The sequence below is a fragment of the Sprattus sprattus genome, assembly GCF_963457725.1.
Source record: "Sprattus sprattus genome assembly, chromosome: 1".
Lineage (NCBI taxonomy): Eukaryota > Metazoa > Chordata > Actinopteri > Clupeiformes > Clupeidae > Sprattus > Sprattus sprattus.
In genome coordinates, this window is record NC_137920.1 from 40,602,821 (window position 1) to 40,674,079 (window position 71,259).

General features: G+C 43.2%; 5 protein-coding genes and 1 pseudogene across 7 annotated transcripts; 5 read left to right on the forward strand and 1 right to left on the reverse strand.

Moving 5' to 3' along the window:
- Positions 1-275: 275 nt before the first annotated feature.
- Positions 276-11,425, reverse strand: LOC308379571 (nuclear distribution protein nudE homolog 1-like; the record flags this gene model as incomplete). Its single annotated transcript, XM_080856771.1, has 8 exons — positions 276-489; positions 682-836; positions 7,077-7,162; positions 7,363-7,533; positions 7,667-7,803; positions 7,900-8,048; positions 10,449-10,602; positions 11,340-11,425. The coding sequence occupies 8 exons, from the start codon at positions 11,423-11,425 to the stop codon at positions 396-398; spliced, it is 1,032 nt and encodes a 343-aa protein (XP_080712897.1). The 3' UTR covers positions 276-395.
- Positions 11,426-12,841: 1,416 nt separating this feature from the next.
- Positions 12,842-14,074, forward strand: LOC308379515 (carbohydrate sulfotransferase 1-like; the record flags this gene model as incomplete). The annotated part of the gene is made up of 1 exon (XM_080856689.1): positions 12,842-14,074. One exon carries the CDS (start codon positions 12,842-12,844, stop codon positions 14,072-14,074), a length of 1,233 nt encoding a protein of 410 aa, XP_080712815.1.
- Positions 14,075-16,434: 2,360 nt separating this feature from the next.
- Positions 16,435-17,704, forward strand: LOC308377866 (carbohydrate sulfotransferase 1-like; annotated as a pseudogene). Its single transcript has one exon. The product of its transcript is annotated as a carbohydrate sulfotransferase 1-like (transcript).
- A 995-nt stretch (positions 17,705-18,699) lies between these two features.
- Positions 18,700-21,974, forward strand: pglyrp2 (peptidoglycan recognition protein 2; the record flags this gene model as incomplete). Its single annotated transcript, XM_080841048.1, has 5 exons — positions 18,700-18,763; positions 19,058-19,897; positions 21,138-21,348; positions 21,550-21,847; positions 21,942-21,974. 5 exons carry the CDS (start codon positions 18,700-18,702, stop codon positions 21,972-21,974), a joined length of 1,446 nt encoding a protein of 481 aa, XP_080697174.1.
- Positions 21,975-23,250: 1,276 nt separating this feature from the next.
- Positions 23,251-33,988, forward strand: rasal3 (RAS protein activator like 3; the record flags this gene model as incomplete). Its single annotated transcript, XM_080834080.1, has 18 exons — positions 23,251-23,860; positions 26,223-26,347; positions 26,510-26,594; positions 28,130-28,194; positions 28,373-28,449; positions 28,660-28,789; positions 29,105-29,203; positions 29,314-29,967; positions 30,071-30,215; positions 30,300-30,444; positions 30,573-30,809; positions 30,982-31,183; positions 31,353-31,444; positions 31,569-31,839; positions 32,263-32,373; positions 32,629-32,810; positions 33,650-33,734; positions 33,869-33,988. The coding sequence occupies 18 exons, from the start codon at positions 23,251-23,253 to the stop codon at positions 33,986-33,988; spliced, it is 3,435 nt and encodes a 1,144-aa protein (XP_080690206.1).
- A 3,800-nt stretch (positions 33,989-37,788) lies between these two features.
- Positions 37,789-50,672, forward strand: wiza (WIZ zinc finger a). 2 transcript variants are annotated; one of them, XM_080857041.1, is made up of 10 exons: positions 37,789-37,833; positions 39,279-39,363; positions 39,586-40,134; positions 40,406-40,816; positions 41,341-41,829; positions 42,027-42,350; positions 42,637-42,851; positions 45,098-45,296; positions 48,930-49,095; positions 49,448-50,672. In XM_080857041.1, the coding sequence occupies exons 2-10, from the start codon at positions 39,330-39,332 to the stop codon at positions 49,611-49,613; spliced, it is 2,553 nt and encodes an 850-aa protein (XP_080713167.1). In that variant the 5' UTR covers positions 37,789-37,833; positions 39,279-39,329; the 3' UTR covers positions 49,614-50,672. The 2 variants fall into 2 exon arrangements, with proteins under 2 accessions (XP_080713167.1, XP_080713168.1); XM_080857042.1 differs by lacking the exon at positions 37,789-37,833 and having other exon boundaries at positions 39,267-39,363.
- The last annotated feature ends 20,587 nt before the right edge of the window (positions 50,673-71,259 follow it).

Here is a 71,259-nt window from a genome sequence, read left to right on the forward strand (position 1 = left end):
GACACAGGGATATGCATTTCCATGGAGATAACTTTGAAGTAAAAGATACAAAAAGATGCACAGCCGTACATGGAGGGGGGGGGGGGGGGGGGGGGTGTGGATAGAGACAGTCAGTGTTTTCATTTTGGTTCTGGTTCCAGCTTTTGTTTCTAAATCACCGCTCTCGCCTCGGTCCAAAGTACCTGGACATGCGAAAGCAAAGCGCATGAGGGAGCTAGCCTATGCTAGCCTATTACTCTACTCCTTTAAGTGACCAGACACAAAAGAGGGACGAGGACAAGCCATTTCAAATACTTCAACTGAAGCGATGCACGAGGAACGCAGGACACAGACACACACAGAAATCCCCATTGGGATTATGGGTAGGGAATTGAGGTCCATAGTGTGTATAAACTCTACAGCAGCATCTTGACCCCGCCTTGTGGAGACGTCAGAGGAGATGAAGCCGAGTGGGAAGATGCAGGTCCAAATTCCAGCCGTTTCACCAAACTAGAAGAGAGACATATGAACATTCAAGCAATCAATGATCAAACTATTTTAATGAAAGACAATTTGGGAAATAATTGAATAAAATATATAAATGTGAATCTCTACTGTGTACACTTTTTTCCTACATACATATAATGCACGAAAAAAAAACAGAAGTACCCACAGTGCATTATAGCATCATATATATATTACCTTTTCTCAAACGGAGGCATGGTTGGGCCAGTGGAGTGGACGTCAGGGCTGGCTTGGAGGGGGGCTGGAGAGGCAGTCCCAGAAGGAAGGGCTGGCCTGCCAGTTGATGTGTCAAAAACAAAATCTCGACAGGAGGCGAGCTTGGATTCCAGGTTCTGTTAAAGAAGGACCAGAGACACACACTATTAACACAGGCCAAAATGAACATGCAATGCACTATTACTCTTTTTTTTTTAAACTTTTATTTTTATATGGATTTTCCAACAATGATACACAAAAAATATGCAAACAAACCATACAAATCAAGACAAAACACTCACACAAAACACAAGGATAAAAAAAAAACACACAAAGCTTATAGGTCCTTCCATTCAGTCACAATGCAACAATTCTGTCTTATTCAGATGTCATCACTATGAATAGTAGTGGTATCACCCTCATCCCTTCTGTAATAATTCCATTTCTCCCATTTTCCTTCAAACTGATCAACCTGCATTCTCAGGGTATGTGTAAATCTCTCCATGTCGTAGATCTCCTCCACAATACTCAGCCACTGTTCTTTAGTAGGGGGGTCTACTTTATACCAGGCCCTTGTAATTGCCTTCCTGCTAGCCAATAATAATACTTTCACCAGGTATTTATCCCCTCCTTGCACCTCCTCTTGTGGAATGTTCCCCAAGTATAATACCAGACAAGTTTTTGGTATCTCATATCCCAATATCTCCCTCAGTACACTCCACACTCCCTCCCAGTATCCTTCCATCTTTTGACATTTCCAAAACACATGTGTATGGTCTGCCTCCATTTGACCACACAACCTCCAACATGGTTTCTGGTCTGGAGCGTATCTCCCCTTAATCTTTGGTGTTATGAAATACCTCATGATGTTTTTCCATCCAAATTCTCGCCATATCCTAGAGCTGGTGGCTGAGTGTTGGCCCTTGCACACATTATACCAGTCATCTTCTGTTATTTCTATTCCAATTTCTTTTTCCCATTTTTCTTTAATATAAACAGTTGAATTTCCCCCACTGGCCCCTAGAGCTTGGTATAGGGCTGAGATCACTCTACATTTTCTCCCTTCATATGCATTTATCATTATTGTTATAATCATGTTCTGTTCTTTGGGTTCTTTTAACTTTATTTCCTTTAAATAATAATCCCTCACCTGAAAATACCGAAAGAGGTCATTTGCTTCCAAATCAAATTTCTCCCTTATAGCCTGAAAACTCTGCAATTTACCCTTCTCTATTAGTGTGCATATTGCTGTAATACCCCTATTTGTCCATCTCTCAAAGCCCAAATCACTTATTCCTGGTTTGAATCTTTTGTCATGGGTTATCCACCTCAGAGGCCTTATTTCATTCTCTATTCCATACTTTTTCACTACCAGGTGCCAAGTCCACAATGTGAATTTAGTTATCGGGTCTAACAATCTCTCTTCCCTTTTAAACAATTCCCTATCGGTCATTAATATTTGTATGGGGCTAGCCTCAACCTTCATTTCTATATCCTTCCATCTAGCTACATACTCTCTATTACACCAGCATGTTACAGCCCTGAGTTGTGCAGCATAGAAGTAGTCTTGTAGTTTCGGTACAGCCAAGCCCCCTTTGTCCTTGTGGAGCTGCATGGTGCTAAATCTAATTCTTGGCCTCCTACCCCCCCATATGAACCTGGATATCCATCTATCCCACTCCATGAACTGTTTCGGTGGGATCATTACTGGCAGATTTTGGAAGAGGTACAATAGTCTCGGTAATACATTCATCTTAATTATTTCTATCCTTGAGCTAAGATCAAATTGTAGTGTTGACCATCTTTCTATATCCCGTCTGAGTTCTTGATTAATCTGAGTGTAATTGGCAGTATATAACTTCCACGCTCCCTTCGTGATGTTCACTCCCAGATAGATATCTAATTGTTTCTGAATTCCATTTAATTTTATATTTCTTTTTTAACTCCGGTGTAGGGGTGTAGTTTATGGCCAAGATTTGAGTTTTGGTAACATTAAGTTTATATCCTGAGTAATACCCATATTCCTCCAAAAGGTTCATCAGTGCAGGGAAGGATTCACTTGGTCGCTCCAAGTAGGCTACCACATCATCCGCAAATAGCCCTATCTTATGTTCAGTGCCATTCACCTTCACCCCTCTGATATCCTGGTTCTGCCTAATCGCCTGTGCCAATGGCTCTATGAATATTGCAAAGAGAGTTGGAGAGAGACAACACCCCTGTCTAGTAGATCTTCCCAGACCAAAAGAGTCTGTGAGACTACCATTCACCTTGATCCTAGCAGTCGGCTCTTGATATAAAGTTTTAATACATTTGGCAGATTCCTTATTGAGACCAAATCTTTCTAGCACCTTATATAGGTAAATCCAGTTGACACTATCAAATGCTTTCTCCGCGTCTACACTAACTAAAATTGCACTATTCTTTGTTCGCTGAGTCTCTTCTACAATGTGTATCATCCTCCTTATATTGTCCTGCGTCTGTCTTCCTGTAATAAAGCCGGTCTGGTCTTCGTCTATAATGTCAGTCATGAATGTCTCAAATCTTTTGGAAATAATTGATGTATACATCTTGTAGTCCACATTCAGTACTGATATTGGTCTATAACTACTACAGTGCTCTTTATCTTTGCCCTCTTTGGGTATGGTTGAGATAATGGCCTCCTTCCATGAAGGAGGGATTTTCCCTTCCTTAATTGTGTACCTAAATGAGGCCAACAACACCGGGGTCAACTCTTTTTTAAATATACGGTAGAACACTGAAGGAAGCCCGTCACTTCCCGGACTGGTATTGTTCTTCAATCTAGAGATGGCCCTTTCCATCTCCTCCTCTGATGTCTGCCATCAATAATGTATTCTGCTCTTCCCCTATAGATGGTAGATCCAACCTGTCTAGGAAGTTTTCCATATCTTGTTCGTCTGCCGCTGGTGGTTGTGTGTATAAGTTTTGATAATATTCTCTGAATACTCTCTCAATTTCGTCCGGTTCGGTAAGCAAATCATTAGTTTGTGGATCTCTAATTTTGTATATGGTATTCAAGGCTTGTTGTTTTCTTATACGTCTGGCCAATAATCTGCTTGCTTTGGAACCTCCCTCATAATAGGTTTGTTTAACAAATCTAGCTTTCTTTTCCACTTCAGTCAGTAGTATATTATCAATTTTATTCTTTGTTTCTTTCACTTGTCTCAAAGTATCTCTGGATCACTTGTGGCATTATGTTTTCTCTCCAAGTCCTATAAACGTCCAATTTGTGTCTGGTAATTTACTAGTCTGGATTTCTTCAGCAGAGTTGTCTGAGCTATCAAGTTCCCCCTAATGACGGCCTTAAGCGCATCCCAAAGAATGTTTGGATCTACCTCCCCATTATCATTTTCCTCTATATACCTATTTATATCCTTTTTTATTCTTTCTACCAGGTCTTTATCATTCAGAATCCCCACATTCATCCTCCACACTGTAGTTCTCCTTCTCTTGTTTAAATGTATTGTCATGTAGACTGCGTTATGGTCTGATAAATCTGCTACCCCAATCCTACATTCCTCAACCCTATGCATATCTCCTTTTGTCATGAAGAAATAGTCCAACCTTGAATACATTTGGTGTGGGTCTGAGTGGTGTGTGTAGTCTCTCTTCAAGGGATGTAGTTCTCTCCAAACGTCTGCTATTCCCAAGTCAACCAGTTGTATATTCATATATCTATTAAGCCATGTCCTATTCTTCTTTGAGCTAGTTGTATCTAGATGGAAGTTCATCACCATATTGAAGTCCCCTCCACATATTAAGATCCCCTCTTGTTCTTCATTAATGATGTCAAATAATGATTTAAAGAAGGTTTTCTTGCTATCTGGGGGTGCATATACATTGATCAATGTCACTTTGTGTCCCTCTAATTTACCCTTTATCATTATATATATCTTCCCTCCTTGTCACATATTTGTTTTCCAAGTTCAAATTTGGTACAATTTGTTATTAATATGGCTACCCCTCTCCTATTGTTTTGTTTGTGGAAAGTACTATAAAACGTATTGTTGTACCCAAACCTCTTTAGTTTCTCATGTTCCTCTGTAGACAAATGTGTCTCTTGTAGAAACACCACTTGTAATTTTTCCTTTTTGAATTTGGCCATAAACTTTGCCCTTTTAATTGGACTACTAAGCCCATTCACATTCACTGATACCACTTTAACACCTTCATGCTGCATTATACATCAGTTCCCCAGTGCACTTTCATTACCCATAAGCTAAACATGGACACATAAAAAACCTCAGCAACAGCTATTCTAACTAAACAGTAAAGAAAAAAGTGATCTCCCATGGTAGACTGGGGTTCATTATCTCTCCCCATTTCCCCTGTTGGTGGGGAGAGGGGAAATCCTCTCGTACGAGGGCCCCCCTTAGCGAAGAAGAACTCTCCATGCCGAAGTCCTCCGTTAACGCTAAACATGTCCAACATATTCCAACCGTCACTCCCGGCATTAACCTTGCAGTTCTTATAAAGCCAACAAAACGCTAGGCATGCAGGCATAGGGATATATTTTTACCCACTGTCCAAACCGACCCACACAATGGATAATAGAATAAAATAGAAAACTCCCTTCAATAAAATAATTACGCTAGTCTTAAGAAGAAAAGAAAAACTCTGTGCAGGAGTGGGCTGAATCATTGCATGAGTAACTTTCCCCTTCATCCTTCGCCCAAATAAAGTATGTGCCTACAGGCTACTTACGTAACGTTTAGAACCAAAGAGCTTTAGAGAAAGAAAAATAGAAAATAGGGAATGCGAAAGTTCGTGCTTGTTCCATGATAACGACTATGAGGAAAGTTCTCGTCTACTCCTTCCGAGAAAACCGCATCAGCTCCTTCCTTGCTCTCCCAGCGACGTCGGTGTCCTGGGCCCCAACTCTGCGCCATTTATAAGCGGCTTCAAGCTGCTGCTCCAGTGGAGGTTGTTCCTCCTCGACCAGACCTTCCACCTTCATTCCCCTCTCCTCCATCGCCCGTGCAGCTTCTTGTGGACTACCGTAGGTCTGAACGCCTCCTTGCCAGTGGACTCTCAATGATGTTAGAGGTGACTGGAACTTAATCCCTTTTCCCTTCAGAGCTCTCTTCAGACCCGCATAGCCACGGCGCTTCGCAGCCACCTCCGCTGGGTAATCGTGGTCGAACGTCACCATCTTTTCTCCAATATGAATTTTTGTCTGCCAGGCCTTTCTGAGGATGTCATCCTTCATTTGGTATTGGAGAAAGTTGACAATGATAGCTCTGGGATTCTTATTCGAGGCAGGTTTCGGTGCCGACGCTCTGTGAGCACGTTGTATTTGTAGGTCGGCATCTTCCCCGAACTTAAGTTTCTCACGTATCAAGTTATCTATAAACTGGGGTACCGAATCCTTCTCTGTGCCCTCTGGTACTCCCCAAACTCGAATATTATTTCTTCTTGATCTCCCTTCTAAGTCAGTTACTTTTTCCTGTAGCCTCCTTTGCTGCTTGAGCGAAGAGGCGAGAATCCCCTTCAGCTCTGAGTTCCATTCCTCGTTCTCCACAACGCACTCTTGAATGTCTACGATATCTCTGCCCTGCGCTTCAATTCCTCTCTCGAAGGCCTCGAACCTGTTGCTCATCTCCACCTTAAAAGTGGCTAGTTCTTGTCTCAACATACTTCCCCAATTTTGAATACTCTCTCGAATGTCCTTCATTTCTTTGCGGTTTTCCTCGCTATTGGACCCAATCTGCCTAGACACGTTGTCGAAGCCAGCCTTCATGTTAGCTAGCATGTCTTCGTTAGCAGCTTCAGACTTATCATCTCCCTTTCTATCTCCCATTTTCTCTCGCTCTTTTTGCCTCTTTTCCGTTTTATTTTTGGTGGAGTCCCTTGTAGTAGTCATCCCCTCTCTATTTGCGCATTTGAATTTAGGCTTTTCAATGTTTAATACTTCATCTGCCGGGAGCTCCTGATTTCACGTCTATCCACTCATTTGCCAAAACCGGAAGCCCTGCACTATTACTCTTAACACAAACATTATTACATTTTGAAACAGGGAAAGTTTTACAAAATCATGATGCTGTAAAAACACCTGCATCTACAGTGATAATCACTAGAGGCACACTGCTCTAACTCCTTTTATAAAACAAATGGGTTCTAGCGCGTAATTTAGCGGTTTCTGATTGGACGAGAGACGTTCCATGCTATAGGTTATTCTTCAACATACCTACAGTTACGGGACTTTTCACAGCTAAAAATAAATCACTCCGCGATGAAACATTCGCATTGATGATAACCGTTCGGCCTGGCGGCCTCGGTGGCTACGGCCGAACACCACCCGTGGGATTATCCCTTACCTACCCCACTCCCACTCGTGCTATATTACTTAAATGACTCACCCCCACTTTCCTCAGCAGCTCCCCAACGATGTTGAGAGCGGAGATACGAGCGGACGTGGTCAGAGGGGTGCCAGACATGGTTACACCTGAAAAGAGACCAATGTGTGAACTCGTCATAGTCATCAATCAGATAGGTTTAAGTAAAGAGACTTCAACTATCCAACCATTTTCACCAACTATCTCCAAAGATACAATACAGAGAATGAGCTAAATCAGATCACAATCTCTGACGACTACTTTCATCCATTAAGTTCTTCTTAGGAACCCTTTATAGGGCTGGCTTTACCTCTATAACGGGTTCCTCCGGGGGTGCAGAAGGAACCAGTAGGGTTGACTGGGGTGGCTGGGACAGAGGTACAACCAGAAAGTGATGGCATTTCTGGCTTGTCTGTTCCCTTGGAAACTCTTAACGGAGGGTGATCGTGCTTCTGTGTCACAGCCAGCTCTTGTTTTAGATCTGCCAGAGGACAGATGAGATAAGTAAGCATTGTGATGAACCGGATGAACTCCATCAGAATGTGGGTAGGTTTCACTCAAACATGGCCATTGCAGAATGTGCAATCACAACTCAAATAACACATTAGTCTCACCCCTGGCTTCATCTTTTAGCCTCTGAACTGATTCAAGAAGATTCTCCTTTTCATCCAGCTCATTCTCCAGGAAGGCATTCCTCTCAATAACCTGATTCATCCGCAGCTCAAAATCCTCCAAAGACATAATTGTGGCCCTAAAAGAGAGAGGAAAGCAAAGTAGGTCAATAATTAAGACACATGCAACACAGCATAATTGATGGGACTCACTGGTTCATTTCCATCAACTGTACCTTTTAACCCGCTCCAAGTCGTCGTTAGACTGTTCCAGTTCTCTTATGTATTTCTGCAGGTGGTCCTTTACCGCCGTAGTCTCTGCAAGCTCATCTTCTAGCCTCGACATTTGCCGAAAGCCATCCGAGTGTTGTGCCTCAAATTTTTCCTGAACGCAATTACGTGAATGTGAAAGACCTGTTTTATCATCCTACATAAAAGAGTTCGAATTCCACTGAAACAACTATGAGAAACTAGAAAATGCATTTCCTGAAGGAAATACCAGTGCATGAAATGCAAAAGTTAAGAAAGGAAGAAGAAAAGAAAGAAGAGTGAAAGAAGGAAATAAGAAAGGAAAGAAGAGTGGAAGAAGGAAAGAGAAAAGGAAAGAAGAGTGAAGAAAGGAGAGAAGAGTGGAAGAAGGAAAGAAGAAAAGAAAGAAGAGTGAAAAAAGGATAGAAGAGTGGAAGAAGGAAAGAAGAAAAGAAAGAAGAGTGAAATAATGAAAGAAGAGTGAAGGAAGGAAAGAAGAGTGGAAGAAGAAAAGAAAGAAGAAAGGAAAGAAGAGTGAAAGAAGGAAAGAAGAGTGTAAGAAAGGAAAGAAGAGTGAAGAAAGGAGAGAAGAGTGGAAGAAGGAAAGAAGAAAAGAGTGAAGAAAGGAAAGAAAAGTGGAAGAAGGAAAGAAGAAAATAAAGAAGAGTGAAATAATGAAAGAAGAAAGGAAGGAAGAATGGAAGAAGGAAAGAAGAAAGGAAATAAGAGTGAAAGAAGGAAAGAAGAAAGGAAAGAAGAGTGGAAGAAGGAAAGAAGAAAGGAAAGAGTGAAGAAAGGAGAGAAAAGTGGAAGAAGGAAGGAAGAGTGGAAGAAGGAAAAAAGAAAGGCAAGAAGAGTGGAAGAAGGAAAGAAGAGTGAACAAGAGTGGCGCTGGATAAAGAGATAAAGAGAGAGTGAAAATATTGAATAGTGAAGAAGAGAGATTGAGTGTGAGAGAAAGTAGCGTGAGAGGGGAAAGAGAGAAAGATGGAGAGATGGAGAGAAAAAAAATAGAGAATGGAAGGTGTCTTATTGTTCCTAGTTACAGTTAAATTGAGAGGGACAGACAGAAGAGGTTCCTTGGATTTGGCGCAGGTGTCAGTGAAGCACCGGTGCAAGCCAGTTTAAAGACCCTATTATGATGTCATAATGGCCCAATATAAGTCAATGGGAAAAATGTATATTCGTTTTTCTTTAATATCTTAAAAAGTATAAAGTTTAGAAAAGTCAAAAATACATAGCATAAGTGTCCTTTACAAGACCTACGCAACAAAGTTTGAATGAAGTTTCTAAGTTAAGTGGTTCGAGCTGAATCGCAGAAAAAGGTGAGAAGAATAAGAAGAAGAAGAAGAAGAAGAAGCCTAGGAATAACAATACATGGCATTTCATGCACTGTAACTAGAAAATGCATTTCCTGAAGGAAATACCAGTGCATGAAATGCAAAAGTTAGGAAAGGAAGAAGAAAAGAAAGAAGAGTGAAAGAAGGAAATAAGAAAGGAAAGAAGAGTGGAAGAAGGAAAGAAGAGTGAAGAAAGGAGAGAAGAGAGGATGAAGGAAAGAAGAGTGAAAGAAGGAAAGAAGAAAAGAAAGAAGAGTGAAGAAAGGAAAGAAGAGTGGAAGAAGAAAAGAAAGAAGAGTGAAGAAAGGAAAGAAGAAAGGAAAGAAGAGTGGAAGAAGGAAAGAAGAAAGGAAAGAAGAGTGAAGAAAGGAGAGAAGAGAGGATGAAGGAAAGAAGAGTGAAAGAAGGAAAGAAGAAAAGAAAGAAGAGTAAAAGAAGGAAATAGTAGTTGAAGAAGGAAAGAAGAGTGAAAGAAGGAAAGAAGAAAGGAAAGAAAAGTGAAAGAAGGAAAGAAGAGTGGAAGAAGGAAAGAAGAAAGGAAAGAAGAGTGGAAGAAGGAAAGAAGAGTGGAAGAGAAAAAGAGTGAAAATATTGAAAAAAGGAGATAAAAATGGAGTGAAGAAGAGAGATTTAGTGTGAGAGAAAGTAGACTGAGAGGGATAGAGAGAAAGATGGAGAGATGGAGAGAAAAAAAAGTAGAGAATGGAAGGTGTCTTAATATTCCTAGTTACAGTTAAATTGAGATGGACAGAGAAGAGGTTCCTTGGATTTGGCGCAGCTGTCAGTGAAGCACAGGTGCAAGCCAGTTTAAAGACCCTATTATGATGTCATAATGGCCCAATGTAAGTCAATGGGAAAAATTTTAGATTCGTTTTTATTTAATATCTTAAAAAGTATAAAGTTTAGAAAAGTGAAAAATACATAGCATAAGTGTCCTTTACAAGACCTACGCGACAAAGTTTGAATGAAGTTTCTACGTTAAGCGGTTCGGGCTGAATTAATCGCAGAAAAAGGTAACAAGAAGAAGAAGAAGCAGCCTAGGAATAACAATACAAGGCATTTCATGCACTGTAATAAGAAGAAGAAGAAAAAGAAGAAGCCTAGGAATAACAATACAGGGCATTTCATGCACTGTAATAACAATACAGGGCATTTCATGCACTGTAATTAGAGCCTCTGCGACTGAAATGGCCTACCTTGATGTTGTCGAGCTCCGAACTCAGGCGTTCATTGTGGGATTGTAGTTCCCGGTTCCGCGTTTCATATTGTTTCAACTCGGTCTCAAGTTCTGTCTCATAATCTCGACTCATTTGCTGAAATTCCTGTAGCTCGTCGTGCGCTTCTTGAGCACTAATCAGAGAGAGAGAGAGAGAGAGAGCACAATACAACTAGAAAATGCATTTCCTGAAGGAAATACCAGTGCATGAAATGCAAAAGTTAGGAAAGGAAGAAGAAAAGAAAGAAGAGTGAAAGAAGGAAAGAAGAAAGTAAAGAAGAGTGGAAGAAGGAAAGAAGAGTGAAGAAAGTAGACTGAGAGGGATAGAGAGAAAGATGGAGAGATGAGAGAAAAAAAGTAGAGAATGGAAGGTGTCTTAATGTTCCTAGTTACAGTTAAATTGAGAGGGACAGAGAAGAGGTTCCTTTAATTTGGCGCAGGTGTCAGTGAATCAGGGTGCAAGCCAGTTTAAAGACCCTATTATGATGTCATAAAGTCAATGGGAAAATTTAGATTCGTTTTTATTTAATATCTTAAAAAGTATAAAGTTTAGAAAAGTGAAAAATACATAGCATAAGTGTCCTTTACGAGACCTACGCGACAAAGTTTGAATGAAGTTTCTACGTTAAGCGGTTCGGGCTGAATTAATCGCAGAAAAAGGTGAGAAGAAGAAGAAGAAGAAGAAGAAGAAGCCTAGGAATAACAATACAGGGCATTTCATGCACTGTAATTAAAAGGAATGCATTTCGCTTGAGTTCAAATGCTAAAATCATAGACATATACACATGTCTATGGCTAAACTAACCAATACGTAACTAAACATTTCATGACGATAGGGGATCAATTAAGGTATGCAGGTTTCTTTGGATACCTTTGTTGATGTTTAGCAGCCAGCTCTTTCCAATAACGGGTTTCCTCTCCCAAGGATTCCAACGTTGGTGCTGGAGGTTCACCCATGCCTAGTCCTAGGACACCAGATAAATGTAACGTTACAGACAGATCCTTCAAAAGAATGTTGCACGAACAGGTGAATATGTGTTTGGTTGAAAACAAGCTCGGTAGCTAAAACATTATACCTAACATTATTTTAGCCGAGATAGCGTCCAACCGTGGCTAGCTAGTTAGCCCTCCAAAGCTAACTAATACCTAGCAATCTTTCCAGTTTCGTAGTGCATGTTTTGCCATAACGAGCATTTAAGACAGCCAACCAACACCATTTCACAACATCTACATCTGGGAATAGATGGGTGTTCCAGACACATATATCGTGAGGGTACCGTAATAGTAATGTTAGCTTCGAATTTTCTAGCTTACTAGCTAACCCATAAGAGAGCTAAAAACACTTTCAATAAGCATGCATGCTAGCTGATTGGCTAACCCCGTTGACCTAAAAACTATAGTTAGCATGTATTACAATCTTGGCTTTAAATAGTGTGATTGAATAAAGTGCGTACCTTTATATGTACAACAACCGCTACATACAGCTAAGTTTCTATCGAAAAAAAAAAACGGTGGTTATTAACGATGGTAATACCCTTCATTCATTGCAGAAACATCATGCAACTACTCAAATCCAAACGAACAGAGGATTTGTCATTGCCATTGGCTGAAACATCATGATGTAGGCGTTTTCTCCCTATCGAACCAATTGTTAGGCGTTGCTGTTGCACCAATCACAAAGGGGTAAAGTTTGTCCCGACTGAAAACACTTGCAGTCAAACTAGGACTTCAAAAGGCTACTTTAACATTTGTGAAATTCAAAAGTAATGCACAATCTGTGACCAAAGCATTAAATTAGCATTGCTTCTGACGATGCATTTTAGTTTCATTGATTTAAAGATGAATAGTTCTAGTTCTAGTATAGTTATTTAATAGCCTAACTAAAAACAATCCGAATTTGCAAGGGCAAATCAAGTGTAAAGCTGAATCAACTCCTAAAAAGTCAATAGAAAACACTATTCACACATCTGTTCTTTTTCTTTTAATTGTTGGTATTTTTCATATTTTTTATAATGTTCATGATTTTTAAATATACATGCAAAGAGAAGCATTAGGTTGCTGGCCTAAATGTACTTTGGCACAGTAATTCCACTTTGTCATCTTATCTAGAATAAAAAGGGAGGCGGCCAGGCCACCAGTTTTTCTTGTTTCAAATGTCACCTGAGTGTTCGTCACCGCAACGGTAAGAGTCTGCTTTCATACCTCTTTAGGTGCCTCTGACATATGACATATTTGACATATTTCAAAATTCCTGGTGAGGAAAGGAAATGCTTTTTTCAGAGATATACTTTTGCTAGAAATCTCCACTTCTCTGTGAATTCCTGCTCTGAGTACCGACTAAAAAAAAAGAAGGGGTGACACACTCACACTATCATGAAGTGTTCCTGGAGGATTGTTTTTCCGTTGACTTTGGTGTCCGTTGTCATCCAGTATGCTGTGATCAAATCTTTCACATCTCTGAATATATGTTCATATCTGCATCCTCAAAATCACTACCAGCTGCAGCAAATGGACTCTGTCTGTCTGGCATGTAAAGAGAGCTCTTTAAGAAACCCATCATCTTCTAAAAGCCATGTTCTCATCTTGGCTGCCACCCGTTCTGGTTCATCATTTTTGGGGCAACTCTTCAACCATCACCCCGATGTCTTCTACCTGTATGAACCTCTAAACCATATTCAGACTGCGCTGAAGTCAACACATGCCAACCGAAAGGTGATACTCGGAGCCAGTAGAGATCTTCTTAGGGGCTTGTTCAGCTGTGACCTGCACCTCTTGGAGGATTACATCACCCCACAGCCAGAAAATCACATCACAGACCAGCTCTGGCGCAGGGGGGCCAGCAAAGCCCTCTGCACTCCTCCCGTGTGTGACTCCTTCAGTCCTCATAGGGTGACTGTCACTGAGAGGGAGTGCCTCCAGAAGTGTGGCTCCCTGAATCTCACCCTGGGCTCACAGTCCTGTCAGCAGAGAGGGAATGTGGTCATCAAGACAGTGCGAGTGCCAGAGGTCAGTGATGTCAGGGACCTGCTGGAGGACCCTCGACTCAACCTGAAGGTCATCCAGCTGGTCAGGGACCCACGTGGAGTATTGGCCTCCAGAATGATGTCCTTCCCAGAGAACTACCCACTGATGAGACTGTGGAAGATGAAGCATCACAAGCCTGAGGGTCTAAACCTTACACAGGTGAGCGTGTGTGAGGATTTCCTCAGTTCTGTAAGCACAGCCTTGAGACAGCCTGACTGGCTGAGAGGAAGGTACATGCTGGTGAGGTATGAGGATCTAGCAAAAGACCCACATCAAAAGATCCAGGAGATTTTGAAGTTTCTAGGCATGGATTTAGATGGGAGTGTGGTTGACTGGATTGAAGAAAATACTCAAGGAAGAGGCAGCTGGTCCCCAATGGATGTCTTAAGCACAAACCGGAACTCGGCCACAAATTATGAAAGCTGGAGGCTAAAGCTTTCTTTTGACATGGTTCAATACTTGCAAACCTTATGTCAAGTAACTTTGCATGAACTGGGCTACAAATGTGTTAATTCTTCAGAGGAGCTGATGAATTTGTCTATCCCTCTCTCTGAAACTAGGCCTTTTCACATATCTCAGTGATATATCAACAAAAATACTCGTATTCTGTACATATTCAGTTGAATTTGCTACATACTTTATGCCACAGTGATTTTGTAAGATAATTAATGTGCATTAGCTTTAAAAGTGGTCTGTTACATTAGAAATTAAACACGCCAAGATCTTGCTGAATCCAGCTTCCACTGCTCAAGTTTAAATATGAAGCAGAAAATATCTCAGTAAAGTAAATGCTTAGTCAGAGCATTGCTGACTTTGGTAAGTGCACCATTGCACCTTAGAAGAAAACTGGTCTGCCCTCTGCTTATTTAGGTCAACAAATGTGAATGGCTTGTATGTTTGTTATGAAAACGAACACATCATAGAATTGGACTTCGTTTAGTGGGAAAGGCAACAGCTGTGCCAGATAGTACAGCTATTTAACAGTTATATAGAAACGAAGTTGCGCTCATAGCAAGACTTATGTAACGTTTTCCCTCACACCCTCGAAAACAATGACTGTACGTTTTTTGACTGTCTCACACTGTGATTAACATGTTTAAGTGAGCAATAATTGTATTTGTATGAACTGTTTTAAGGTTAATTATTAATAATTTACATTATGTTCTTATATAGCGATATGACCATTATTAATTCATAATTCCGTTAATGGCTAACGTTAGCAATTGTTAGCCAGCTGTGCTGTAATCTGATTCTTGATGAAACATATATAGTAGTAACTTGCTGTGTCTGGTTTACCCTCTAATTCCGTTTTTCTGTATTACAGTTTCACTCATAAATTTTACCTGACAAATCATTAAAGGAGCAAGGCGCTCGCTACCTGGATTGCGTAATTGAATTTGGCTGTCTGTTATGTCAGTGGTTCTCAAATTTTTTCTGTTATTCCCCACTTTGAACAAGGGGCCCTTTTCAAGCCCAACCTGTCCCTCATCGCTACGAAGAAACTGTAGGCCAAGCTTAAAATTGTCAAAATTATTGAAATAACCTCAATTAATAACAAATAGCATCTTTTTAAGGTCAGCAAATGTATACAGCTTGGAATGATTTCATGTTTCATGTTGTAGTGTATTGTTGTTATGGACTTAGGATTATGAAACCTGGGCCTGGACGTGTAACAAAATACACTGCTTCCAACCACAAATAAAAGATACATTAAAGCCACCTCTTATACTAACAAAAACAAAGACTTAAAACAATTGACAGCAAGCAAAGTTAATAACAGCGACTTCACGCAGAGGCTGTGGCTAAGGGGGCCCCTTGGGCTCATGGGCCCGGGAGACCCGTTCGGTAGTCCATCCCTGCACGCACACGCACGCACGTAGGCCTATTGGTTTCTGGTGACGGACTTTTACTTTGACATCACACAAATGCTCGTCTCGTGGGATAGGGGACTGTGACAGTTACTAGTAATATAGTTTCGCACATATAGTAAGTTATGCTTGTCGTCGCACCTTCGAAAACAATGACTACGTTTTTTCGCTCTGTCACACTGTGATAAATATGTTTAAGTGACCTACGTTTAATTTCTATTAACTGTGTTAGTTCGTGGAAAGTGAAAAATGTAACTAGGCCTATTAGTAATTTACCTTACGTTCTAATATGTGACCGTTAGGACACCATTCATTCATAACCCTGTTGGTGGCTAACGTTAGCAGCCAGCTGTGCTGTAATCTGTTGTTGCTCTGATTCTTGGTGTGATGAATCTAATAGTAGGTTGCTGTGTTGAGTTAAGATGCCATCTAAGTATTTTCCGTTTCTTGTTTCACTTATAAGTTTTCACCTGACACCAATAAAAGAGCAAGGCGCTAGCTGCCTGGCTGGTGAAATCAAGTTTGGGCTGACTGTTGGACCACATCAAAACATTGAACGTGTATACGTAGCGGGAACAGTAGCCTACACCGCCCTAACTAAACTTCCATGCTCCAGGAAAGGTTTTTTTTTTTAAATGGTCCCGCTACAATTAATACGCCGACGTCAATCAAAAACATATGGAAAGCGTTGCCACAGATCAGGTGTAAAAGAGAAAAAAAAACCTCCCGTTTCAACGCGCCATTCGCGCCCCACCTAAAACGTCTCTGCGCCCCACACTTGAGAAACGCTGACCTACGTTAACGCACTGGTGGTGTAAAATATGTAGCGGGAACAGAACAATAAGTTTTGGATTGGAATGTTTCAGTACTGATTTTGTTGATATCCTGCTCATGTTACCGTGTTAATTTCTTTACCTCATGAAGAGTATTGGTGTGATGCCTCCTGCATAAGGTGATATAGTAGCCTGCTCGAGTATAAATTCTTTTTTAACTCTACACTTTTGATGCATGTACTTATTATTTCACATTCCATTTTTTGTGCCTTATTTATTAGGGTCAAGGTGGCCAGTCTCCATGCAGTGCTCTTGGAAAGTTGTCATTCTGCTTGCCCTGGCTTCTCTAGTCATCCAGTATGCTGTCCTTAGATCATTCAGCACGATGGCAGATAATATATGTTCCTTTGTACACCCTGCAAAATACTGCCAAGAGCAGAACATCTTGAATCGACATCGACCAGAAGTGCATCCTCATAGTTGTAACGTATCTGGGAAGACCCACATTCTCATCCTAGCTGCCACCCGTTCTGGTTCATCATTTTTGGGGCAACTCTTCAACCATCACCCCGATGTCTTCTACCTGTATGAACCTCTAAACCATATTCAGACTGCGCTGAAGTCAACACATGCCAACCGAAGGGGGATACTCGGAGCCAGTAGAGATCTTCTTAGGGGCTTGTTCAGCTGTGACCTGCACCTCTTGGAGGATTACATCACCCCACAGCCAGAAAATCACATCACAGACCAGCTCTGGCGCAGGGGGGCCAGCAAAGCCCTCTGCACTCCTCCCGTGTGTGACTCCTTCAGTCCTCATAGGGTGACTGTCACTGAGAGGGAGTGCCTCCAGAAGTGTGGCTCCCTGAATCTCACCCTGGGCTCACAGTCCTGTCAGCAGAGAGGGAATGTGGTCATTAAGACAGTGCGAGTGCCAGAGGTCAGTGATGTCAGGGACCTGCTGGAGGACCCTCGACTCAACCTGAAGGTCATCCAGCTGGTCAGGGACCCACGTGGAGTATTGGCCTCCAGAATGATGTCCTTCCCAGAGAACTACCCACTGATGAGACTGTGGAAGATGAAGCATCACAAGCCTGAGGGTCTAAACCTTACACAGGTGAGCGTGTGTGAGGACTTCCTCAGTTCTGTAAGCACAGCCTTGAGACAGCCTGACTGGCTGAGAGGAAGGTACATGCTGGTGAGGTATGAGGATCTAGCAAAAGACCCACATCAAAAGATCCAGGAGATTTTGAAGTTTCTAGGCATGGATTTAGATAAGAGTGTGGTTGACTGGATTGAAGAAAATACACAAGGAAGAGGCAGCTGGTCCCAAATGGATGTTGTGAGAAAAATGGGTTGGTCACCCATGGATGTATATGGTACGAAAAGAGATTCTGCCACAAATTCAGAGCGCTGGAGGTCGAAGTTGTCTTTTGATATGGTTGAATATTTGCAAACCTTGTGTAAAACCATTTTACATCAGCTGGGCTACAAAATAGTAAATTCATCGGAAGAACTGGAGAATGTTTCTCTCAGCCTTGTTGAGGACAGACCATTGGAAACCATTTCAGTGACATGATGTTTCTGATATAATCTTCACTGTGATAAGACTTCAGTTGTCTCTAGTTTTTATTACATTGTTGCCTATGTCAAAGAAGCAAGGAGAAGCAACAAACACACAGTTCTTACTGGAGTTGCAGATGAAATAAATATTTTTAGTGAACAATTTTTATTGTTTTATCACAAACAGTGTTTTTCACACTTGGTAACACATTTGATATAGAAGGGAAATACACGTCAGAAACAGCATACACTTTATAAAGGCTTAAAAATCAAACCGTAGTGACTATTAGAGGTTGAAGATACTGGGGAAAGATACTTTTTTAATTAAATGGTTTGTTGTTTCCTGTCCATACATGCATTTAGTGACTCCACCAATAACAGTAAGCGTGAACCACACTCAGTAAACAGACCAAGAGATGTTTCATCTCTCTCAAACAAACTGTCACTGATTGATGTACTCTGTCCCTCACAACTCACAACAACACAACTCCCCATAGTGGTCAATATACACAAGGTCTGAAAAGATTAAGCATGTGATTCCAGAAAATATTCTCACAGAAAGCACATGAGCCAATAAACTCAGATGACATCAAATGCTAAAAAGTACATAATCAAATCAATAAACAAACAATTATTAATTCACCAGCGTTGCTTCACTGTGCAAGTACACAGAACACATAAACAGTCATGTTAGTGTCACTACTTCAGACAAACACATTGCGCAAAGTCGCTGAGGCAAACATATCCGACTCAATGAAGCAACCTTTATAATGTGGTTGCTGACTACACTGAACGTTATCGTCTGTATTTCCCAAACGTCTGTTGGGAGAGGAAGCCTGCCGCGGTGAAAAGGGCAATGAACAGGAGACCATATCAGTTCTGGCTTTAAGCTAATATACATAGCCCTCTCTGACCTTGTTGGAGGGCTAATCGCTCCTCCTGTTTTGTGACCTTGCTGGGGGACTCTCAGGGTGACACAGGAACGCACACTCTCCTCTCGTAAGCAATGAAAACTTCAACAGTTTCGCTCATTGCACTGGCGTGGACATGCGTCAACATCCAGATCGCAGGTATAGGATTATAAATCCATTCTGATGTCTGCGTTTGGTATTCTGAGCATTTTTTAGTTTTTTTAGATCTTCAGCACCAATGTTTTAAAAACAATAATACCAATCATAGAATATAACCTGGTATAAATGACATTTGATGAGTTTACAGATGTATGTGTTTTTGTTTCTTTAAATAATTAGTATTATTGTGCTCATGACATGAATGGTTTTCTATTTGGTCGAAAAATCATTGAATACATCTAGTGTACATCAACAGTGTGAGAGAAGTGTTCATTTCGTTTGTTCTCTATACAGCCGTGTACCAGAGGGATACGGATCATTTCATCCAGGCCCTCCAGCAGATTGAGGACTCTAGTGTGGAAGTCAGCCCTCTGTCTATAGTAAGGAGCCTACGTAGAGCTGCAGGCCATGATGATGCTTTCACACAGAGTTTCTTGGGGGCTTACAGTGACAGTGAGACTGATATTCTGAAAACAAACCACAGCAGGGACATCGAGGCATGGAGTTTAGAATTTCTGCGATTCTTTGACAAAGCCATCCACAATTTTGTGACAGATGCCCGTGAAGAGAGGGGTGTGGTCCTCACCCCTGATGGGACCACGGTCGCCTTGGCGCCCCTCCTGCAGGGCATAGAAGCTGGTCTGAAGGCCCGATCCGAAGGCCTCCACCCTCAGGGTTTACACCTCCTCACCCTGGCCAGGACCTTGGGCCTATCCTTTCTTCATGTATATAATACCACATCAGCGGAACGCTTGGGTCCAGATGGATGTTGGGACAACATTACTGCGCCCATGGTGTTCAAACTTCTGGGAGCACCCTCTCTTGCCACGGATGCACTGATTAATGGGGGCATGGACGGTGCCATCCTGGGAGTGCACCTCTCTGAAGGCGCTGAACCTCACCCCAAACTGAGTGAGCTGCTGAAGGCCTACTATCACTTCCAGCTGGGAGAGGCTGGGTTGGATAAAGCTCCACGCCTCGTCAGTCCCAGGCGCAGGGAGAACTACAGGAAGCTGGTGCCACCCTCCCTCCTAGAGGAGACGGTGCTGAAGTTCCTGGAGGACAGACACCCCTCAGCAGATCTGAAGAAAGCCGTGAAAGAGGGGGTGCAGGATTTCGTGCTGCGTTATCTGGGTAGGTTGTTGTGCACATCCATGTTTGTTTGCATACAACACAGTGGCAGTTATTCAAATATCTATCTACCTATCTATCTATATATCTACATCTATATTTATCTATCTATACATATATATACATACAAACAAACATACATTCATACATATTGGGTTCCCCTATTTTGTTCTTACAGAAACGGTTAAACAAAACACCTTTTTTCAATTACTTTTTGATTAGACGGCCATATACATGTTTCATGCTCAACATTATTAGTCATATTCTTTAGTGTTGCACGGCAGCAACAAGCTTGACATGCAGGCAACTAAACAACTCAGGATAATGCAGTCTGTATGCCCAATCATGAAAATATTGTAATTTTCCCAATACATACCAAAAAATGTATTCGAATTATATTTATTTGCCAACATTCATCCTGTAGATCTATAGACTAATAGAGCAAGGACATACAGAAAACATTTAGCATGTCTGAACCTTAATACTAAAATAAACCTCCAGTTAGAAACATGTTATTGTTCGAATGGCATAAGTGCATTTAATAATCTAAAATGTACTTATAGGATATTGTGTAGACTTGCAACAATGTGTCTTGGACCATAGTGACCATGAATTCAAAATCTCCTTGCATACAAAATACTGTCACCACCCTATGCTTGGTGCTGCCTCTTGTCATATTTTCCAACAAATAGCACCACTAAATAATATCTATGGTGGAATACGTAATCATATTCGATGTTCAAGGCAGTACATATTAAGTTATGCTGAATATTGTATATAATGTTGTCCATTGCTTGTTAGTCATAGTATCAGTGTACATACATAGTATATGATGAAAACCAAAGAAAAGTAAAGGATTTGCAAAGTTGTGAATTAAACTAGCTCTGTTAGTGAAGGCTGTTTAATTATTTTACAACAATAGCAGCTGAACAACAACAGTGTGTCTGTTGTCTCTGTTTAGAGTGTGTCTGTTGTCTCTGCTCAGAGTGTGTCTGTTGTCTCTGCTCAAGGAGTGTGTTTGTTGTCTCTGCTCAGAGAGTGTGTCTGTTGTCTCTGCTCAGAGAGTGTGTCTGTTGTCTCTGCTCAGACAGTGTGTTTGTTGTCTTTGCTCAGACAGTGTGTCTGTAGTCTCTGCTCAGAGAGTGTGTCTGTTGTCTCTGCTCAGACAGTGTGTCTGTTGTCTCTGCTCAGAGAGTGTGTCTGTTGTCTCTCCTGAGTAAGTGTGTCTGTTGTCTCTGCTCAGATTGCCCTCCAATGATCCCTCGGTGCCAGTGGGGGGCTAAAGTCCCTAAGGGGATTCCTGTGCGCCTCTCCCCACCGCTCCAGTTCCTCTACATTCACCACACGGAGATTCCCAGCAGCCCCTGCCTGACCTTTCACCAGTGCTCCAGGAACATGCGCGCCATGCAGCGGTTTCACCAGGAGGAGAGAGGCTGGCAAGATATAGGGTACAGGTTAGTGCAACCCTCCTCTACCCTCTACCGTTAGTACTCTAATGTTACAAAAATTCTAAGACTTGAATGCAATTTTAACAACCATAGAGCATATATACAGCATGTTAGCACTACAGACTTAACATTACAGTAAACTCTTTCCCCCCCCATTATTTCAAAAAGCAAATTGTAGGAGAAGAGTTACCATGTTTGTTTCTCCAGCTTTGTGATGGGTTCTGATGGATACATGTACGAGGGCCGGGGCTGGGGCAGTCAGGGTGCTCACACCAGGAATCACAACGCCTACGGCTATGGGGTCGCCTTCGTTGGCAACTACTCAGCCTCCCTGCCGACTCAACACAGCCTGAATCTAGTCCGCCACCGCTTGGCAAAGTGTGGCGTTACCGCTCGCTTCCTCCAGGCCAATCACACAGTCCAGGGTCACAGACAAGCTGTGGCCGGCACCACTTGCCCAGGAGATTCTCTTTACTCTGAAATCCGCACCTGGGAGCATTATAGGGTACGTTGGTCATGCATGGCTGATGTTTTTCAGCTGCTCTTGACTGGCTGCACACATGACTGATGCTGTATTTTCAATGTATTCTGTTTAACAGGTGGCTGAAACTCCCAATGCAACAGCCAGCTGAAGAGGGGCGATGTACACCGCAGGGACACAGACTTTAAGAGTTACTGTCTAATATCGATCCATAGAATGTGTATATGACATAAGGGCTAAAACAAAAAAAAACAATAAAGACTAAAACATATTGTTTTGTATTCTGTGCCTATCTTTCATCCCCTGTTATAAAGCACGATTATCTCTTGTGTGAATATTTCCAGAGAGAGTCCATGACAGCTGTCATTAGGCATTTCTAAAGTAACTGTAAACATCCCCTCAGAGACAGAAGACAGACGTTTCAGTAAACTGCAGACTGCATGTCAAGAGTGATCAGCACAGGAAGTGGTTTTCAAAGGGCTGTGGAACCTGAGCGCTCAGTGAGAAAGGAAGCATCAGAGCATTGACAGGAAACTAAAGCCAACAGCCACTGATTATCACACATCTGGGTCATCAAAAGCACAACACGTCCAAATAGAAGCGGTATTAGAAGTTAGGCCAAGTTTAAGATTATTTCTGTCTTTGTGTGTATACATGGCTGTCCTGTAATCTTACCAAGACAATCCGCCTGAGCTGTGTGTATGTGGGTATATAACCTTCTCAAACATGAAAACACACTTCTCATTACCACTATGGATTCATACACCACAACATCAACACACAGCTCTTTCTTCTTCTTTCAGCTCTTCCCTACACCTTGTTTTAGAATAATCAAATTCGATTGGATCACATCTACCCACTGAAGACATCCTGTGCTGAGGATTTAGAGGGTTAGAAGACTTGAGAGTTCACTGTAGTTCTGTGAGTTCATTTTAGTTTGACTAACTTTTATTCACTGCTCTTTTACACTGAAGAATAGAAGTAAAACTGCAAGCTCCGTTCCTGAGTGAGTCATACAGTATTGTGCAGTTAAGCAGAAGCCAAAAACAGGAACCCTTTCTGCAGTAGTAAAGAAGAGTGAAAATCTCTTTGATAGAAAGACTAGAGAGACTAAAAGTGGTTAAAAAGTGTGAAAGCAAACCTGAGAACACAAGGGACATTAAAACAAAACATGTCACCACCCTGCAACGGATGGGTGAGACGGCGGTTTGAGAGGAAGCAGGCATTAGCGAAGGTGCCTGTCACTCATATATGCTACGTCAGGAAGAGGTGAGAAAGAAAAAAAGAGAGAAAAAAAAGCCCATCAACACTGCCAGTGAGAAGAGCACTGCCTGCCTCTCTGAGTTGTTGAGTTGGTTTTTTTCTCCTGCTTCAAGTGGAGTGATAAGAACCACGGTACAGACGGGGGTGTCGGGCCCGCACTTAGCATGGGCATGAGTGAGGAGTCTGAACCCGAGCACGGCGCTCAGCAGCTTAAGAAAGAGGAAGAGGTGGGGAGCGCAGAGAAGGACGCCCTGGTGGAACAGCCCGCCGAGCTGCAGCCGCAAGAGGATGTCAACCTCCTCAAGACGTACGTGTGGCACACTGGAGCTAAGCCGCCCGCTGACGCCTCGAAGGCTGCAGGAGGAGGCCAGGGCGCTGCCATGGAGAAGCCGGAGAAGAGCACCAAGTGGAGCAAAGTGCAAAACTGGCGTAAAGCCCTCAGCGAGGACAATGGGGACAGAGCTGCAGCCGGCGGCCGTGGCGGGGAGGAGAAGGCCAAACCGGACAAGCACGGGGCCCTAAGGAAGAACCCATTTCGGAGGGCCCTCTCGGAGCCACCGGGGTCGCTGCTTTCCTCTGTTCTGTCTCCGTCTGCCTCGGCAACCCCCACCTCCGCCGCCCCTGCCGCCGCCGGCACGTCCACCGAAGCTTCGGGCTCAGTCAGTCAGGAGTCAGCGCAGAGAGGCAAATTCATGAAATACTTGCAAAACGTCTCTCGGAAGATAAAGAAGCCTCGGCTGCAGAGCCGCAGCAGCGTACCAATCGCTGAGAAAGGTGAGAATATTAAGACACTTGGCTTTCAAACAGGTCCCTAGCCTTAAGTTTACCTCATCAGATGGGTCAGCACTAACACACGTCAAGGACAAAGAGATAAGCTATATTTCAAACTGATTACAGAGACTGTGTTGTGTTACCATGATAAGAACCTGTAGAGTCTGTTATGTAAAACAGCGCCATCTTGTGGATGCAGCGTCGCACTTTGTGATCACAGTATTGCCATGGTACAAAATCTTCAGTTTTGTAGTCCGCATATTTCGTGTTCATTTTGAAAAAACAAAACGAAGATAATTCCGTACATTAACAAATTTAAGTGGAGATTTAAGATTTAGGTACAACAGCCAAAGAAAGTTTGACACTGAAAAGGTGGACAGAGTCAATAGTATGCTATGAACAAATAAAATCGAATTCAACCAAAAGCCAGCACAGTATCACATACAAAGTGGTACACATGAAGAGAAGAGAGAAGTAAGACAGGATATACGTGTGAGGAAATAGAGAGAGGGGAGGAAGGCGAGGACTGTTGAAAGATAGCATCAAAACAACTGCGCAGTCCACTTTTTATTCTGAAAACAGGAGTGGCTCTGCTGTAGATAATGTTATCTAAGGTTTAATTAAAGGGATGAAAAATAAACACAAGTAAACATGTGCCCTTTCTTACTTACCCAGTGAAACAGAAAAGTGAGGGAGGCCACGCGCAGTCATTCAGAGTGAATAAAAAGATATCTGTAAAACTAGTAGTTGGGTTTACCACAGTATTAGTCCAAGCACATTTACTACATCCATATATTGAAATAACAGCGGGACATACAGTACTGTGCAAAAGTTTTAGGCAGGTGTGAAAAAATGCTATGAACTAAGAATGCTTTGAAAAATGTAAACAATAAATGTTTATTTTTTATCCATTTACATGGTAAGACTGAGCACAGCAACAAGACACAACGTAGTTATACTGCATCAGCAGGGTCTCTCCCAGACAAAGATTTCAAAGCAGACAGGGGTTTCAAAATGTGCAGTTCCAGCTCTTTTGAAGAAGACGTTGAGGATCGCAGACGCAGTGTTCAGCCAAGGAAACTTAATGCAGCTGATGAAAAACACATCAAGCTTATTTACCTTCTGCCATCAAGCTTATTTACCTTCTTACCTTCATGAAGCATGGTAGAGGTTCCTTTCCAGTTTGGGGCTGCATTTCTGCAAGTGGAGTTGGAGATTTGGTCAGGATGAATGGTGTCCTCAATGCTGAGAAATACAGGCAGATACTAATCCATCATGCAATACCATCAGGGAGGCGTATGATTGGCACCAAATGTATTCTGCAGCAGGAACATAACCCCAAACATACAGCCAATGTCATTAACAACTATCTTCAGCTTAAAGAAGAACAGAAAGTCCTGCAAGTGATGGTATGACCCCCACAGAGCCCAAATCTCTACATCATCGAGTCTGTCTGGGTTTACATGAAGAGACAGAAGAATTTTAGGAAGCCTACATCCACAGAAGATCTGTGGTTAGTTCTCTAAGATGTTTGGAACAATTTACCAGCCGTGTTCCTTCAAAAACTGCGCAAGTGTATCTGGAAGAATTGATGCTATTTTGAAGGCAAAGGGTGGTCACACCAAATATTGATTTAATTTAGAATTTTCTTCTGTTCCTTCACTGCATTTTGTTAATTTATGAAGAATTGATGAAAATAAACTGTTAACACTTCCATTTTTGAAAGCATTCTTAGTTTACAGCATTTTTTCACACCTGCCTAAAACTTTTGCACAGTACTGTATGTATGCACCCTGTCTCCTGTTTCGTAATACTTTTTGTCGAATTTGATCAAACAGAAATTAGGTTGTTTTAAAGAATTATAAAAGTTTCGAGCAGTAGAGTAGATCAGTAGAGTAGTGGTACATAGAGGCGTATTAACCCTCATCTATTTAGGCCACGTTTGTTTGTGCTGGAAATGTTCGGATACGTGCTTCTCTGCTAACCAAAAGAGACTGCATAGCAAAGATGAACAGGGAGGTTAAGGAACACTCAAGAGAACTGACACCGAAGATTAAAATGAAATTGCTGCCATCTGCTCAAGATTCTTGGAAATATTTGTGTGACTTTAAAAAATGTGTTGTCATATGCAGTCAAAGGTAATATAAGTCTTAGTATAGCTTAGATGTAAAAAAAAAAAAAAAAAAAAAAAAGAAATAGGCCTACGTATGTCACAAAATAAACACCCTGGATATATCTCATCATGCAATTTGAATTTCAAACTAACAATAGTTATAGTTAGTACAGAGGGTTAGTCCAATGCAACTTTAGAAATAAAATGTTTGGCCACAATTTGTCATTAAGTGAGTATTTTCTGTTTCTGGAGACAATGAAGATCACGAGGCTGAGGAACCTGCCAGACTCTCCTGGGTGCCTCCACAGGACGTGCCCGTGTGGGACATCAACAACTGTGTCCTGCAGGACGGACAGATACTCATCAGAGAGGACGAGGTACACACACACAACAAGACAGCAGCTGCTACATCGTAGCATGTTTAATATGTATCAGTATCATCGTCACATTTAATATGAATGGATTACCACATCTGATTTCCAACTGAAAGATCTACTTAATGACTTGTTAGTAATGACATGTGTTCCTTCACCCTCCAGCCAATTCTGCGAACCCGTAACCGGGCCAGCAGCTGCCTGTCCAGCCTCAGCCTCCAGAACCTCGCTGAGAGCCACACTAACCTGGGTGGGTGCCTGTGGCCGAGCCTCCATATAACCACTGCATCAGTTACAAGTTGAGGGGTGGCTATGTGCCATAGATATCACTCTTTTCAACTGATCTTAACTGTATTTTGCTTGTTAGTAGGATTTGAAGATGAGTGGGACTATGTTATCACTAGAAGCATGGCATCGAGTGAATTTATGTAAAAAAAAATATTTCAACCCCACTGAATGTAAAAAGGTAGTTTAATATTAGTTCTCATATGACCAATTCGTATGTGAAGATAAAACATCCTGGGGGTGACCATTTCATTTAGCTCAATCCTCTGACCATAAGCAGCCTGCAAGCGTCTATATCTGGGTGGTTGTAGAGGAAATGGTTGACGTGATTATGTTGTGCGTGTCTGTCAAATAATTTCCTCTAAGTTGTGGGAGATTGCATCTCACCCGGGTGTTCCGGGGTAGCATCTTGGGCAGTCTGCTAGTCGAGGTTGATGGCCCGAGTACAAGCACATTCACAACCAAAGGTGGATATGAAGTGAATGTTTCAAAGAAATATTCAAAGAAAATATTTTAACTATGGGGTTCAGACGTTGGATTGTATGTGGAGGACCATTAGGTAAGCAAAAGGTTTTGTAATCCTTTCGCCTGATCACATTTGTCTGTTCACTTGTTTACTAATGATTGCCTTATAGTCATACATACAGACATGGTATGGGGTAGGCGTCTTAAGATATCTCCCACAGTGGCAATGCATAAATGTAAACTCACATAGGAGCCAGCTATAGGGGATGTGTCATGATTTTTTCTGATGAATTTATATAATTCTGTATTATAAATCTAGGTTCAAAACTAATCTAAATGAAGAGTGTGTGGCAAGGTCATAGTCATTCATATTTGTCCCGGGAGGTTAGAGATAGATATGAAAGAGTGTTTGTGGCAGCAGCAAGAAAAGGCGGAAACTTCAGTTTACAGTGAAACCAAGCATAGAGACTCATGATTGAAACCAGAACTCCAGAAACAGAGTTATTTGTGCACCCCTGGAGTCTACAGGTTTGTTTGTGATCCATCAGAGGAAAACCACATCCTGAGAGATGCGTCCTCAGCTTTGCTCATGCAGTTGCCACTAAAATGTTGACAACAGTACAGATTTGAGACAAACAGGAATTAAATGTTCTTGAGCTCAAGGAAAACTTTTTTTTGCCGGTATTTGTTCAGCAGCTTATTCAAATTGTACATCTTTTAAAGAAAGTGTAGGGCTTCATGTGTTCAGCCAATGCACTCTACCCACAGTTGCAAACGGAAATCTACAGGGGAAATGACTTGTCTTCCCCTGTTGGTTTTAGAGAAGAGAGTCAGGCTTCATAGAGATTCTTATCTCTCTCCTCGTAGAGCTGGCCTCCTCCTCACATACCATTTTAGTGAGGCTTACTCTGGTTGTTTTGTTCGGTCTTGTAGAGTTATACTCTGGTTGGTTTGTTCTGTCTTGTAGAGTAATACTCTGATTGTTTTGTTCTGTCTTGTTGAGTAATACACTGGTGGTTTTGTCCTCTCTTGTAGAATGCACCCCAGATCATGTGGCTTCCACAGGTGGTCAGAAGAAGAGTCAGGAGGGAGGGGTGACGGTGAGCTCAAGCCTACCACAGAGAGACACAGAGATAAGACTCAGCTCTCTGCTGTGCTCCTCATAAACAACCTTCATTTCCTGTGGGCATGCCATATCCATATCTCTCCATCACAGTTCTGACATTCTGCTGTTTTTTCTTTTGTCATCCTGTCTATCCCATCTTCCATGTCCTTCAGCGACGGATCAAACGTCGTTTCCAAGCAGGAAAAAGCAACGCACAACAGGATAATACTGGACTAACCCGTAGTACTAAGTATGGAGCTAAAGTATAGTCATATCATCAGTCCATCAACCTCACTTACTCAGTATCTGTATCTCAGTATTAAAACTCATATACACTTGTGTCAATACTACTACTACTACTATTACTACTAATAATGATTATAATTATTATTAATAATAATAATAGTAATAATAATAATAATAATAATAATAATAATAATAATAATAATAAACTCCACAGACACTTTGGCTCTGGGGAGTCTCTGTCTGTACCAGTCACTGCTGCGGAGAATCTGGATCTCAGTGCTGACCAGAGCACTATCATCAGGCCAGTGCACAGCTCCATCCTTGGGGAGAAGTATTGCTTTGAGGTACCCTCAAGCCTAGGGAAAGCCCCAACTATGCTATGCTTCAGAGCATGGCAATCAATCAAGCTCAGCCTTGTCATCCATATTTGATAATTTGATGACCAGAAGTTTACTGCTACATTGCATTTTAAAAATCAGTATTCAGTAAAATACTGAAGATACAGTATTCACTTATTATTATTTTTCTATCCCAAGCAATTGTTTTCAGGTCTTATTGAACTATAAGTAGCATATCATCTTTTACATAGAATCAGAAATATTATATCTTTATTTCAAATAGGGATGAAAGAGAAAAATAAAAAAATGTGTGCCGTTCAGGTTATCAACTCAGAAAACAACCACTGCTTTGGGTGCAGTTCAGCTGCAGAGAGAGATAGATGGATTGAGAATTTACGACGCACTGTCCAACCAAACAAGGTATTATGCCCACATTATCAGCCAATAGCCATCACAAAGTGATGATACATAAATGTGTAATACATCAATCAAAACTCAATTTAAACATTTTCCTTACCATTATTCTTAAGGACAACTGTGAACGCACAGAACACTCTCTCAGCCTGTGGTTGACTGAGGCCAAGGCCCTGCCCCCCAAACGACGCTACTACTGTGAGCTGCACTTGGACGGCACGTTATTTGCCAAAACCACAAGCCGTGACGTCGGCAAACCCACCCAGCAGCCAAGCCAGGCCGGTGATGGGGGCGCAGGAGCGGTGGGTCTGGGGCCTGGAGGTCAGATCTTCTGGGGTGAACTCTTTGAGCTCGACAACCTTCCTCCCGTCACCAAAATCACTCTCCACCTCTTCCGTGACGAGGATCCCAAGAAAAAGCGCCACTCCCGAGACGAGTCTTCCTATTATCCTCTGGGCAACGTCACATTGCCTCTCGCTGACATACAGGGACGCGCCTTTCAAGAGAAGTGGTATCCCATCATTCCCTTCAAACCACCTGGATCTGGCAATAGCAAGGACCAACTGGGACCCCAGGCCTCCTTAAGGATCAAGGCCCGCTTCCAGAATCTGCGGGTGTTGCCCATCGAGAGATTTAAGGAGTTTGCAGAGTATCTCACCTTGAACTATGTAAACATGTGTGGCAGCCTGGAGCCTCTGTTGAACGTGAGGGACAAGGAAGAGTTGGCTGGAGCATTGGTGCATGTGCTTCAGAGCATTGGAAAAGCTAAGGTAAGTTGAAGTCACAGAAACAGAGATCTATAACTATTGGTATTGAGGCACGGTTGTGTCAAAATGAGAACAAATTGTAGACAAGCTTTATTCCTTTTTCTAGGATTTCCTGATTGACCTTGGAAGTGCAGAAGTCCAGCGCCTGGGTGAGAAGGAGGCTCTAATTTTCCGAGAGAACACCCTGGCGACTAAGGCCATCGATGAATACATGAAGCTCGTGGGCCAGAAGTACCTTATTGACACATTGAGTAAGTATCCAGTTTCCTGTGACCCTATGTGCCTGAGGCCACCTAACTGAAGCCACCTAACAAGCAAACCTTCTCTTCCTGCAGGAGACTTCATTGGTCAGCTGTATGAGTCGGCTGAGAGCTGTGAGGTGGACCCCAGAAAGTGCCCCCCGTCTGACCTGGCGAATAACCAGAAACATCTAAAGGATACCTGTGAGAAGGTGGTGCAGAGGATCACTGAGATGCACAGGTCAGATTTGCATTTAGAAACCCTTTTTTGAGTTATAGCTAACAGTACAGTGTGGGCATGTATTTAATCCACCATTTCTGATGAAAAGTCCTTCCTATTGTGTCTCATTTATTCGGTGAATCTGGCAGCTCTTTCCCGGTGGAACTCAATGAGATTTTCTCCAAGTGGACGGACGAGTGTGAAGGGCAGGGACGTCCCGAGATCGGTCAGCGTCTCATCTCCGCGTCACTCTTCCTGCGCTTCCTGTGCCCGGCGATCCTCAGCCCCTCGCTCTTCGGCCTGATCCAGCCGTATCCAGAAGCCTCAACTCTGCGCACACTCACGCTCACAGCCAAAGTCATGCAGAACCTGTCCAACTTCACCTTGTGAGTTCATTTGATAGTTTCTCTCTTTTTTAAAGGTTCTCTTCACTGCAACTCTAACATTACATTAATCGAATTGGACACACACACACACAAACACACACACATATATACTTACATACACACCCAGCAGTCAAAGACAAACAGTATCTGAATTTCTGAATTTTGTGTGTAGGTTTGGCGAGAAGGAAGAATACATGCTCTTTATGAATGGCTTCTTGGAACAACACTGGGAGCGCATGAAAGATTTTTTGCAAATGGTGTCCAACCCAGACAGCGAGCCTGACATGGCCCGCTTTGATGGATACGTGGATCTGCCTCTACGGCTCGCTGTTCTACACAGCTTGTTGGTGGACATCATTGGCGCCATGAAGCAGGTAAGGTGGATCTACAGATTGAAATTCATTCAAGACAGATTTCCAAGTTCTTCCCTTCTGACAGATTATAAGTCCATTAAATTTGATTTCACTGAAGCTATAATCATACTTGATCTAAAAAAACAGATCGAATGCAAGAATATAATGTTCTTGACTGTCTATTGCTTAGGACACCATAGACAACTTGGAGCCCCTCCCAACCATCCTGAACCAGATCACTGACTACCTTGGCCCTGATGCCCCTCGAATCACTGTAAATAGGTAAGACTATGTTCTACTCCACTGGAGAACTAAAAAATTGTTACAGTCTCATGACTATGTGGTCAAAATTAAGAACTTAGTGGTGGTGGTGCTGCTCTGATGTTCTCTGTTCTTTACTCTACAGCACTGAAAAGTCAAAGCCCATCTATGTCCCTCCCAAGGACCTAAACAAATACAGCCCCCACCATAATTCCATGCAACAATTGCCTGAACCCAAGCAAACTCCAGGGACGGAGAGGCCAAGGAGGCTTGTGTCGAGGACCAGAAGCGTCCCAAGCCGACCATTGGCATCACAAAAACATCTCAAGAGACAGACCAGCAGTGAGAGCCTCAGGATCGAACAGGAGCAAGAAAAAAAGCAGCCACAGCAGCCGGAGATCTCTCACCCCAAGACAGTGAGTCAGAAAAGCCAAGGATGGCTCTGGATGAGTTCTCTTACTAGATCTGGCGGCTGACAACACCACTGTGCATTCAATCACTTTTGGAGAAGGGGTTAGGCCTAGTACAGAACAAGAGAGTGTTTTCAGTAGATTATCAGTCAAATAGACAGCTCAATACTCAATACAAATAAGAGTTTGTTGAACTACAATTTTTGTATAGCGACAAAACAATAAAGTGATCTCAAGCTGTCTCTAACCAAACCTAGACTGTAGTGACATTAAGGACAGTATGGACCAAGATGTCATTGGAGTCCCTTGTGTGTCTTTGGCAATATTTTCAAATAGATCAGTCACGGTCTTGAATAAGTATTCAAAAATAATAAGTAATGAGAAATGGTGCTGATGTCAAGTGAAATGATTTATTTCTCTGTCTTTTAGCCCAACAGACTGAAGCCCCAGCATACCCCTGTGCCGTGGATTATGGACACAGAACCAGGAACTGGGGATCAGATTCCAGCACAACTTGAGCAAATCAGCCTGTTGGACAAGGTGAGTTCCAGTTGGGCCCAACCTTCTCTTTGCATCTAACCAGGGTTGACTTGCCATGATCACTTCTTACATGCCGGATGACGAAAATAAACAAAACGCTTCCTCCTCAGAAACAAAAGTGTTTCATCATCATGCTTGCAAAAGTTAAAACTTCCCTATTTGTGTGTGTGTGTGTGTGTGTTAGCCAAAATGTGGCAAACAAATGTTGTAATATAACTGTCCTAACATCAACGCCCTTGTGGGGAGCACACACAGGAGCTGTCGGACCTGCGTCTAGGAGTGGAGCAGGTGACAGAGCGAGAGCTGGAGATGGCCAAACGCCTGGAGGACTTCATCGTCCAGAGTCAGGACCAGAATGCACAGCTGCAGGCTGAGGTCCACGAACTGCAGAGCCTGCTTGCTATGCGTGAGGAGCAGCTTGCTAGCGCCACCTTCAGGTATATAAAGGCAGCATGAGTCAAGTAGCCTGACGATGTCATACTCATAATTCTAGTCAGAATATGAGTCTGAGACCGGACAATTGGGCTGTGATTATGGGGCGTGTTTCAACAAACCAGGAAAGAAAATTCCTCTTCGCTGAATTGGATACCTAGAACCAATCAGCGCAACGTAGTATTACCATCTGACAGATTAAACTTTTACCTGCTCCCGTAGGAAGGACGGCAAAAAAATCTTTTCAATCGACAAATGCCTTGATCGCGTTTCTCTGTTCCTCTTTCAAAATGAATGCGATCTGCTGAGATATGCCTGCTCACGTTACTTAATTAGCACTCAAGGCTAGAAGCTAACATCAGTTTCAATGATTTTTTTGGCCAACGCGTTAGCATAACCGATCAATAATGGTCTAGAGTGCTTTAGTTAGGACCTAAAATCCTCGGCAACACTCGTTTTGCGTATACACAACTAACCGAGTCAATGTAGACATAAAAAAGTCGTGTAGATAGCTTAAATCATATAAAATATGTCCCACTAAGCTCCCGAGACGGCGCCATCTTTGTTCGATGTATATTCCGGTATATTCTATCTATATCTGTCCATCAACGTATAAAGCCCGCCCTTACAATTTGATTGGTTTAGATTGCGTTTCAACCTTTTTGAAACGTTAAATCTCTCCCAACTAACTCGATTCCAGACTGAATCTCCCGGACCAAAAATTTTGTGGGCGGAGTTCAGGCTGGTATCCAGGCTATGAGTCAAGGGGTACAACTAATGAAATTACCTTTTGGTTATTTGGGCATGAGGTCCTTATTAATATGTGACTACTCCTCCCGTGCAGGCTTGGGGTTATAGAGGAGGAGAGGGAGGAGGATGAGAGGAAACTGACTATCGCCATCGCAGCAGCAGAACGGATGAATGTTTTGGTAAGAGACGTTTGCTATCAGTTAATCAACACAAGGTGCCTTACAGATAATTCCCTACTGCCTTATCAGTCTGTTTAAAAATGATGAGTAATCTGAGGGAATAATGTGGATGTTTTGATAATTTGCATCGACAGGAGGAACAGTTTGCGGGCCTGATGAATGACGTGCACCAGCTTAGAGATACAAACTCAGACAATGTGAAGAACACACCATATTATGGAATCGGGGACCAGCCTCAAATGAACAGCAACTGATTTCAGGCAGTAACAGTTCACTGCAAGCAAGTATTATGTGTTAAAGATATGAAAGAAACAATGAATTACAAGATATAATGGGAATGTAAGGTTAAAAAACAGCAAATCTCAATATGTAAGATTATCAATGTAAGATTCTTCCTCAATGTAAGATTCTGGAATGGTTTAAAGTTTTGCTCATTCTGTTGTCTTTTTTGTGACCAATAAAATGACTGAAAACACATACGTGATGGTGTCGTGATTAGATTCAAAGATAGAGGCTCTAAACGGTATTCACAGAGATCTGGGCCTGTTTCATTGAATTTAAAGTGGGTAAGGTACAACAAATGTAGGCTAACAAATCCAGAAAGGAGATATAGCATACTGTTGAAATTCAGTCTTTTTATTTGCAAGTCCCTTTTTTCTTCATAAGGGAATCACCGGCTGGGGTTAACAATTCTAGTAAAGCTGTGAACTAGAAGAATAATTTGACCTCAGTCCACAGAATCAAAGTAAAATAGCACCTTACTTGAAACAAGTAACACCAATTGAAGATAAGTTTGAAGATAGAGAAATGCGTTCTTTTTAAGGCATAATTTTCAGAGAAAACTAAGGATGTTGTGGGGGTGAAAAGAACAATTCCACATTCTGTTACACTCTGAGCTCTTCTTCTTCTTCTTCTTCTTCTTGTTTTTGGCGGGTTACAACGATATTTGCGTATACCGCCACCTACTATACAGGAGTGTGTAAAGGGACTCAGGTAAGGCTAGACTATTGTTCATAAATCATAAAAAAAAAATAAGAATAAAAATTAAAATAAAACTTAAAATTTGTAAATAAATAATTAAATTAGATTCTTTTCATTAGGCCTGAATCTTTCAGAAACAAAATAAGAGCTTTGATTCGGTCTGGTTGCATCCCTTGTTCCTCTAGAATATCATTTATACTCCTATCATTTTCAGCTTCAACCTCTTGCCATTTTCCTCTGAGCTCATTATTTTTCTTACATTTAAAAAGTACATGATCAACATCTTCCTTCACATCGCATTCATCACATAAACCATTACCTTTTCCTATGTGTGGAATTGAGACCTGTGTGACCTAATCTTAATCTGGTATATACCACTTCCTCTCTTCTATCAAATCCCAATGTGGACACTCTTTTCCCTCCTACTTGGCTTTGTACTTTAAAATATTGTCTAGCCTTAGATTCAGCTTCCCATTCATCTTGCCACCTTTTCATGGTCTCTTTCTTTATTAAACTTTTGATTTCACCTTTTCCTAATGGAACCCTAATCTCTATATGCTCTTTTTCCAAAGCCTTTTTTGCTAATTTATCTGCCATTTCATTCCCTTTAATTCCAATATGTGCTGGGACCCAGCAAAATTGAACTATATTCCCTAGATTTCTAATGTTTGCTAAAAGATATTTTATTTCTAAAATAAGGTCATCTCTTGAGGATGTACCCTCAAAACTTTGCAACACCGACATAGAGTCGGTACATATAATTGACTTAAGGGGTTTAACTTCTTCAATCCATCTCAATGCAGTTATAATTCCAACCATTTCAACTGAATAAACAGATAAATAATTAGTTATTCTAACTTCATACTTTCTTTTAAATTCTGGGATATATATCCCTATACTACATTGACCGCTATTTAGGTCCTTGGATCCGTCTGTGTATATTTTAAGGAATCCATAATAGGAAGAATTCAGGTAATTTTGGCAATATGCTGCAAAAATCCGCTCATCTGGATATTCTTTCTTTTGATTTAATAGTTCAGAATCTATCTTTGGGGATGGGAGTATCCATGGAGGAACACCACTCAGAACTAATGCTGGACTAAATTCAAACTGTTTCATTCCATACTGGTCTGATGCATTTTCTTTGTTCAATCCAAACCCACTAGATTTGTTGTAATATTCCCAACAATCCTTTAGGACAGATATTGCTGGATTGTTAGTACTTCCCTGTAATTTGACCCAATATGTAATTGAGAGTTTAGTAAATCTTAAACTGAGAGGGGTTTCTTCTGCCTCCACCAGTAGAGCACACGTTGGTGTTATTTTCATTGCACCTAAGGCTATTCTTAGGGCTTTAAACTGAATCCTATCTAGCTTATTCAGGGAAGTTTTACAAGCTGAGCTATATAAAATACAACCATAATCAAAAGTTGACCTAATCAAAGCTTTATACAGATTCATCAAAGACAGTCTATCTGCTCCCCAATAATGACCAGTCACCATTCTCATTAGGTTCATTACTTTTTTGCACTTTGTTTCCATATATTCAATATGAAATTTCCATGTTAGTTTCTCATCAAACCAAACCCCTAGATATTTGAACTTCTCTCCTCTTTCAAGTGGTTGATTGTAGAGCATAATTTTCAAATTTCCAAGTACTTTCTTTCTTGTAAAATACATGACCTTTGACTTTTGAATAGAAAACTTAAAACCCCAGTCAACTCCCCATTGTTCTAGAACTTCAACATCTTTTTGAATCTGGTTCATTATATATGAAAAATTCTTTCCCCTCTTCCATATGACAGCATCATCAGCATAAAGCAGAAATTCAATGTTACTCCCAAGTTTCTCAAATATATCATTAATCATGATATTAAATAGAATTGGACTTATTACACTCCCCTGGGGAATACCACTCTCTACCATAAATTCTTCAGATATTCCATCCCCCACTTTAACCCTTATGGTGCGATGTGATAGAAAATCTAAAATGTAATTATACATATTCCCATTAATTCCAATGCTCTCCAATTTAATCAATAATCCTTCTCTCCACATGGTGTCATAGGCTTTCTCAATGTCCAAGAACACTGCAACCATAATTTCTTTCATGACTATAGATTTCTCAATTTCATTACTTAATTTAACCAAGGCATCAGTTGTAGATTTATTTTTCCTAAATCCTGTCTGATAATCTCTGATTAGATGCTTATTTTCAAGATAGTAATTTAACCGTGCTACAACCATTTTTTCCATTAGTTTTCCTAAATGTGAAGTTAGAGCTATAGGCCTATAATTTTCAGGATTACTTGGATCCTTACCTGGTTTAGGAAAAGGAAGAATTGTTGCTGTTTTCCATGCCTTTGGTAATTTGCCTTCAGTCCAGACTTTATTAAACAAAAATAAAACATTTTCCAATACTTTATCTGGAAGTTGTCTTAGCATAGCATAGCAAAGATTATCACTTCCTGGAGAAGAGTATCCAGTGTTATTCAGAGCCATTTTGAGTTCTGACATATTAAATTCCACATCCAAGGCAGACATATTTTCTTCCCTCATTTTCAGAATGTCCTTGTTTACTTTCAGTATTTCTTCTTTTCTTTTCTTGAATCTATCGTCCAAATGATTGCCTTTATGAATATTTGCAAGAGTTTTACCAAGTAACCTGGCTTTCTCAGAATCTAAAATGGTTTTATTTCCTCCTTCAATTAAAATGGGAATATGTAAAGACTTGTGTTTACCAATCATCTTTTTAATCATCATCCAAACCTTATTTAGTGTAGTTTCCCTTCCTATCGTTGAGCAGAATTGTCTCCGGGATTCTCTTTTTGTCTCTTTTATAACCCTCCTAGCTGTGGTCCTTTTCTTTTGGTATTCAATCAAATTACCTGTTGTCAATGTTCTGCGTAAGTTCTTAAAGGCTCTGTTTCGTTCCTTAATAGCCTTTTTGCAATCCCCATTCCACCATGGAACATTCCACTCTGAGCTCGACAGGTAATGACTGGTATAATCGATTATGCGAATATCCAAGTATGCCTTTCCGCCACATTCAATGACCACTGCTCTCAATGCACACAAATAAAGCCATCAGGCTCAAACCCAGGTCCTCAAGACGCAGGTAATATAATATCTTATCAGAGGTCATACACTGTATCAATGACATGTTCGACATTACATGTCCACTGCACGATGTTTTACAACAGCTGAATTTTAAGAACTACACAGTAGTTTAATTCGATTATTTGACGCTGAGTTAGCTGACAACCATATTTACCTAGCATAGCTATGCTAGTTAGCTTGTTGGCAAGTCCTGCCGATCCTGGTCTAGTTTAAAGGTTGTGCATTATATTGGGATTACGAAACGCAGTAAACGCATCTTGAGTTGACAGGTAAATTGGTGTCCACTTCTGTGTGTTCATGGTTCCTTGATCTAATCCAGATGGTGTTATACGCCGCTCACCCGCTATGTTTTTGGTAACGTTGGGTATACTCACTCACTATACTCACGTTCATTTTCAAGATGTGCTCTCCTAGCCGTTTTAAACGAAACAATTTTAGGCTCCTTTGTTTATGGTACTAACCTATTTAATGTTTGAGACAATATAAGTGAAATGGCAGTCCGAAATAATCATCCCATCTATCCATGGGTTAGCCATGCTGTTTCAGACCGAAACTTTTCAAAACTTCCGTTTCAAAGAGGGTAAACTTCCTCTAGTGTTGGCGCTTGAAAATCAGGTTGTATGCATGCAGACACGTCAGGCTTGTTGTGACTGCTGGCCGTGTCGGTTAATGATTCAAATCAATGTATGTTAATCTAGATTATTACTTTAAAATTGACGTTACATTCCTTAGTTAGATATCGCTTTCGAAAGTAGAATTGTTTGTGCTGCTAGAGGCTGCCAGAACAATGGCCAGGCACTGAGGTCCTGGTTAGGTCAAGTGTGCTTTGAACATCGACCCAATCTAAAGGCAGAATGCTCTTGTCCTCCTTTGTATGACTTTCATGAATTGCCTAAAGACACCGTGGACAGACAAATGTGGTTGAAGGCTCTGCATTTGAAGGGAGGGCTTCAAAATTGCTTTGTGTGTTCGGTACATTTTGCCGACAAGAGACCCACGGATACTCATCCTTATCCAGAGTTTTACTTGGGAATATAGAAGAAGCAGTTTACGAACCCAGCAAAAGAAACAGGGAATTTGTCGGCGAAACCAGAAGCTAGCGCTGTAAAAACTACTGCCAAAAGTAAAGGTCCAACTGAATGATAAAAATACTATTGATCGTAACCACTGCTGAATTGTTGTCAAATGATCTCAGGTCCGACGTCGAGTCTGTTATCTGTTTACTAATACACTACAATGTGATGGGAGGCATTTATTTATATAACTGCAACTTTTTATTTTATTTTATTTTTGATAAACTCGGTGTCCACATTTGTAAGCTCATGTCAGCTTGTGTCAGAGAACTTGCTGTCACTGGCATGATCTATGCTAAGTCATCAAGCATCTGTGTAAAGAATTACATTCAATAAATACCTATCGAATAAAATGTTTTCTTCATTGTAGAGGGAAAAGACAGGGAACATAAAGAAGAGCGTGAATGTGCAAGGAAAACCCATGGAAACGCCGACACCCTCAACTGACTCAGGCTGTGAGGATAACTGATCATTTCAAATATTGGCTATGTTGGATGTTTGTTTTTTTTTTTCCAAATGTATAACTCTACCACCTCATACTTTTACTTAGTACAAATATACAGGTGAAGAACATATCATTGCCCAACCCTCATTGTAACTGAATTGCATTTGTATTCTGTGTGCTTGCACAGCTGTCCTGAGATTCGGCTCGTAACGATTCTTCTCTGCTGTCTTAGTGTCTGAGCTGCAGAAGTGCGAGCTGTGTGGCACCTGCTTTGAGACGCGGCGAGGTCTCTCCAGTCACGCACGATGCCACCTGCGGCAGCTTGGCGTGTCTGTGTCGGAGAGCAGCGGAGCGCCCATCGAGCTGCTCTACCGCCTGATCGAAGAGCGCGACGGCCAGCTGCCTAAACCCCCTCCAAAGGTCCACACTTCAAAGCGGCACAAGGGATTGCACGCGGTCAAGAGGGACGGCCAGGTCCAGGGGCCTGCGCTCAAGATCAAGATCTCCAACCTGGTCAGGAAGAAGTACAGCATCTTCTCGGCCACGGCCCGCAAGAGTTTCGCCGGCGCCCCCAGCCGCCTCTCTCTACCCTCAGTGTTCCCCGCCTCCCCTGCTGTGAAGAAGGCCGTTGTCTCCGCATCCTCTTCCTTTTCCCTCTCTCATCTGCTCGTCGAGGACTCAGGGCCGAGAGCTGAGAGGAGTCCTCCTGCCACTACTGCCCCCGCAGCCTCAGCCAAGCCCCTGTGGGCCCCTCAGGACACAGATGCCCCGCTCAACCTTAGTATGTCACATCTGTTAGCATGTTTCACTGTCCTTTTATTTTGAATATGTTTGAAGTATGTTCTAAACAGTAAGAAACAGTCAGAATGTAGTATGCATTCAAGACATCCCAAGAGGCTTGAATTAAAAATGTTTTTGAAAAAAAATGCTTTAAGCCATGTTATGTAATGTCATTTTAAAAGGCATGTTGTGAGGAATGTGCAATAGATGTTTTCGATGTGTGATTATGGATAGTGGCGTTGGAGTGCTAACTGACCTCTGTACCCCTGCAGTGAACGTGGACCCCTCTGGGCGGGATGACGTGCATGTCTGCGAGCTGTGTGGCGCCTGGTTTGAGACACGGAAAGGCCTCTCCAGCCACGCCCGTGCCCATCTTCGCACCTTCGGCATCGATAGCATGGAAGCCAAAGGCGCCCCTATCGACGCCCTCCACCAGTTCATGCTCAGCAAAGGTCTCAAGCCTGGCAGTGCCAACATGCAGTCGGGTGACGGAAGAGAGGCGGACCTGACCCCAACTGCCTCTGTTAAACGGTCAGCTCAGCCGTCCCCATCTCCCAAAGCAGTGTCTAAAGGCCTTTCCTTACCCCAACCGCCTGTCAAACGCTTCAAAACCTCCTCCTTCTCCTCGGAAGGGCTGCACTCACAGGAGTCTCCACTAAAGGATGACGAGTCTGCAAAAAGTGGTGAGTTGACTTTTAGGCATCTCAAAGAAGGAGGTGTGTCTAAAGGAGGGGGGGGGGGGTGGGGGGGGGGGGGGGGGTTCTACATATCACGGTTTTATACAGCCTGCACATGGACCCTCATATCACTGACAGGGTTTATTTAAGGCAGGTCTGAACAATCATAGACTTTCTGGTTAATTATGTGCCTCCTAATTAAAAAATATATATGATTCCATTGGTGCACGAATGAGTACATCATCTTGTGCAGGGGAGGTCAGTTTAGTAGGCAGTCCTTCAGGCCCTTGTATTTCACTGCTAAAAGAATGTGCCCATATGCGTCACAGACCACTTCCAAATGTGTACTACTTTAGTGTCTTCCTATCTCCTAAGGTAGAAAATGGCTCCAGTAACTGTTTGGTGATTATAGATGGATAGATAGATACATTTTTATTAATCCTGTGAGGGAAATTCAATTGTCATTGTTGTTGTTGTTGTTTTGTAATGATCAGTGCTGTGACAGTCATGCTCTCTGCTGTTCTGCCCAGATGGCGAGCTGGCATCGCGGGACATCGTGTGTGAGTTTTGCGGGGAGCTGTTCATGCGCAGCCAGAGCCTCTCCAGCCACGCCCGCTCCCACCTGCGCCAGCTGGGCATCACCGAGTGGACGGTGCAGGGCTCGCCCATGGCCACGCTGCGGGAGGTGATGGCCCAGCGCGGCGTCACCAGCATCCTCAAGCTCCCCTCCAGCACGTCCTCGCAGACCATGCCGGCACGCAGTCCGCTCAAGATCCCTCCTCCTCCTCCAAGCCCCCTCAGGTCCCCGGGTCTTGCTCTGGCTCTGGCTCCAGGCCACGCCACGCTGCTCCACAAGCTGCCCAAGGCCCGCAAGGGCTCCCGCTTCGTGAACAAACCCAAGGACGAGCCCATGGAGGTGGACGTGAGTGAGGTGTTCGTCTTACCTGGGCCTTCCAGGAGCGAGACTTTCCAGTCCCCTGTCAGGAGCGAATCCAGCTCTGCCAACACTCCAGTTAAAGGTAAGATTTATTATTAGTCATTTATGCTGCAGTCTTTTTCATTTCTTCACTCTGAAGAAGACTGAGATGAGAGACCAGACTAGACAGAAAAATAGATATCAGCAGTTCTGTAGACATTAAGTTGATCTATGTTTAATAATATACCTCTGCATTCACGGAATGCCGTGACGCTTTACATTGCTCCCTTCCCTGTGCAGCTCCCAAATCAGAGCAGGATGTAAACCAACCGGTCGAGTGTGACTACTGCAATGAGACGTTTGACAGCCGCAAAGCCCTGTCCTGCCACGCCCGTGCCCACCTGCGGCACCTTGGGGTGCGCTGGCCTGCCCAGGCCTCACCCATTGATGCCCTCCACAAGCTGATGCAGCGCGAGGGCACCTCCCGCTCCTCCGAGGTCAAGCTGGAGCCCAGCGCCTGGAGAAGGCAGAGCTCCTCGCCCGGAGCCTCCACACCTGCCCCAGGAGCCCTCACACCAGCACCAGGAGAACCCACTGCCAAAGGGGGGAAGGCATCCTCTGAAGGTAGGCTGAGGAGAAACTCAAACACTTTAAAGTGGAAACCTTTTGTAATGATACTTCAGTGCTGTTGAATTTACTTCATACTGTACATTGGGAATGCGTCGTATGCTTATAAAGGTCTGTTTTGAGTCTAACGATATTATGCTATGAACTTCTTGAACGTGAAGGGAAAACATGCTCTTGTTTTCTGACAGCAAATCAAATGTCTCCTTCACCTGTTCTCATGTGGTCTCTCTCTCCATCTCTCTCTAACCCCCGCCATTCCATCCTTATGTTGCTGGTCATTCAGCCTTTGACGCCACGTGTGAGCTCTGTGGCTTTGACTTTGAGAACCGCAAGGCCCTGGCCAGCCACGCTCGTGCCCACCTCCGGCAGCAGGGCGTGGAGTGGCGCACCAACGGCTCGCCCATCGAGACGCTCAGCGCCTGGATGCAGAAGGAGCCTGGCAAGGTGGCGGAACTGCACAAGCGCTACCTGATGGGAGACCTGCCCCATGTTAAGAGGGTAAGGCCTGCATGAGTGCGACCTGATGGGAGAACTGCCCCATGTTAAGAGGGTAAGGCCTGCATGAGTGCTAGCTGATGGGAGAACTGCCCCATGTTAAGAGGGTAAGGCCTGCATGAGTGCTAGCTGATGGGAGAACTGCCCCATGTTAAGAGGGTAAGGCCTGCACAAGCGCTACCTGATGGGAGAACTGCCCCATGTTAAGAGGGTAAGGTCTGCACAAGCGCTACCTGATGGGAGAACTGCCCCATGTTAAGAGGGTAAGGCCTGCATGAGTGCGACCTGATGGGAGACCTGCCCCATGTTAAGAGGGTAAGGTCTGCACAAGCGCTACCTGATGGGAGAACTGCCCCATGTTAAGAGGGTAAGGTCTGCACAAGCGCTACCTGATGGGAGAACTGCCCCATGTTAAGAGGGTAAGGCCTGCATGAGTGCGACCTGATGGGAGAACTGCCCCATGTTAAGAGGGTAAGGTCTGCACAAGTGCTACCTGATGGGAGAACTGCCCCATGTTAAGAGGGTAAGGCCTGCATGAGTGCTACCTGATGGGAGAACTGCCCCATGTTAAGAGGGTAAGGCCTGCATGAGTGCGACCTGATGGGAGAACTGCCCCATGTTAAGAGGGTAAGGCCTGCACAAGCGCTACCTGATGGGAGAACTGCCCCATGTTAAGAGGGTAAGGCCTGCACAAGCGCTACCTGATGGGAGAACTGCCCCATGTTAAGAGGGTAAGGCCTGCATGAGTGCGACCTGATGGGAGAACTGCCCCATGTTAAGAGGGTAAGGCCTGCACAAGCGCTACCTGATGGGAGAACTGCCCCATGTTAAGAGGGTAAGGCCTGCATGAGTGCGACCTGATGGGAGAACTGCCCCATGTTAAGAGGGTAAGGCCTGCATGAGTGCTAGCTGATGGGAGAACTGCCCCATGTTAAGAGGGTAAGGCCTGCATGAGTGCTAGCTGATGGGAGAACTGCCCCATGTTAAGAGGGTAAGGCCTGCACAAGCGCTACCTGATGGGAGAACTGCCCCATGTTAAGAGGGTAAGGTCTGCACAAGCGCTACCTGATGGGAGAACTGCCCCATGTTAAGAGGGTAAGGCCTGCATGAGTGCGACCTGATGGGAGACCTGCCCCATGTTAAGAGGGTAAGGTCTGCACAAGCGCTACCTGATGGGAGAACTGCCCCATGTTAAGAGGGTAAGGTCTGCACAAGCGCTACCTGATGGGAGAACTGCCCCATGTTAAGAGGGTAAGGCCTGCATGAGTGCGACCTGATGGGAGAACTGCCCCATGTTAAGAGGGTAAGGTCTGCACAAGTGCTACCTGATGGGAGAACTGCCCCATGTTAAGAGGGTAAGGCCTGCATGAGTGCTACCTGATGGGAGAACTGCCCCATGTTAAGAGGGTAAGGCCTGCATGAGTGCGACCTGATGGGAGAACTGCCCCATGTTAAGAGGGTAAGGCCTGCACAAGCGCTACCTGATGGGAGAACTGCCCCATGTTAAGAGGGTAAGGCCTGCACAAGCGCTACCTGATGGGAGAACTGCCCCATGTTAAGAGGGTAAGGCCTGCATGAGTGCGACCTGATGGGAGAACTGCCCCATGTTAAGAGGGTAAGGCCTGCACAAGCGCTACCTGATGGGAGAACTGCCCCATGTTAAGAGGGTAAGGCCTGCATGAGTGCGACCTGATGGGAGAACTGCCCCATGTTAAGAGGGTAAGGCCTGCATGAGTGCGACCTGATGGGAGACCTGCCCCATGTTAAGAGGGTAAGGCCTGCATGAGTGCTAGCTGATGGTAGAACTGCCCCATGTTAAGAGGGTAAGGCCTGCATGCAGCCCTGTGAAGCACTAGAGCTGGAGCGTTGGGAGAGAGTTTGGGTAATGGGTTTGGTGAAAGCCTAGTAGTTTTTCACACTATCATTTAAGGGGGGTCAATATGTGGTTTGAAAAGTAAAATGGGTGTCCATTTACCTGCTTATATGTGATCACTGTTTTGCATGTGTACCTTTGTGCAAGTGACACTTTCTTTGGCTGCTTTGTGGGCGACATGTAAGATATGCTCTTCTGTGCCTTTGTAAAATTACCTAGAGCCACTGGTCCAATTGGTGGAAATTCTGTTCCACATCTAGTTCAGTCAGGCTAAGAATAGCAGGTAAACTTCTTGATATTTAGGTCCCAAACCTAGCAGTTCAGTGTCTGTTAGCCAGCTGTTCCATGCTGATGGTTGACTCTGGCCTCTCCACAGAGGAGCACGTCCTCCCCCTCCCTCTCCAGTGACTCCGAGATGCTTCACGGCAGCAGCCACAGGTCCTCGTCTTCACTCAGGTCCTCTCTGGGGCTGTTACACGGCTCGCGGGCCTCTGGGCTGGGTGCCTCCGGAGGTAAAGGAGGCAAGAACCACGGCAACCAGGGGTCCACACAGGACAACGGACGACTGCCTAGAGGTGAGTGGTGCGGACTCCCACGCAAACACTCATCCCCCCCGCCAACACTCATCCCCCCCGCCAACACTCATCCCCCCCGCCAACACTCATCCCCCCCGCCAACACTCACCCCCCACGCAAACACTCATCCCCCCCACCAACACTCACCCCCCACGCAAACACTCACCCCCCCCAAACACTCACCCCCCCAAACACTCACCCCCCCACCAACACTCACCCCCCCTCAAACACTCACCCCCCACGCAAACACTCATCCCCCCCACCAACACTCACCCCCCCCCCCCCCCAAACACTTTCCCCCCCGCCAACACTCACCCCCCACGCCAACACTCACCCCCCACGCCAACACTCACCCCCCACGCAAACACTCACCCCCCCCCCAAACACTTTCCCCCCCGCCAACACTCACCCCCCACGCCAACACTCACCCCCCACGCCAACACTCACCCCCCACGCCAACACTCACCCCCCACGCAAACACTCACCCCCCACGCAAACACTCACCCCCCACGCCAACACCCATCCCCCCACAAACACTCATCCCCAAGCAAACCCTCATCCAAAAAGACTCTTATCCACATGATTTTGTAATCGCTCAATCTTTATATTTGAATACTCCCTTGGGTCTCTCAAAATTCCCAGGAATCAGCAGCACTGTTCTAGAACTATTCTGGGAGAGGAACACCTGTTATTGTACTCTGATGCAATCAGTCTGTTATTGTTGTTGAAAACAACTGAAGGAGCCTTTTCTGCTTTTTGTCCATGTAAACGGCCTACAAAGTTACAAGCCCAGAGTACACGCCAGAGGGAGTTTCACTGAAACCACTTCTCTCAGCTGCCTGAAATGCCTTAGTTGGAATTCCAGCACTTTCCATTTGTTTCAAGATGACACAATCTCGTAACACAAGCCTTATTGCCCATCTAGCTGAGCAATCAGAGAACACTGGGCTCATCGGGAGAGGGACACATGATCTCCAACAGAGCATTTCAGACAGAGGGTGAAGAGAGATGAATCAGATTTTTTGGAACATTGAAGCATGTAAATCTATTCTAGTTGACCCCAAAAATAAAATGATGAACATTGAGAATGAGCACAATAGGTCCTCTTTTTAATAAAAATTTCCATTTACATGTTTTGCATCAGTATATTTTCAAACACTGTCCATGTCCCAGTCTGTCATCTCACATGAGGCTTTGGCTCATAACTCAGATCCTCCAGGATTTCGCGATGTCGCGATCGCGCCAATTCACGCGAATTCAATGATTACCCGCGAGTTCAGCGCGAAGTAGAAATTTTAACACATCACCGCAACTTTCCCGCAAATTTGACAAATCATTGTCGTCTCCCACAACTTTCTCCTGCCCTGTAGACACGGTGCAAACACTAGCAGAGTTCTAATCTGTTGTAAACCTGGCTACTCCAGGCATGGAAATTAAACGCAGTTTTATGTGTAGGCTGAGATATGCATAACATTTTATTCAGTCTTACTTGTGGTCCTTTTGTAATTCCAACAGTTGCACTTCATTGTGGATAAGTAAATCCTATGTTCTGTTCCCCCTACGTGATTAGCATAACTAGCTATGTTTCTAGATAACTGTCTAACAGCTGTTGCCATTCCCACGAGATGAACATTTGAATGATGTCAAAGTAAAAGTCCTGTGTTCGTTTCCATAACAACAATACAAACAATATACATTTTCTGACCTAAATAAGCAGAGGGCAGAACAGCCTATTATGCTACATTTTTGTAGTACTGATAATCTTTTGTTTGGCATGTTGGTAAGGTTATTTAGAGCAGTGGTTCCCAACCTTTTTTCTCAGGGACCCATATTTTTACCATTGTAAGCTTTGGTGACCCAACCCCCCCGCCCCCGCCCCCGGAAAAAAACGCTTAGGCCTACATCCTTCACATTTGCGCTTTATTAGGCTACATTTCAAGAATTCAACATAAAATGAACTTCAGTATTACACTGTCTGCTCAAATGACACAGACCAATAAGAAAAAACCTTGAAATTAGGCTTCCACATAAACTTCAGATAGGCTAATAGGCTATTTGTAAAAAAAACATGTTCTCAAAAATAATATAGGCCTTCTTCCATATGAGAGCAGCAATAACACAGAAAATGAGGAATAACTTAAAAAATAAAATTAAAATAAATAAAATTAAAATAATAGCACGTAAATTTCACTGTTTTCCTTCATCACTTACATTTAACTATTGTAAACACTTAGGCAGGCAACAACAAACTGAGTAGGCCTAATCATTTGTAAAATTACCAAAGTTTTAATTTCACTGTGTTTTTTTTTTTTTATCTCCTTGCCATTTGACTGTTTCAAACACAACTTAACCCAGGCAACAACGCATAAAATGAGGAACATATAATATTACCAGCTTTACCAGTATTCACAGTTTTTTTTGTTTTAAATCTCCTTTTCATTTGACTGTGCACAAACAGGCAACCTAGGCCAGGCAACCTTTTAATGAGAGCTCTGCCACTGTATTTCCTGAGCCAGTGATTCGATCTCTGGCTCGAGTTTGGTAACAGCCAAATGAAAGTCGCTGTGCACAGCCAGTCTGTTGCGTGCCTTTAGAAAAAACTCCTTCGGTTTTCCCACCGTATCCGGATGTTTTGTGGTCTGGTGTCGCTTTAACTTGCAGGGCTTCAAACTTTCGTTCGCTAGTTTGTCACGGCAAAATATACATTCAGCTCGAACTTTATCCATGGCTTCTATGAATCCATACTCTATAAAACTTTCTTGGTACCCCCTCTTTTTCTTTTTGACACATTCCTCCGCTCTCTCTCCTACCTGTGGCGTAGCCATCTTTCCCTCACTCAGTAAGTCGCTAGGTAACAGCGCATGCACGAGAGAGAGTCACATGATACGCTCGGTTTCCTGCGAAAACTCATTTTAGTTTATCATTTTATTCCAAAATTTGTCTTCGTTCAAAAACAGAATAAAGGCTAAATGTAGCACTTACATTTGGTTACTTCTATGCATATATTAAATGCTTTGCCATTTATTCAACATGGTCTATATCATGGTAGGCTATTAAAATTAAACCCCACAAAATCAAGAGGGCCTCGCGACCCCCCGTGGATCTTTGGCGACCCATAGGTTGGGAACCACTGATTTAGAGGACCATTCTCAATGGTTTGGTTCTTTAGAGAATGTTTGTTTATATATTATTTATTTTTCAACAAATAACTCAATTATAATTACAAAGAGGGAAATAAGCAACTTTTTTTGTCGCAACTTTCACTTGATCCCGCAATTTTATCGCAACAAACACCTTAAAACACAGCAATTTCCACCGCAACCTTTGTTGTCGCAACTTTCACTGGATCCTGCAATTTTATCGCAACAAACACCTTAAAACACAGCAATTTCCACCGCAACTTTTTGGAAAATCCCCCGCGAAATCAGTAAATTTAGGCCGCAACTATCACAAAAAAAGGCCCGCGAAATCCTGGGGGGACTGATAACTGAACATTCAGCCTATTTTGAAGTAAAAACAGAGATCGTGTAATGGGACACTATGAACTTTGGTCCATACATCACCCAGCCCTACTGTTTGAGAGCTATACGTGTGTGAGACGGACCACCCACAACAGTTTGATTCCCATTTCAGGGAGTGAGCGTCGCCCTCCAAAGCACCAATCCCACACGGAGAGCAGAGCCCGTGAGTCCAGCGAGCCCAAACCCTCTCGCTCCGGAAACATCCCCTCGCTGGTGCCGAGGCCGCCGGAGACTCCACTGGTCAAACAGTTTGGGAAGGTCTACTCTCTCAAGTGCAGGTAGGCCTCAATCCTGAGCCCACTCTACCACATGATTTAATGGGCTTCTGTTTACCTTTAAATGATACTTAATCAAAGGTAAGGTTCCAATGGTACGTGCCCCTTTTGAGGGGTAATATTGTTTGTTTGTTCATTGAAATTGTCTCATTTTACTGCATTAGAGTGGATATTACCTCACATTCCTCCATAGGGGTCTGTGAGAGGAAGGGGCATTTATGTGGTCACATTGCCCTTAGTAAACCAGCTAGCATCCACTCAGTCACCTGTCTGAATACATAGGATTCTTTTGTGCATTACTTCATGTTCTCGGCACAGGTAGTAGATCAAAGTTCTATGTTTGTGGTTCCTCCAGGTTCTGTGAGAAGGAGTTCCACGGACCGCTGTCTGTGCAGGAGGACTGGGTGAGGCACCTCCAGGAGCACATCCTCAACCTCAAGAAGGAGAGCTCCGCCACGTCCCCGCCCAGCCCCCTCCCTCAGCCCACGTCCCCCATCCTGCTCACGCTGCAGCCTGTCTGATGTCCCGACACACACACACACACACACACGCATGCATGCACACACACACACGCACTCCGGCAGCTGTGGGACACCTCCCTGTGTTCATATGCAGACACATTGATCCACTTGAAAAACATTGGATGATTTTATTCACATGAACTTCTTTATATGGTGCGATGGCAGCTGGTGAAAGTGGCTGATATGCACTGCAGGGCTCATACGAACACGTACCTCTGACGTCCACTGTTCTAACACATGACTGCAGGGCTCATACGAACACGTACATACGTACCTCTGACGTCCACTGTTCTAACACATGACTGCAGGGCTCATACGAACACGTACATACGTACCTCTGACGTCCACTGTTAGAACACATGACTGGCACGTCGTGTTGGGTCTTAATTGTCACTGACGTGTCCTCATGCTCTTATTTCGTGCAAAGCTGACCGCGGCTGCTGTGTCATACTGCCCTGTGCCTTGTGCTGACTACATACCCAAGTCAGGCCAGGTACCAGCAGTGGAGAGCTGAGGGTGAACATCCTTTACCTCTGAGACTCCGTAGTGAAGGGAGCTAGTTTGACCAGGAAGAGAGCCATGATCAGGTCTTTAATACTACACACTCTCAGGTGCGGCCCCTGAAGAGAGCCATGATCAGGTATTTTATACTACACACTCTCAGGTGCGGCCCCTGTCTGTGTTTATGTGTGCCTGCTTCTCAACGAAGTCATGGAAATTGCAGAGCAGGCTTGTTTCCTCCCCCTTTTTTAATTATGAGTGTGATTTCCCTGTGATTGTTCCATTGGCTCGTTTAATAAGAACTGTTCCTTTCCTCTATAGTTAGCATTGATCAGGCAGTGATTATGCCATCAATGGCTTTTAACAGATCAGGAAGAACTCAGGTTGCCCAGTTTTCAAGTGGCCTCGCCTCAACCTTTCTACATGTTGTGATTGACTTTGTTATGATGTTTCAAGAGGTTTTAAAGTGTTGAAATGATGGAGTTGACCGTATACACTGATTTACATTTTTTACTTGCTTGAGTATGATCATGGGTATTCACAGCTAATGATTTTTAATGAATGAGCTGAATTTATGAACTAGCTGAGTGTGTGTCTGTTTGACCTGCTGTGTCTTAAATCCTTAAAGCACTACTGTAAACTGTAAATCGTCATTCATTAAATTTGGTAGGTTTTTCAGAACATTTGTAAATGCTGCCCATTGTTTTTGTCTTCTTTAAGTCTTCTAAGGTTAAAAGGTTTAAAGGTGCATTATGGATCAATAGCTATTCGCTAAAGGTATGCTAGCAGCTAAAACTAACGAAATCTCTTGAAATGAGCTGACTTTGACATTATGACAAACTAGTTACTCAACGACTGTCCTTACACAGTCAAACATCAAGCAAGTGCAACACAAGACTAAGCAAGACGGCAAATAAGCTACTTACTAGATCGGCAGAAGGTAAACAAGTCAGGTCGGGGCTGCGGCAGGCAAAACTACAGAACGCGGTTATATGCCTATCGACCCTGTTATGCCAATGGCACGGACGCGATTCTCCATATTAAAAGTCATTGTAGTGCCCCAATTTTTTTGAAGCTGTTATTTTAAGGTTAAACTGCTTATCCTTACCCTAATCCTGAATCATAATTGTTGCATAATGCACCTTTAAACTTAAATCCCGTACATGTTTTGCAGGGTTTGCAGCAGTACCAAGAGTCCCCACATGGGGGTAGAGAAGTTTTACAAACACACACCACCGTAGGGTTTTCCTATCTCATGATTCACTGTTTACAAATGTCCAAACCTCTGTGAACTGGTGCAGAGTGGTTTTGAAAGGGCCACCATCCTCTACAGAAAGTAACCCAGTGAGTGTTCATTGTTGCTGTTAATTTGCATTTGCTATAATGGTCATTCAGAAACACATACACTTGTAATGTACAAATCAATCCTGCAGAATTATAATTAGAGGAACACCAGTTTTAGATTGGATATGTAACCATTGTGTGTATAATTTGTGGGTGTGATCTGTTACCAAGTTCTTGCCATTGTGGCTGTGAGGTGCAAAATCTGGATTTAGCTAAAAATGATTAGATTTGTTTTCATCATAGTCTGCTAGAAAACCAGTCCAGCACTCGTCCCAAAAATAAAATGCAAACTTCTTAAAACATGGTTTCAGTCAGTCACCGCAAGCTTTGTGAAATACATTTTTTTCAGGAGATTTTTAAAGGCGCACCCCTAAAAAAACTTGAAAAGTCTGGCCACTTGCGCTCAAGTAACACATTTTTATTTAAATCCCTCGTGTTGACGGACTGGTCAGTCTGAGAGGCGTTTGAGAGAGACACGGTGCAGAGAGAGCCAGCGGTTTGAGAGGCGGAGGAGCGGGCTGACTGCATAGCTCATCCACAGGGGCCAAGGATGGATGCTCTTCACTTCCCAGCACTCGCTCTTGAACCATCAATCTCCCCTGCTCGTAAATACAGCCCCCCCCCCCCCCCCCCCCCCCCTTCACACACACACACACACACACACATACACACACACACACAGTACCGGTTTCATTAGTGGAAAGCTTTGCTTTTAATTAAGCAGCTGCATTCTTAAACACGCCAGTGTGATCTACAGGCCTGTCTTGACTTCCGATGCTCAGGGTAAACTGTTTGTTTTGGATGAGAGAGAAAATGTAAAACTAAATAGAAGATTGTAGAACAGAAAGAGGAAAAGAAAAACATCCTTCAGCTTCCAGTGATTTAATTGCTGGAAAATAACTGATTTGAATTGCCTTAATTAACTGCTGGCTAATTCTTAAGTTCACCTCACTGTCAAATACCAGTGAAGGCTTGAATTCCACACATAGTCATATTTCTGACTATTTTCCATTCCCTTTTCACACTCACAAATGTGTTGATGACCAATGTAGCCTTTTTTATAATTTCAAATGTTTTTTTTTTAAATAATCTTTTAGTTCACCAAGCAGCAATAATAAAAAAAAAAGGTAATACATTTACAAGGGCATTGGTCATCAACACGTATGTGTAGCTATGCTAAATAGATGGAAAAACCGCAGAATCCAAACGTGTTAACTGACTGAATGGGCATATAATCCCACAAAGAGCTCCTGCGAGGGTGCTGTACGCTTGCCGTGCCGTGCCGTACCGTACCGCGTCTCCCTTTGCCATGAGGCAGTTTACGGAGAGAGATGGGATCCAGCGTGCCGTGTGCTGATGGCCAGGGCCTCCTGCGCTTCTGAGATACCCCTGAGATTGAACAACCCTCTATGCTTTGATGCTAACAATCTTCACGCTTCAGCCAAGGGATTAGTTTTGTGAGCCGACGATAATGCATTCATGGAACTGACTTTGAGAGGACTTTGATGAGTCTCATGTTCTCTGGAACGATGTTAAGGTGGGCCTTACTTGATTCTCATAGATATTGTTCACTCGCTTGGACCTGATGGTTCAGGACCTTTATGGCGATCAGTCGTTTGGTTTAAGTGCTTAGATGCCTAATAGTCATCAGGTTTCCACGCGTTTTTATTGTCTGATCATTAACTGTCCCTATGACACATTGGAATAATTAATAATTACATTTTCTTTTACATTATCTATTACATGAAACTTTGAAACATTTATTTAGATTTTATTTATCTGCATTTGTTCAACAAAATAAGTCTTTTGAGACAAACTGAGATTTAGTTACCACATCTAGCCATCCAGTTTACTTACAATGCTTCGGTGTGGAGAATTGATTTTAAGAGTATGTTCTTCGAGTATGTGAGAGTAGGTTCGTAGAGTATGTTAGATTATGTTGAAGTATGTTCTTAGAGTATGTTAGAGTATGTTCTTAGAGTGTGTTAGAGTATGTTCTTAGAGTGTGTTCTTAGAGTATGCTGGAGTATGTATGCTCTATGCATGTGGGGTGCAGCCCAGCCACTCCATGGAGTCTGTTTTAGGGTGATTAAGTGTGCAGCCTCCTCAGACTTCAGTTTACGGTTAAAGCTCCAGCAGAGGGATGGAAATTAATGACTGGTTCCACTGCCTCTGCGTTCAATCCACTGATCAATATACATTAATGTGACAAACATCCATTGGAACTGGTGTATTTATTGTGAACCTTATCCTAAGTACTTTGAGTTCTATTAAGAAGAATTACAGTCTGTCAGGCAAGTTACTGTAATTGGAAGATCACATCATAAAGATACAGGGGAAAACACAATTCATTTCAGGAAAAAAACATGGAACATCATAAATATTTCAGCCATGTTGATTAGAGTGTCTGTGTGAAAAACAACCAGGAAACGGCAAATCTGTAACCCGCATTTTTTCTCTCTTGGTGAAATCCAGTATGCAGTGTGCTATTCATTTTGCTTGACAGTACCTTCGGCATACATTAATGCTGCTGAGGGGTTTACCTGACCTGTTGTTCTCTCATGATCTATGGTTTACTGAGAAGACCCTTGAGGGAGCTCAGCATTCCATCAGCACAGTTATTATGTGTCAGGGCACGAGAAGCTGACGAGAAATGTTTGTGAAGATGTGGACGTTTGGGGAGGCCTCGTTCATATTGTTGTAGACTTCAGGACTATGGAGAAAAATGTTGGACCTTTTGTGAGACTTGAGTGAGCTGCTGTGGTCTGAAGTGGAGGCAGGCAGGCCAGCACGATCGCTTTCTAAGGATCCATTACTCCTCTCCCCTCTGGGCCAGCCCAGCACCATATTTCTGACTTTAGCCTTTAATCTGCAGTAGGAGATTTATGTATTTCCAAACTTGGCAGCTGGGAGACTTTTCTCACACGTCTTGTGGCCTTGCAATCAGCACTGTTCGAGCAGAGATTCCTTAGGGGACGTGGACTTCTGGCGGAGAAGAGAAGTCTGTATTTTTCCCCTACCCATCACATTGAACCTCACTTGACAGTACATTGTCAATTGTCTTTTATACTTTTTTTGAATATTTTTATTTTTTTTAAAGTTATGCTCATAAAAACATAGAGCAGATGATTTATTGACAGCCTAGAGAAGATTTTGGCGATACTTCCATAACTTGTGACAGTGTACCGTTACCAGATGCCGAGTGAAATCACCCCACTCAGATTGGGGAACTGGTTGGGCGCCAGGCTGATTCAGGCCTGCTGTGATGGTAGGAGGTCACTAGAGTACCCTCAGCAGCTCTGGTTGCCTGCCTGAATAACAGACTGCTGTATTTGGACCATGCCGTCAGATGATCCGGAAGGTTCCTGCCGTCGTTCTCAAGTGCTTGTGCGGCAGGTAACATGAGCGGCAACTTCCTTCATGACCTCGAGCTCAGATGGCCAAAGATACATCCCTAGTAGGCCTACACAGAGGTCAGAATTGTTGAAATATACTTAAACAGCACAGTTTAAACAGCATATTAAATATGGAATCATGAAGTCCCATGCCTCTCAAATGAGTTTTTAATGATAGCAGTGTTTTGGCATGTTTTTAAAATGGATCCACATGACCGTAGACACAACGGCTCAGCTTCTGAGCCCTTAGTTCAGTGCTGTTTTGTGTGTATATGTCTGCTTGCATTGTTGTTAACATTTTGGCCTTGTCTTGTTTTCTCTCTCTTTTGAATGTGTAGTTGTGCTCAGTATGAAGAGTCTGTTAGAAATTTGGTCAGACAGGAATCATTCTCGGATGATAAATTAATGGATTGGCGTGTTCCCGAATCACAGAGGGAGATTTCTCTCCCTATTGCTAATTTTTTTCAGTTCTGCTATCGAGTGACTGGGTGTGATACTTTTCCAAATATTTTTCAACATGCGCGTGTTCTCAGAAATCCAGGCTCAAAATACCAATAGTGTTCCAACCATGTCACGAAGAGAGGTTTTCCAGTTTCCTATGTTTGACATGCTTTCTGCTCTCTCTCTCTCTCGCTCTCTCTTGGTCTCTCTCTCTCTCTTTTGCTCTCTCTCTCTGTCTCTCTTTCTCTCTCTGTCTCTCTTTCTCTTTCTCTCTCTCTCTCTCTCTCTCTCTCTATCTCTCTCTCTCTCGGTCTCTCTCTGTCTCTGTCTCTCTTTCTTTCTCTCTCTGTCTCTGTCTCTGTCTCTCTGTCTCTCATTAATCCAGTTTGACTCAGCATAGGTCAGTGAGTCAGGAAGCTGAGTGTGAGCCAGACGGGTGAGAGTGTGTCCTGGTGGAGGCAGTCAGCGCTGGGTGGTGTGTGTGAGGGACCTCCAGCAGACACACAGCAGTGAGCAGTGAGGTCCCAGACATGAGGGCACTGGGTAGTTGACTCCTCAGGGGTGAAGGGAATCACTGCTTGTCCCCTCTCACAACATGTCTGTGTGTGTGTGTGTGTATGTGTGTGTGTGTGTTCGTGTGCGTGTGCGTGTGCGTGTGCGTGTGCGTGTGCATGTGTGTGTGTGGAATCACTGCCTGTCCCTTACACAACAGGAGGACAGAAAGACTGTGGGTGTGTGTGTGTGTGTATTTACTGCCTGTCCCCTCAAACACACACAGGTCTCCCTCTGTCTGCTTTCTAATCATCGTCTCATCATCTGTGGCTGGACACTGTGTGCCGTGGAGTGAGAGAGCACTTAGAGGCGCTTTCATCTCAGGTCTAATCACTAAATGTTGACGTGTCTGACTGGAGGCGTAAACACAGTCCTTATCGGCAACTTTCCACACCCGGGAGCCATCCTGGTAATGTGCCTTAGCAGCTATTTTGGGCAAACAAGATCAGCCTGCTTTCTAAATGAATGGAGAGAAATCAGCCTGCTATCAAAATAAATGGAGAGAGATCCGTAACTCCACCTAGGATGGTCGAACCAAGATGTTTTATTTTTTTCCCCAAACGCTCAAATAAAGCAAAAAAAATCTTTACTGTTCACTTGCGTTCACTGGCATGCACCAGATTTCGCGGCTCGGCTATTACTATGGTGACGGTGGAAATAAACAGAACGTTCAGGTGAGACAAAACGTCTCCATTCAGTCGCCATTCATTTTCCCATCAGTGATTGGTCACTTCCCTTATAATGTCTCTGGCATAACTGCTTCCTGGCTGCCTTGCAGCTTGCATGAAAGACACGGGGAAAAGTGCATTTCCAGTACATGATTTAAAAGCATACTTATACCCCAAGGGACAGGGGAGGGTTAAGAATATATCATTTTTTGAGCTGTTATAACTTAATGAGTTCTTATTTGCTCAATTTTATAACAGGAAAATAAGTGGGGAAAAAATACACATGAGGAGTTTTGTACTTGTTAGTTCTAAAGCATGTAAACAAAAACATCTTCTTGAACCAACTGGCTAGTGAGCAGGGATTTGTGGTGTCCAACAATGTCTGCGGATTAATGATTCAAATAAGTATTATGTATGAATTTGAAGCCTGCAGTTTGATGGTGAAAATCTAATGAATTCCAGAGCACAAAAATGAAAGATGCCAGGTCATTAATTCCAGAGCACCATCTCATATATTTTGCAACCTTTGTCCAGTAATAGGAGGCTACAGTTATATGTGAAGCAGCATTGAAATTAAATCCCATCTCCGTATCCGCCAGTGGAACATTCAGCCGAAAAAGCCATGCTAGATGAAAGACAATGGCCTCCAAAAAACGTCTCCTGAACTCCAGGGTGATTGTGTGCTGATCGTTTCTGCCGTTCTTAATAAGTGTCACTCCCTGATATATTAATGTTGCTGCTAGGACTGATCCCCTTTGCAGGACTAGTAAAACCTTGTGTGCTCTCCATGCGATTGACCATTTGTTCCCTTCGTGCTGCTGCAGATGTTCTTTCACCAGCTGTCTGAACATGTTGAAATTGAAAGTTATTAGTGATGTGGTAAACAGACAAAGATTGGCTTCATCGACTCGGATTTAAGTAAAGCTGCCGTCTAAGGAAAGTGTTTGCTTTTGCAAACCACCCGTGGAATTGGAGTTAGCGAGCAAGTGTGTGTGTGTGTGTGTGTGTGTGTGTGTGTGTGTGTGTGTGTGTGTGTGAGTGTGAGTGTGTGTGTGTGTGTGTGTGTGTGTGTGTGTGTGTGTGTGTGTGTGTGTGTGTGTGTGTGTGAGAGAGTGTGAGTGTGAGTGTGAGTGTGAGTGTGAGTGTGAGTGTGAGTGTGAGTGTGCGTGTGCGTGTGCGTGTGCGTGTGCGTGTGCGTGTGCGTGTGCGTGTGCGAGTGCGAGTGCGTGTGCGTGTGCGTGTGCGTGCGTGCGTGTGCGCGTGTTTGAGAAAGGGATAACAGAAGAGAGAGGGAGAGAACACTTGAGGTGATGGCAAGGTCATTAGCTAATCAAAAGCACAGACTCACAAGACGTCTGACATTCAATTCTCCATGGTCAAATCCACTTATAGGCCCAATGCAGTGAACGTTGCGTAAGCAGATATTGATCCCACACAGACTTGAACCAACGCTAATGTTGATAAACATGATCTCTTCTGCTCTAATAAGGAAGCGTAGCCACACAACTGATAGGTCCATATTAAACCCAGTGAGGCAAATAACATCTGTTTAAGCGTCAAAGATTTCAAACAGAATGGTGAATCCTTTACAAGTAACATTTCTGCTGTGACCAGCATAGGAAATCATGTCAAAATGGTTCAAGTAGGGTGCTGAGCCAAAAAGCACCCCATTAACGGGCTACAATGCCTGCGGGGAAACAGGTTCGATTCCGGCTTGCTGTCGTTTCCCGATCCTCTCCCCATCTCTTCACTCCTCCTCACTTCCTGTCCAAAATGACTTCACTCACCTATCTAAATAAAGGCTAAAAAGCCCATAAATACATACAAAAATAATAATGATTCAAGTTGTCATGCAGTGTATAACAGCTCATGCTACTAGACAGGACATCACATCACTCACAAAGCCCCCCTTGAGCTACTTGTTGAGAGCTTTTCTGAAGTCTTATTGGTCCTTCATGGGTGTTGTTATGTATGACAAGACGGTCACAGTGTCTTAAATTGTTGCAGGGAAATACAGTTACCCATTTTACCTTCACTACAACCTTATAACCCTAAACATGTCAAATATCAGAAATGGAGTGATCAGAGTCAGATACACGTTATGAGACCATATCGGAATTCCCTCAAAGAAATATGTAAAAGTAACATCATGCTGGAGTCACATCATTCTCTGATCTGTCATACAGGTGAACCGGTGTGTGTTAGACAGATGAAGATGTGCTTAATGGATTCTTCAACCCAGTATGTTTGTCCCGACCGTAACTTACATGTCTTCTACCTCTCTCATTCATCTCAGCCCAGCCAGGAAAAGCCAGTGGAATTGCTAAATTGTAGAACTTAGAGCATCGCTTACACATGCCATGTTCAATAAATGTAGCCCTGAACTAATTCTGGGTTTTCCAAAGTTGTAAACTCAGAGAGTGGCCTTATTTTCTCTTCAAAGTAATCTACGATGATTTATCACATGTATTAAAAGCAGCAAGATTACCTCTCGTGGGATTTATCTGTCAGTGCGTGCCATGGTTGTTCAAACTGATTGCAACATTATATTTCTTCACTGAGTATGTATGTTTTTACTACTATTTCAGTAGTAACGAATTTATCAGTTAAAAGGCTTAAATGGTTTTACATTTTGTACTGCTTAAAAAGCTAGGTTCTTTTTAAAACTTTTTAGTACTGTATCCCTTCATTTCAGAATTGTATCCCTTTTTTCGCGATGAAATTTCACACCACTATATAGCTTTTCAATAGGTTCATTTCCGGGTCTTTGTCCGATTGTTGATCACAGTGTGAATACTGCCACTGTCCGTCTAGACTCTAGAGAACGGGCTCCTTCAGGTCAGTACAGGACCTGGACACAGAGACATGACATCGTCCCTCTCTGTGTGTCTGTGTCCCCCCCTGCCTGGACACAGAGACGAAGACATCGTCCCTCTCTGTGTGTCTGTGTCCCCCCCTGCCTGGACACAGAGACAAAGACATCGTCCCTATCTGTGTGTCTGTGTCCCCCCCTGCCTGGACACAGAGACGAAGACATCGTCCCTCTCTGTGTGTCTGTGTCCCCCCGTCAGTCCTCTCTCATCATGAGGATTGGTCCTGACGTAGCTTTTACTCAGGGCTCAGGGGAGAGATGGATGGTGGCGGTACAGCAAGGGGAATTTGACTGATATCTGCAAAAGTGCTTGACTGAAACCTATCTGCTTTGATGTTTTTTCTGAACCGCCATTAGAATTCCTAACAACATTAAATGAAAGAAGAAAATTGGGGCAGCCCTAATGATAATAAAAGGTTCTGGACAGCCCACAACTCAGGCTGACTATGATATTAAAAATCTGATCCATTCCTGTTTGGGTGCTCCACTCCATTCCCATCACCATACCACATTGCCTGACCAGTGAGCTATTTTTGTAGCAGGTTAATTTGATGACCTGCACAGGTCCGACATTAAATGGCCTACGTCATTTGAATACGGAACCCACCCTGGGCACTTGGCATTGACCTGACTGAGGTTGCAGGGCCAGTCAAAGGCTCTTTTGTTGCTCTCCGGTGTCAGTTGAAGATGATCGATGTCTTCATTTTCCTGTACCTGACTCAGATTTCAATTCTGTATTAATAAATAGTGTCTATACTGTAGCAGACAGAACCAGACCAGACTGCAAACCATGGCCCCACATTGTGTCACATTGAACTGACGAGGTCAATAGGTTCTGAATGTTTTATGGACGGTGTATTACTGCTAGACAACGGAGATCAAGCATGATTAAGAAGGGAATGAAGAGCTGTCACATCATTAAGCTCCTGATGCAAACCAGAGGGAGACTCAACTGGTGCGTTTATATATTGTATTATATATATCGAACACGAATATTCTTATTATTACAGTATAAACAGTATACTGTATATATATATATATAGGCCCTTGCGGAAGCATCTGACTAATCTGTTAGCCAAGTTTTGGCCAGAACTCTGTGTAACAGCGCTTTCCTCTAATCACTCAACAGTAGAGATGGGTATCTGTTTGAGGCCATTTGGGCGGGGGGGGAAACATATGTGATGCTAAAAATAATATTCGTATTCGATGACTATAAACTCTGTCACACACATGCGGACACTAAGCAGACACCAAGCCAAGTAGCCAGTTCCAAGCAAAGAGCTAAAAATATAACAAACTGTGACATTATCACCCAGAGCCAAGGCATTTATGGAAGGTATTGAGATTGTTTGTGTTGTTTACACTCTGCAAACATTCTGGCGAGCCTTTACCTCCCACTCACTCCGTCTCTCTCTCTCCTCCCTCACCCACTAACTCCATCTCTCTCTCTCTCCTCTCTCTCCACTCACTCCGTCTCTCTCTCTCTCCTCTCTCTCCCACTCACTCTGTCTCTCTCGCTCTCTCGCTCTCACTCCGTCGCTCTCTCTCCTCCCTCTCCCACTCACTACGTCTCTCTCTCCTCCCTCTCCCACTAACTCCGTCTCTCTCTCGCTCTCCTCTCTCTCCCACTCACTCTGTCTCTCTCTCTCTCTCCCACTAACTCCGTCTGTCTCTCTCTCTCCCACTCACGCTCTCTCTCCTCTCCCTCTCTCACTCACTCCGTCTCTCTCTCTATCTTCCCTCTCACTCACTTTGTCTCTCTCTCTCTCCTCCCTCTCCCACTCACTCTGTCTCTCTCTCTCATCCCTCTCCCACTCACTTTGTCTCTCTCTCTCTCTCCTCCCTCTCCCACTCACTCTGTCTCTCTCTCTCATCCCTCTCCCACTCACTTTGTCTCTCTCTCTCTCTCCTCCCTCTCCCACTCACTCTGTCTCTCTCTCTCCTCCCTCTCCCATCCCTTTTTTTCTAGGGTTAGGGAAAGGGACCTACTGGAGTTCTGGCGCTCAGATCACCTATGACTCATGTACTGATGCTTGCACTCATTTCACCCTCAAATTCCTGTCAACTTATTAACTCCGCTTTTCCCCTGCATCGTTTAAATGCAGCTGACTTGCTTCACATAATGTCAGTTAAACGCAGAGCATTGTTTTTGTTTTAAGATACGCTACTAACCCAACAACATATGATCTCGCTAAGACTCAATATGACCGCTGTTAGTGGACATAGAATGCTCAAATAGCCAATCTTATCTTACGTGGTTAATTTATGATCTCAAAATAAACGGATTGATCTAAAAAGACACGGGTCAGCATTAGTCTCCTGACAGAAGATCACTCACTGTACGGCTCGGACCTGTTTCTCACCTCTCTCCTCTCCATTGTTCCTTCAGCACAAAGCCTGGGCTGGGATCGACCTGCTGTGGAGGATGACGTCACCCCTCTTATCTACCCTCAGCACTCACCATCATCATCATTATTTAATCTGGAAGAATTGACTGAACACTAAGGCTCTTTTTCAGCAATACCCTGATTGAGGGTACATAATACAGATGAACAATAAATAAACAAACCATAACAAAACAGACAAAATAAATAAGCAAAACACATTATACTCAGAAATCAAGTAGAAAAAAAATACATCAGAGAATGATTTGAAACAACAGCACTGAGGTACATCCTTAGCATCAAAAAGGCTCTTAAATTGGTTGACAGACAAATACTGGGTTAGTTTCAAGTCCTCTTGAACAGTGTTCCATTTATGGGTAGCAAAGCACTTAAAAGCTATTTGACCTATAATAGATAGATTTCAAGGGACATGAGGCACTGTGACCGTGTGTTATGACAGATGGATTTAAATTTTCAAAGTGACATGAGATAATGAGCCACTAAGACTTTATAAACAAATACAAGACAGTGTTTTTCCCTCCTGTCTGCTAGAGGGGACCAACCAACTTTCTTGTATAAATTACAATGGTGGGTCCTGAAAGCGTCTCCTGTGACAAAGCGAATAGCACTAGAGTCCAGGAGTTTTAAGGTAGAGGGTGCAGCATACATGTAAACAATGTCACCATAGTCAAGAACTGACAAAATTGTTGACTCATCGCCACAGATCCTCTCAAGCTACGGCAGGATCGCATGGCCCACAGCCACCACATGATTACGGCAGGTTGTCTGGCTTTTTTATTTATTGCCTTTTTTCCTTTAGCGGAAATTTTTCGTAGCAGGAGTTTGCCAACAAAGACGTGTTCTTCATCCTGAACGGTCACGAATGTTTGCATGCAAAATAAGGAAATAACAGGTGAACAGACCAGATGGTGGACTTTTTCAGTATCGTTGTGTTTCGAGATCACGACTTCTCTCTGTCTCACGAGACTTATATTTGTGCCTTTAGGATGTCCTGTCTTCCAGCAGCTCTCGCAGGGCGATTGGATTTGGGCCTCATCCACAGCCTTAGCCGTTTCCAGGCGAAAGAACGATTAAGGAATCTAGCCACTATGGGCTAATAACATGGAACACTGACAATGATCTACGAGGTTACAATTTCCAGATGTGTGGTAGATTCATTATTTATATAAGAAGTGGTGAATCCATTAGTTTCGCTTGTACACTAATACAAGTCTGATCCATTTAAAGATGGACAGCAGGCCTAATCTGAACATTAGATGTGTCTTTAGATTTAAATGAAACCTGCTTTGTTATTTTACTTCTTTCTAAATACACAGCTGTTTACTGTAAAGACATCTGCAGTCAACTACTATTGTATTATACTACTACAACTACAGTACTATTGCTGTGCATATACTACTCTTAAACAAGGCACTTTAAATTAGACATCATATCTCAATATGATCATTTGACACATTGGATTTTTTGGGTCAGAGACAGGTGTGTGGGTGAGTGCTTTTGGGCTTCATGAAAGATATTTCACTTTCTTGGACCTGAAGCAGTGGAGTTCAAAGCCACGCTAGGAGAGGGCTCACTTCAAAGCGGGTTTGAGTCGGGCCGACTTTGGCACCTACGTCTGCCAAAACATTATCCTGCATCTGCTCCACTTCCCCAGCTGTGTGATCCATACTGTGGCTGAGTGCAGCCGGCCCCATCAGACCCTCACAGGCAGACTTAGATTAAAGCAGATATTTGACTAGAGGGGTCAGACGGACAACATTTCCAGAACGTTCTCCACCCTCCAGCCAATAAAGCTTACACCTATAACACCTTCCAGCGCCCAGTTTCAGTCAAACACCCACAAGGAGGGGGGACCGGTGTTCTACTAATGGAAAAATCAGATCTGTGTCTGTCAAACTCGCTCTCTTCCTTTCTTCTCCTGCTCCGAACGAGATAGTGTTTTCATTCAATTAGGAGAGACTGCCTAAGCAGCTCTGTGGATTGCTTGAAAGCACCATTGGCTGGGTCTGGGGGCCTCAAAGCGAAATCTAATTTTCAATCTCAGTAATTTGGCTTAGATCAGATCCCACAGTCTTGAAACTGATAGCCATCAAAGTAATGTTTCTTTTGATAAAACTCAGACTTCTCCAGAGATCGTTTTACAGGCCTAGACAAAACGAATGACTACGTTCCAAGTGTGCGCTTCTTTTGATCAGATTTAACCATTTTATTTCAGTGTTGCGCAAATCCAGAAATATGAATTTTAGCATTTGTCCCTTATACATTATGTAACATTTGAAATATGTGTTTGTTGAAATGTTTTCCATTACTTTCTTTCAGAGGAATGGCTGACGGTAAACAAAAGCCATCCCCTGAGTGTTGGCTTAGAGACGCTGAGCATGGATACAGGATACAGCTGGAGGAGCCGTCACACCAGTCACACCCATCCGCCGTAGACCGCACACTGCATTAAAAGCTAAGTTTGCTTAAAGTACATCCTCTAAAGTTGTAGCTTCTTTTTATGAAACACAGAATTTATACACACATTTTCCACTGTGTATCCATCTTTGTGCCTTTGTTGCTTGACTGTTTTGATTACACATACACTCGCTGAGGGCTCCATTATTTTGAAGTCCTCTCCTTTGTTGATGTCAAAATTAAGCCTAGGTTGACCTCACGGTCATTATGCAATACCTGCCTTCTGAGCCAGAGGTCCGCGAATACATAAAAATAACTCCAGTCCAGTGTCGTCCTCCTGGTATAAGATGCTCAGACACACTCCTCAGCCATTGAGGTGTTCAAGTGGCACTGAACGTCACCATTATGTAACGCATCGCTGGTACGTTGTGGAAAGTGCATGCTGTATGCACCTATTGTTTACACCTCTCTCACTATCACTAACAGTTGAAGACTTCTGTTTATTCCACACAGATTTGCCCAAGGCTCAATTAATGCACCAAGCAGGACCACCTACCTAGAATCGTAATCTATTTGTTATGCCAAGACTTCAGGGGTGTGAAGAATTCATTGTGAGTCAGGGGAATGAAACAGATGTCTGATACGAGCAGGGGTGCCATGTATAGGCTGACTGATGCCCGGCCTGAACTGAAGAGCTCTTCAGGAGGAGAAAACTGCTTATTTGGCCCAGGGACCGGCTTGAGGGTGTGGAGTGGAAGACTCGTAGGGGTCTAGCTCCGCCTCAGGAGGGGGCTGAGAGGGAAGAGGCAAGAGTTGAGTTAGAGAGGAATAGATAGAGAGGGATAGAGAGAGAGAGTGAGATAGAGAGAGAGAGAGAGAGGGGATAGGCCAGTTCTGATTTCAAATGGGTTCACCAGAAATGTTTTCCAACTAGCCACTGAGCCAGCCTGCTTCGATTCATGGGATTAAGAGCTAAACGGAGATGCTTTATTTCAGACCTTGATATGTATCAAAGAAATATAATTTTAATACTATCACTCAACTCAAATGTATTCAGCATAACCACTAATGATAGGTGATTTGTGTGTGTCATAAAATCACCAGGATCTAACCTTCGCCAGATAGGCCAATGGCACCGTTGGCTTCCAAAACACTAAACACTTAATGATGATCTCTTGGAGGTAGGATGGAGGTCAGCTGACCACTGACTGAATAATGACCAATGAGTTATTGCACATAAGACATTGAACATAACTCAATAACATCTTACCAAAGTGGAGGACTAATGACAAATACAGGGTAATGTTTCTTGCTTGAGAATGGGTTGATGTGCTTCTCACAACGGGACTCTGACCTTTCCTCTCATAATCCAGTGAGTCTGACCATACCTCTCATAATCCAGTGAGTCTGACCGTTCCTCTCATAATCCAGTGAGTCTGACCATACCTCTCATAATCCAGTGAGTCTGACCATACCTCTCATAATCCAGTGAGTCTGACCATGCCTCTCATAATCAAGTGAGTCTGACCATACCTCTCATAATCAAGTGAGTCTGACCATACCTCTCATAATCCAGTGAGTCTGACCGTTCCTCTCATAATCCAGTGAGTCTGACCATACCTCTCATAATCCAGTGAGTCTGACCATACCTCTCATAATCCAGTGAGTCTGACCATGCCTCTCATAATCAAGTGAGTCTGACCATACCTCCCATAATCCAGTGAGTCTGACCATACCTCTCATAATCAAGTGAGTCTGACCATACCTCTCATAATCCAGTGAGTCTGACCATACCTCTTATAATCCAGTGAGTCTGACCATACCTCTTATAATCCAGTGAGTCTGACCGTTCCTCTCATAATCCAGTGAGTCTGACCATACTCTCTCATAATCCAGTGAGTCTGACCATACCTCTTATAATCCAGTTAGTCTGACCATACCTCTTATAATCCAGTGAGTCTGACCGTTCCTCTCATAATCCAGTGAGTCTGACCATACCTCTCATAATCCAGTGAGTCTGACCATACCTTTTATAATCCAGTGAGTCTGACCTTTCCTCTCATAATCCAGTGACTCTGACCATTCCTCTCATAATCCAGTGAGTCTGACCGTTCCTCTCATAATCCAGTGAGTCTGACCATACCTCTCATAATCCAGTGAGTCTGACCATACCTCTTATAATCCAGCGAGTCTGACCATACCTCTTATAATCCAGTGAGTCTGACCGTTCCTCTCATAATCCAGTGAGTCTGACCATACCTCTCATAATCCAGTGAGTCTGACCATACCTCTTATAATCCAGTGAGTCTGACCATACCTCTTATAATCCAGTGAGTCTGACCGTTCCTCTCATAATCCAGTGAGTCTGACCATACCTCTCATAATCCAGTGAGTCTGACCATACCTCTTATAATCCAGTGAGTCTGACCATACCTCTTATAATCCAGTGAGTCTGACCGTTCCTCTCATAATCCAGTGAGTCTGACCATACCTCTCATAATCCAGTGAGTCTGACCATACCTCTTAAAATCCAGTGAGTCTGACCTTTCCTCTCATAATCCAGTGACTCTGACCATTCCTCTCATAATCCAGTGAGTCTGACCGTTCCTCTCATAATCCAGTGAGTCTGACCATACCTCTCATAATCCAGTGAGTCTGACCATACCTCTTATAATCCAGCGAGTCTGACCATACCTCTTATAATCCAGTGAATCTGACCGTTCCTCTCATAATCCAGTGAGTCTGACCATACCTCTCATAATCCAGTGAGTCTGACCATACCTCTTATAATCCAGTGAGTCTGACCATTCCTCTCATAATCCAGTGAGTCTGACTGTTCCTCTCATAATCCAGTGACTCTGACCATACCTCTTATAATCCAGTGAGTCTGACCATACCTCTTATAATCTGACTTTACCTCTCATAATCCAGTGAGTCATGCTCACCATCCACACAAAAAAACGTCATCATGATTTTGAGGATAAGAATAGGTATCAAAGATGTTAGGCTCTTGTGTTATTTATTGATATATTTCCAGAGAACGACCTACAGAGTCCAATTCATCAGAACTCATCTGAAGCCTGGAACAATGTGTCTCCTTTCTCTCTAGCAGAGGTCATTCATTAGTGTGATCTGTGGTTCAGGAGTAAAACATCATGGAATTACTGGATTTATTTGGAAACATCACGTTTTGACATGATGATATGTATTCCTTGGAAATGGAAACGTTTTAACATGATATGTATTTATGTACTATGTGTGATACTCCTGAGCAGCCACTCCATGTCGACCAGCAAGGATTTTCTTCTCTTCTTTCAGGCTGTTCATTGCATATTTTTCTTCCAGCCCTACTTTAATGAGACTCACTGAATGTTACATAGCAGGCACACGAAGCAGGAATGAAGAGAGGTGGGGGGTATAGTCAGTATAGTTCATATACGTATATTGTCTGCTTGCATACAGTGATTTTTTTTTGTATCATGGGTTTATTGTTGGCGTTTGTTTAGATGCACTACACTGTTGCTCAAGCATTTTTATGTAGGTTACTCAAAGCTTGAAGTGTCAGTTTTGTAACTGCTCTGTTGACACTGGACCGCATGAGGTAAACTTGTCAAGTGATTACGGTCAGTGTAGGCCAATTCTTCTTCACTTCTCATCTCTTTTGTGTGCCTTTAATATCTTACAAGAAGTAAACAGACACCAGCTGCATTTTAAGTAACACATGGAATTGTGTCATTACCAGAAATATTTTTTGTGTGTGTTCCATGACTCACAAGATTTCAGAGATTTTTACTTGTGTGTTACAAAAGAGCCTTTACACTTCCAGGACAAGACAGCTCTGTTAAAGAAGGTTAAAGAGTATTCTTGCAGGAATTTAATCTATGAAGTTACCAACCCTATAATGTCTACAGAACCTTCACACCCTGAAAAGCCACAGGCTTTATAAGGTGCAGATAATGGCTGCTGGGTGGTTTTTGGCTGCATCCACATCCCTTGTCCCTGGTCCATGCTGTTATGGCTCGTTTTGGTAGTGATTCAGCATTAACGTACGCGAGGCTGGCTCAGTGTTGTAGAATGGGGGGGAGGGGGATTTGTTTGTCTTCCCTGAGGAACAGACCTAATGGAGATATGTTCACTTTTGGCTTGGTCGCTTAGCATCCAGTGTCAACTATATTTGACCATTAATGACACAAGACTTACAAGACTAACAAACCTTTCTCTGCAAACACAGTATGCTGAAGTACTGTCGAATAATGGTGTCATTTGCTATGATCATTTCTTTTGCATTCCATCTATTCTGATTTGCTGGTTGATTTTGTTTTGCATTTTTAACCAGAAAAGACACACGAATTTGAACAAACAATACCATGAAAGGCAGTCTTTTTTTCACCTTTGAACAATGTTTTACCAAAGGACATTTCAATGTGAGCAACGAGGCGTACGTTTGGAGGTGACAGAAACGCTGTGAGAGAGAAAAAGCAGTGAAGGACGGCCAGAGCGGCCAGCATGACATCCGGGTGATAAAAATCCTGAATATAAATTCACCAGATCAGTCATTGGTCACTTTTACTGCATCCCCTGCCATTAATTGTTAACGGCTTGCGTGGGCCGGTAGCCCTGTTGTGGTTTCCTGGTAGTGAGCATCCGCTCTGGAGGAGAGGTGCTCACTGACTTTATCAAGCTTTGACAGGCAGGCGTGTGTGCATGTGTGCGTGTGCGGCTCATCAATTAGACCGGTGCTGACTTCACCAGAAGCCTCCATTCATAAATCTCACTCCCCGCTGCAAGGCCTGCCTCACTGGCTGACTCTTTGCTCCGCTTGCCCACCTGGGGATGTTCATTTGTCACTTTAAAGTGTGCCAGTGTTGTTCTGGCGGAGGTCAGCAGTGCTGCTCCTGAAGACAGACTCACCGACCCCCTGCATAGGCAGTGCTATGCATCAAGCTCTGGGTCAAACCGATGAAATCCAGACCTTATTGTTGTTATATGAGTTGAATGTTCTATAAATGTCTCTTTTATTGCTGGTTTCTCTCTCTTTCACTCTCTCCTGTTTTCTCTCTTTCTCTTTCAGTTAACCTGGAAACTGGCCTGACTCCAGACAGCAGAAATGCCCCTTTCCTGACCAAGCACACATTATTCCTTCTCCCTAGCCTCCTTGTTGGCAGACAATTTGTATCCACACATATGAATAACTTGTAAGAGCAGGTCATCTGTGAAGTATTTGGAAGCAGCCAATTTGAACCTTTGGACTGCCAAGAATGACTGGAAAATAACAGTGTTGGCATGACGATCGCGCCATCTTTCTACGACAGTAAACAAAATCAAAGTCAAGCAGAGTTTTCATTAAGAGTGCAGGAGGGACAGTTTGTTTGTTTGGGCACTAGGGAATAGTGCTGCTGGTTTGACCAAGCCAATATTGAATCAATGTCGTGGAAATTCACTGCATAGCTGTCATTGTTACAGTCTGTAAAAGTATTACCTGGTGCCAGTCATCTTTTATCCGTCTTGATGCAACAGTAATGGACTGTTAGTGGTTAAAGCTATGGGACTTACCTTTAATGATCACCTCTTTGGGGGTTTAGGTCTGATTAAGTGTTAATTGTTTACGGTCCTGTAGGGATTACTAAATGAAACTTAATTGAAGTACGAAGCTTATGACTGACACACTTCTTCGTTGCTGGTTAACTCAGAAATTGGTAGCTTAAGGGCACAGCCTCTTTTTCCTCTCGTTCAGTCTTCCAGCACAAAGGCAATTTAATCTCATCATATTGCCCACTGACTGGATGCTTCTTATCTCGTGAACCTTCTTTGGACTGGGTCGGCAGGGGTTCTGTAGACACTGATGAGGTGACGATGAGGATCTGAGATTTAGTTTACTTTTCCATGTCCTGAACTTGCCCCTGAGGTGAGGCTGGCTTCAGTGGAGATGAGAGGGGCGGGGGGCAACATAACGAGGAACTGAGGTCAGGCCATTTTCACCTCAGCATTTGTTCATCTGAGTCATCTGTTTCACTTTGAGAGCGAGAGAGAGAGAGAGAGAGAGAAAGAAAAGAAAGTGAAAGTGTGTGTGTGTGCGTGTGTGTGTGTGTGTGTGTGTGTGTGTGTGTGTGTGTGTGTGTGTGTGTGTGTGTGTGTGTGTGTGTGCGTGCGTGTGTGTGTGTGTGTGTGTTTGTTTGTGTGTGTGTGTGAGTGTGTGTGTGTACGTGCAATGTGGTGGGTACAATCTGGTTTAGTTTTTTCTAGCTAAATCCAAACCAATTCTCTCTCATGTGGTGTATCACCAAACGCAATAGATGGGTTTCCATCCAACTCATTCGCATATTTTAATCGCATTCATGAACATTCGACTAAAAGAAATATGAGTCTGTGAACGTTTCCGTGTTATGAAAATAAAAAATGGACACGCTCCACCTGTGGCCTCAAAAGTCACATTATGCAAATCGGGAGTTAATCCACCCCCATCTAGCAAATTAATTTCAAAATGTACATTAAAAAGTTGAATGGAAACCCAGCTAATGAGTGACATGATTGACAAGAGGGGGGGGGGGGGGGGATCCCATTCCCAACATTTGAATTCAAGACTTGACAATTATTCAGCATGTGAGATCATTGTATTGATTTCATACCTGTTTTATCTGCTTGTCACTATATACTACAAACCCACATTCACTTCAATTTTATTTATATAGTGCCAAAACAATAAAATTATCTCAAGGCGTTTTACAGGCCTGATCCCTTTTAGGGACAGGGCAAGAACAGAACCGTGGCACATAAGGGGGGGGCTATCTGCTTGAGGGTGGCCAGGTATAGGTAGAAAGAAAAGAAAAAGGGGGGGTGCTGCTTGTGGCAGAAGGGGAGGGAAAGAAGGGGAGGGGAAACAATCAGCAACATACCAGAATAAATCATACATGTATCATGATGAGCATGCTAGCACACATGTGGTAGATTCACACAACATACATGGGGTGAATGAATACAGCATTCATGTGGTAAGTGGTGTTTACATGTGATGCATACAAAATTGGTAGTGGAAAAGTTGGAGAAAGAGCATTCAAGTTTTGTAGAACAGCT

What these genes read in the sequence shown, in the direction of transcription:
- wiza (XM_080857041.1), top strand. Translation starts at nt 39,330, where the DNA reads ATGGAAACGCCGACACCCTCAACTGACTCAGGCT. An exon ending in GGGGAAGGCATCCTCTGAAG is followed by an intron (nt 42,351 to 42,636) that starts GTAGGCTGAGGA and finishes CTGGTCATTCAG; the next exon opens with CCTTTGACGCCACGTGTGAG. An exon ending in GTCTACTCTCTCAAGTGCAG is followed by an intron (nt 49,096 to 49,447) that starts GTAGGCCTCAAT and finishes TGGTTCCTCCAG; the next exon opens with GTTCTGTGAGAAGGAGTTCC.